The 72,089-nt window shown below is 33.8% G+C and overlaps 2 protein-coding genes and 1 non-coding gene across 12 annotated transcripts; all 3 read left to right on the top strand.

Moving 5' to 3' along the window:
- The first annotated feature begins 28,855 nt into the window (after nt 1–28,855).
- LOC105792172 (uncharacterized) lies at nt 28,856–32,669 on the top strand. Its single transcript, XM_012620596.2, has 3 exons — nt 28,856–30,044; nt 31,306–31,432; nt 31,517–32,669. Exons 1-3 carry the CDS (start codon nt 29,265–29,267, stop codon nt 32,035–32,037), a joined length of 1,428 nt encoding a protein of 475 aa, XP_012476050.1. The 5' UTR covers nt 28,856–29,264; the 3' UTR covers nt 32,038–32,669.
- Nucleotides 32,670–38,152: 5,483 nt separating this feature from the next.
- LOC105792171 (uncharacterized) lies at nt 38,153–42,859 on the top strand. 10 transcript variants are annotated; one of them, XM_052635056.1, is made up of 9 exons: nt 38,153–38,311; nt 39,038–39,189; nt 39,888–40,435; nt 40,638–40,691; nt 40,919–41,016; nt 41,110–41,182; nt 41,352–41,404; nt 42,113–42,235; nt 42,311–42,859. In XM_052635056.1, the coding sequence occupies exons 3-8, from the start codon at nt 39,970–39,972 to the stop codon at nt 42,191–42,193; spliced, it is 825 nt and encodes a 274-aa protein (XP_052491016.1). In that variant the 5' UTR covers nt 38,153–38,311; nt 39,038–39,189; nt 39,888–39,969; the 3' UTR covers nt 42,194–42,235; nt 42,311–42,859. The 10 variants fall into 10 exon arrangements, with proteins under 10 accessions (XP_052491016.1, XP_052491017.1, XP_052491019.1 ...); XM_052635057.1 differs by having other exon boundaries at nt 41,352–41,462; XM_052635059.1 differs by having other exon boundaries at nt 41,315–41,404.
- Nucleotides 42,860–43,252: 393 nt separating this feature from the next.
- On the top strand, nt 43,253–43,324 carry TRNAG-UCC (transfer RNA glycine (anticodon UCC)). The gene has a single exon. It is a non-coding gene; the product is annotated as a tRNA-Gly (tRNA).
- The last annotated feature ends 28,765 nt before the right edge of the window (nt 43,325–72,089 follow it).

The raw sequence follows: 72,089 nt of genomic DNA, 5'->3' as shown, positions 1-72,089 counted from the left end.
CCCCAAGCCCGTTCCAGCAGTAGGCCAGCATCCAGCCCAGCAGCCCAATCTGCAAAAAAAAAAGAGAAAAAGAAAAAAAAAAGGCCCAAAAAATTTGAGAAGCCCATAACTTTGGGCTTTTGGTAAATTCTTAATCTTTTTTTAATTTAGTACATTTATTTAAATATTATCCCATTTTAATTCAATTAGTATTTTTATGGTGTTTTTGAAATATCATTTTGTCTATTTTTTTATAGTTTTAAATTTAAATAATTTCGTTTTTAGAATAGGAAAATTTATTTTAATGCATAAGGCAACGCACCGGTTTAATATCAAGTCATTGAATTCATCGCTATGTTGGGTGAATATCGATGACTTGCGTTAAATACGGTACGCCCTTTTAAAAAATATATCGAAAATATTCAAAAATCCTCGTGTTTTAAAAAAAATTCTCGTGTTTTAATAAGATCACGATTAAATATTAAATTCAATCGGCTTGACACTAATTCTTCGATTTCATTGCCATGTCGGGGTGAATATCGTCGATTCGTGTTAAATACGGTATTTTTTTAAATTCCCGTATTTTCACAAAATTCCAATTTTTAAAATTTTTCGTCTTTTCAGAAAATTCCCATGTCGCCAAAAAAATTTTCGTGTTTTCTAAAAACTTCTGTGTTTCATAAATTTTCGTGTTCTCAAAAATTCCGATGATCAAAAAAATTTTCGTGTTTTCTAAAAACTTTCGTATTTCAAAAATTTTTGTGTTTTCCAAAATTTTCTTGATTTCAACAATTCTCGTGTTTCACAAATTTTCGCGTTAAAAAAATCGTGTTTTCAAAAAAATTTCTCGTGTTTCAAAATTGTCGTGTTTTCAAAATTTTCGTGTTTTTAAGAATTTTCGTGTCTCTAAAATTCTCGTGTTTTAAAATTTTTTTGTGTTTTTTTTTAAAATAATTGTCTCAAAAATCTTCGTGTTTTAAAAAAAATCGTATTTTGATCGGATCGCGATTAACTATTAAATTGAACTTGTATTTTTGAAAATTAAGACGACGCGCGTTTAACGAGATACCAATTTTGGGCGTCGCGAGGTGCTAATACCTTCCTCGCAGAATCGACTCCGAACCCTAATTTTCTCGGATTTTGACGTGGACCTAAAATCGACTCTTTTTTAGAAAATTTGAAAAATAATTTTTCTTTTAAAAAAAGAGAATTTATTTGGTGTCCGATCACACCTAGAAAAAAGATCAGTGGCGACTCCTTTTTCAAATAAAATCGAGATTCAATTTTCAAGTTTTCAATAATTACTTCGACTAGCGCCCGTGCCATCGTGCCGAAATTTTTAGGTCGCTACACATCCAATTGTTTATACTTGGCTTGAATGTTGAACTAAGCTATGGTTTTCTCCAATTTCAATTTAAGTGAAAGAAGCACTAAGGAAGATGATGATAATTATTCTTTTTTATTTTACTTAAGCTTATAATTGATTAATTATCATATTACCCTTTTAATCAAACACCCAATTCAACCTGTTTCTAACCTTAGATCGTCCATACAAATTTAAAATGGTATATTTCCTACTTAAATCCTCCCACTTATGTAAATTAAACCATCTTATCAATATAATTCAATTATGACTAGATTTTATGACTTTTACAAATTAGTCATTTTTCTTAAATTAACTAATTAAACGATAAAATTTTTGAACGAAATATTCATACACTTAAATAGTAACTTCGTAAATATTTAATAAAAATATTTATGAGTTCAGTTTACAGAAACGAGGTCTTGATACCCTATTTTTCGAAACCACTTGACTTTCCGGACAACTACTTATTCTTAACTATTTATTTTGTAACACCCTAAACCCGGCCTAGACGTCCAGTCCAAGTTTAGGAAGTCGCGTCATCGATACTCAAAACCCACACATATAACGCAATAGCACTAAACCATACATCGCATAATATTCATCACAATATTAGTTAAGTATATAATCTTTCAAATTCCTAATATCATAGTTTACCAAAATTCCTAAAGGGGTGTTTAAAAAGAAATAAAAAAAAAAAGCTTGATCGAGCTTCTACAATGCCGACCTGTTCAAGACTGAGAACCACCTGAAATCCAACCAACAATAAAGTGAGTTATAAACTCAATGCATAAAGAAGTTTGTTCACATAAACACATTTACCAAATAGTGTCCGTATTCAAAGATTCGATCTGATAACAGAACATCTCTAGTTCAGATCCAAGGCAGAGTAATTTCATATGCAGAAACAATTTTAGTTTATTATACAGAACAGATTAGAGTCAGCTGCAGATATTCCTAACCCCCATCCACTACACACCATTTTTAGCCATCCCAACACACCGTTAAGGGCGTTCAATGCCCAACCAACCCTACACACCATAGAGTGTCTGTCTGACACGTGCATAGAAACGCAGCTTAGCTGCTAGATCGTAATACGACGAAACGTTGGGATCAAAGTTATACATAGGGTGGCTTAGCCACTAATTTAGAACAGATCACTTCCATCTTCATAATATCTCAACCCATGCATATGCAAAGAACCAACATCTACAATATGTACTCAGTTATTCTAAATCGTTCCACAAATAGATAGCACAATTCAATGTTAGACTAAGTATCACAGTACACATACAGGTACAGAATTCATGCATATGTCACAAGGTATAACAAAGTTCTCATTCAGTCAAATTAAGACCATTCTTACTATGGGAACGTCAAAATTAGTCCTAAGTAACAATTGCGACCTTAAAAATGGGTTTCGGGCCCTTTTATATACGCCACACGGGCAAGAGCATAAATTAGAGAGTTACACGGCCTGGACATACAGCCGTGTCCCTTCCCGTGTGAACCTTACACAAATACTGTCACACACGACCTGGACACATGCCCGTGTGGCTCCCAAATTGATGAACAGTGAGTTACACGACCACCCACACCGCCTGCCATACGGTCATGTGTCTCACACGGCCTAGACACATGCCCGTGTGCCTGGTCGTATAACGTCGACAGCCACCAGTTTCAACGACCGAAACTTGTAAAAATTAAGGTTCTCAGTACGCACCTAAAGAGATTTCGAAGTAACAACAACGCAAAAGACCTTTGAAGCCTAAAACAATCATTCAGTAACAAAATTTAGCCATTTAATCAACATTGTTTCCCGACTACGCACATAATGCTTATGTCGAAATCTTCGACACGAAACCTTTAACAGACCCAAACCTACCGAAACTTCAGCGACAATCACATAAATTTTCGTGTTGTTATTCCTTACTGCTAATATTCCCGCCTATTAGGGAAATAAACGATCGTTTATTAGAGATTCCCGCAACTCACAAAATACCCAATTCAAAACAAGTTAATGAAACGAAAGAAAGTCACAGAAACGCTCACATTGACAGTTACTTACCTGATAGCCTTCTGATCAATGATTAACAATAACATTTTTGTTAACCCCGTATTCCTCACAACTTCGATTAGCAAAATAAAAAAAGAAAAAGAACGAAGAATGAGGATAGAAGTGACAAAGAAGAAAAGGAAATAAAAACTAGAGAAGAAAAGAACTAATGTTAAATTAAGTTCCTAACTTCCAATCAGATTTCTAGCATTTGACAAAATTTTCCTTATCGTCCCTTCCAGAACTCGAACACGGGACCTAATAAGATATGGATGCTTAACCAATGAACCAGCAGGCTCATTCCTAGCAAAGTTTCACACTGAATTGAACTTAACTAGGTAATGCATGATTAAGGGTTGTTTTAAAATAACAACTTTTAACGATGCAACTCGAACTTTAGACCTTAAACGCCAAAGTAGAACACAAGACCACAGATACAGAAATTTAATTACTGCAGATTCTCACAATTAAATTCTTAAAATTTTGGCGCGTTGCATATTTAATTAGCTAAAATTCTTCAAATCAAAATTCAATGTAAAGTTATAATTAACTCCTACAATTTATATACTAATTATTACGGACTTACTCGTCGAATTTGTGCTCTCGAAACCACTTTTTTCGACACCATTAAAAAATGGGTTGTTACATTGCCACCGCGATGTCCAAACTCACATCATAACCTTTCCACTCTCAGTTACACCCCATTCCCAATAAATTTCAATTTCACATCAAATATCCAATATAAACATATATTCGGGTATGCTAACTCATTTTTCTAACCAAATCATACCTCAATACATGCTTCATATGCGCCAACACAATTACATCACACAATATACATTCCATGTAACACCCCGAACCCGTGTTCGTCGCCGGATTAGAGTTACGAGGCATTACCGATCAAAACCCAACTCAGAGTTGTCTTTCATTTTATAATGAAAACTATTATTATACGCATTACCGACATTTACGACCATACAAATCCTTATAGATACTCGATTGAAAACTATTATTATACGCGAATTCAATCAAAGACAGGTATCATTCCCACAAACCTTCGAACTCGAGAATGCAACATCTCAATAAATCCTCAAGTATTTGAATAATTAGCTCTGACTGACCATCTGTCTGAGGATGGAAAGCAGTGCTAAAATGTAATTTGGTACCTAATGCATCTTGCAGTTTCTTCCAAAACCGCGATGTAAACCTCAGATCTCTATCCGAAACAATAGAAATAGGCACACCATGCGACCTCACAATTTGATAAACATACAATTCAGCAAGTTTATCAAGCGAATAATTCGTACGGACCGGAATAAAGTGAGCCAATTTAGTCAATCTATCCACAATAACCCAGATCGCATCTTTCTTACTTAGTGTTAGCAGTAAACCGAACACAAAATCCATCGTGACTCTGTCCCATTACCACTCTAGTACCATGATCAGCTGAAGCAATCCAGAAGGTACTTGATGCTCGGTTTTTACTTGCTGACAAACTAAACATTTCAAAACAAATTCAGAAATTTCTCTTTTCATCTCGTGCCACCAATAGAACTGTTTCAGATCATTATACATCTTTGTGCTACCCGGATGAATAGCTAACCGGCCGTTATGAGCTTCGTTTAAAATCATCTGAATCAACTCTGTATTTCTTGGAACACATATTCGGTTTCTAAACCATAAACATCCCTCAGCATCAATTTGAAATTTTGAGTCAACATTCAAATCACATTGAGCCCTCTTTGCTTTAAAATCGTTATCGGTTTTCTGAGCCTCGCAAATTTGTGTAATAAATAATAATCTTGCTTTTAATTCAGCTATTATTGCACCATCATCTGAAATTGCCATATGCGCATTCATTGCATGCGAAATAAATAGTGATTTTTGGCTTAGAGCATCGGCAACAACATTAGCCTTTCCCGGATGATAATCGATCACAAGCTCGTAATCTTTTAGCAATTCTAACCATCGGCGCTATCTTAAATTCAGATCTTTTTGAGTCATCAAATACTTCAAGCTTTTGTGATCAGAATAAATATGACATTTTTCACCAAACAGATAGTGGCGCCATATTTTCAACTCAAACACAATAGCTGCCAGTTCCAGATCGTGCGTCGGATAGTTCTTTTCATGTGGATTTAACTGTCTCGAGGCATAAGCTATGACCTTGCCTTCCTGCATCAAAACACAACCCAAACCATTCAACGATGCATCACTGAAAATAACAAAGTTTTTACCCGATTCTGCCTGAACCAACACTGGAGCTTTAGTCAAAAGAGCTTTCAACTGGTCGAAACTTTTCTGGTACTTCTCTGACCACTCAAACTTAACATATTTCTGCAATAGCTTCCTCATCGGGGTTGCAATCATAAAGAATCCTTTCACAAACAGTCTATAGTAACCAGCGAGCCCCAGAAAGCTTCAAACTTCAGAGACATTTCTCAGAGGTTTCTAATCAAGTATAGCTGAAATTTTACTCGGATCAACCCGAATACCCGATGTTGATACGAGATGGCCCAGAAAACTAACTTCACGTAACTAGAACTCGCATTTACTGAACTTTGCATACAATTGTTTATCTCGCAAAGTTTGTAACACAAGTCTCAAATGTTCTGCATGCTCGGTTTCATCACGAGAGTATATCAAAATGTCATCTATGAATACTACCACAAACTGATCCAGATACTGTCTAAAGATCATATTCATCAAATCCATGAAAACAGCAGGTGCATTTGTAAGTCCGAAAGGCATAACCAGGAACTCGTAATGTCCGTACCCCATTTGGAAAGTTGTCTTTGGCACATCAGAGTCTTTAACTCGCAACTGATAGTAACCCAATCTCAGATCTATCTTCGAAAACACTGAAGCTCCTTTTAACTGATCGAACAAGTCGTCAATACATGGCAACGGATATTTATTCTTTATAGTCACCTTATTGAGCTGCCGGTAATCAATGCACATTCTCATCGTTCCGTCTTTCTTTTTCACAAACAACACTGGTGCTCCCCAAAGAGAGAAACTCGGTCGTGCAAAACCTCTATCTATCAACTCTTGCAACTATGCTTTCAACTCTTTTAATTCAGTCAGTGCCATACGGTACGGAGCTATCAAAATTGGAGTCATCCCCGATACTAAATCACTACCAAACTCTACCTCTCGGATAGGTGGCAAACCCGGTAATTCTTCGGGAAATACATCCGAATACTCACACTCAACTAGTAAAGATTCAATCTTCTTTTCATTCACTTTACTATCAAGTACTTCTGAGCTAACATCGAGGATATTACTGCCGATAAACCTTTAGATTGCTAGATTCAATCCGAATGATCTCATCATTCTGGCACCGTAAATCAATAGTCTTTCTTTTACAGTTTACAACAGTATCGTGCAAGGTCAACCAATCCATGCCCAGAATTATATTGAACTCGTTAAATGGTAACAACATCAAACCAGCTAGAAAATACAAGTTTCGAATCAACAACGGACAATTTTTACAAATTTTGTCAACCAGAACACACTGGCCCAAGGGGTTTGATACTCTAATCACAAACTCAGTAGACTCAACAGGCAGAGTCTTACTGGATACCAAAGTTTCACACACATATGAATGAGTCGAACCAGGATCAATTAATGCAATTACACTAGTATCATAAAGAGTGAATATACCAGTAATAACATCTGGAGATGAAGCCTCCTCACGTGCACGAATAGCATATGCTCTGGCAGGTGCGCGAGCCTCAGACCGAACTGCTGTGTCCATAGTCCCTCTCTGAGTACCACTCCTAGCTCCCATGTTTCTAGGTGGTCTACCTCTACCTACAGCACTACTTATCCTCACACTCTGAACATTATCTTTCTCAATTGGCCCCGGACAATCCCGAATGAAATGATCCCATGATCCACATTTGTAACAAACTCTGTTGTTATACTTGCCTCAACATTCACCTACATGTCGTCTTTCACACTATCGACACTCAAGTTTATTATTTTTCACACTGCCAACATTTGATTCTTCTGTAATTTGTGGTTTGGAGTTAGAATATTGTTTCACACATTCTCTATTTGCATACCCAACTGAAGCATTTGAACGACTGGGTGCATCTCTAAATCTTTTTGATGAAGACTAATACGGTTTACTCATAGATCTTTTTCTCTTGTCTCTAGCTTCGGAATCTGCTTTCTTCTTTTCTTTGCTGAGTTCTTCCGCTTTACAAGTTCTTTCAACTAAAACCACAAACTCGGTCAAATCAAGAATTCCGACCAATAGTTTAATGTCTTCATTTAAGCCCTCAACGAATCGTTTACACATTATAGCTTCAGATGAAACACACTCTCGAGCATATCGGCTAAGTCTCACGAACTCCCGCTCATATTCTGTCATGGTCATACGACCCTATTTAAGTCTGAGGAATTCCTTGCGTCTCTGATCAATAAATCTCTGGCTGATATATTTCTTACGAAACTCTATTTGAAAGAATTCCTAAGTGACCCGTTCTTTCGGAACAACTGAAACCAGTATATTCCACCAGTGATATGCAGTGTCTCGAAGTAATGATATAGCACATTTCAAGCACTCAACGGGTGTACACGATAATTCATCAAACACACGAATAGTATTGTAGAGCCAAAATTCAGCCCGCTCAGCATCGTCATCAATTGTGGCCCTAAACTCTTCAGCCCCATATTTTCTAATTTTATCGACAAGGGGCCTATGAAATCTCATTGAATCAAGTACTTGAGGCACCACTGGTATCGGAGGTGGATTAGTCGGGGGTGGGGATTGTTGTACAGTCGGATTAGTTTGGATATACTGAGTAAACCAATCATTCATCATTTGGTAAAAGGCTTGTTTAGCCTCACCCTCTTGGGTACTCGAAGTCGGTCGAGAATCAACCGGCGCTGTCCTTTGCACAGGAGCAGGTGCTATGCTCTCAACATCATCAGCTACGGCTTGATCAGGATCAAGATCCATTTACTATATAAAAACACATTCTTAATGTTTGGAATCATCACACTATCGTAGTATATAATATGGCATGTATAGCTAGACTCACATGCGCTACGTTAGTCCTAGAACCGACTAAATCGTAGCTCTGATACCAATCAAGTGTAACACCCCTAACTCATGTCCGTCGCCGGATTAGAGTTACGAGGCATTATCGATTAAAACCCAACTCAGAACTGTCTTTCATTTTATAATTTATTCATAAATTAGACTAATTGAATCACGAAATTTCATTATTATTTTTCAATCAAATTCAAATAGCATTCATTCACTCGCTCGATAAGTCATCTCATATATATATATATATATATATAAGCACATAACCAATTAAAATCAAACATGCATCATTAATCAAATTACATATACCAACCATGTTTCAAAATTCAACCATATCATTATCATTTACCTAATCAAAATTTTATATCATTCAAATTCTTAAAACATTTCCAAACATATTTGGTTATATATATATCATAAACCAAGCATATATCAAAACATCTATTCACACACATTTATTTCATTTCAATTTACTAACCATACTACATATTACAATATAGGTAATCTACCCTGTTTGTACAGCTCTTATACATCAAATTGGGCAGCATATATATATCAAATTGTACAACATTTTTTTAACACCAAAATTTGACAGCAAATATACACCAAATTGGGCAGCATATAGACACCAAATTGGGCAGCATTTTTACACCAAAATTGGACTTGAATCGAATCATAACAATCCACATTTGCAAATCCTACCACAAATATATATATCATGAAGCATAAATTTTTCCAACATGAACATATACCATGACCGAACATACAAAAAAAAAACATAAACATCATTTCTAGCCATTTTCGCATGGCTTTATATTTACAATTTCAAAATTCAACCAAAACAAGTACTAGCCTATACATGCCATATGTTCAAAAGTTTAACTTTTATAGATACCGATAAACGAACAATAGTGTGATTGACTTCGCTGACGATCCCTGAGCCCGTAATTAACTTCCAAAATCTATAAAACCGAGGAAAACACATATACACAATAAGCTATCACAGCTTAGTAAGTCATAAGCAATTAAAAAATTTAATGACGTTAATAATTCAATAACAAAACCGAATAATGCAAATATATTCATATGTACATATTCGAGCTTGCAAAATTTAAATATTAATTATGTAACTATGAACCAATTTCAACTTGGCCGAATATACTTATAAATAAAAAAAACATACTTATTTTTCACTTTCAAATCATATACCCACTCTTTACCAAATGTACTCAATCATATATAGATGCATATAATTCACAATTACAATTATCACATATACTTACCTTTTGGCCGAATATAGACTTTCATATACTTATATACTTTCATTTACCTCATATAAATTTTTCTTATCATAATTGAAGTAATCAACTTACCTTCATATCATGTATTATTCAACCATTGCATACTTGTACTATCATGTACTAAATAATTGGTCGAGGCCATAATGAAGTTGCACAATTAGTGCTCTTTCTCATCTAACCAAATTGTTTCTCAGATCGCATACACTTAGTGCCCGTTATTCAACATCATCATTTTAATTTCGCACACTTAGTGCCTATTATTCAACATCATCATTTTAATTCCGCACACTTAGTGCCATTCATATAGTCGTAGCTATTCCATACTCGCACACTTAGTGCTAAATATCGATAAATCACATTCACGTCTATTTCTACTTTTCGAACTAAAACACATTCAACTATCTATATATATTTTTGCATATTTCCATTTCAGCATATATAAATAACATTTATTCAGAAATTTTAACATCTAATTGCTTATAAACTTACCTCGGATGCCGTCGATTATTAAATCGGCTACTCGACCATTTTTGTCTTTCCCCGATCCAAATCCGATTTCTTTAATTCTTGATCTAAACATATTCAAATTAAGCTTATTTAAATATCATTCTATTCAATTTAGCCTAAAAACACATGAATGGGTAAATTACAATTTTTCCCCTAACATTTCACACTTTTTACAATTTAATCCTTTTTGTTCAAAACACAAGATACACAAAATTTAACTACACTCCTAATGGCCGAATATTCATAGTGTCCATACAAGTCTATATTTTTCATTTATTTATCATTTTAGCCCCTTGAAAATTTTATTTTCACAAATTAACCCTAATTACTCAATTTCACCAAAAATTCAAAACAATACATGTTAATCTAACAAATATATTTCATATTTCACCTACTAGCATCATAAAATTCAAGCATTCATCAATGGAACATTTCAAAATTATCCACAATTCACAAAATTAAGACATGGGTTTTGAAGAGCACGAAGCAACGAACTCAAAAACGTAAAAATTATCAAAAACCCAACAAAATACATACCTAAATCAAAGAATACAAGTGTCGAATCTTGCTTTCCTATTTTCTTTCTTTTCTTTTGAAGTTTCGGCTATTTTATGAACATTTGCATGGTTCTTTTTATTTTGTGTTTTATTTTATTATCATTATACTAACATTATTATTTTTCTAAGTTAACTTTTACTAATATACATATATAACATATAATATAAGGTCATTCTTGACCATTACCATCCACTAACTTATATAGTGGGCTAATTGCATCATAGAACCTCCAAATTATAAAGACAACAACAATTAGGCTCTTTCATAATTAACCACTAATTTTTATGATACGCGATTAAGCCCTATTCTCAAATTAGGCACTCAAACAATAAAATAAATTCACGAAACTTTCACACATGTAAATTCACACTTAATAAACACATAAAATAATATTAAAATATTTTTTAGACTTATATTTGTGGTCCCAAAACCACTACGTCCGATTAGGGTCGAAATTGGGCTGTTACATTCCAGTTGCTTCACAGTATCACATACACCCAAACACACAATTCATCATGTTCCAGACCCACAAAGACCTGTATCAGGAAATACTTATTTTCCAACAATCATTCATGTCCTTACATGTTGTATTCAGGAATATCAATCACAAACAATCTAAGTATACAAACTTGTATAAGTCAATATTAGAGACTCACTTGAGGCTCACCTTATAAAAGGTCAAAATCCTCAATTCTGAATGGCTTTCACGAACCTGTAGCATCAACTGCTTAAAAGAACATGGATTCACCATTAAAACCCATTTACAAATAGATTTCTAACATTTCATCTACAGATAATCCCCATGCATGGCATTTTTAATCATAACTTGCTGCATAAATATATCATAGTACCCTTACTCTTAACATGCAAAATTTTCAAACTTACCAAGAGATAGAAAATCCTCTGTTTATTTCCTAGAATCCTTAACTTCCAGTTTACATAAGAATTGCAACCAGCAATTGTAACAACCAGTTTACATAAGAATAGCCCACATTTTTTACAATGAGTCCGTAATTATTATTTATTTTATATGAGTAAAATATAGTTTCTGTTGAATTTTGGGTAGATAATTTTTTTTCTAATTGAACAAAAAGTTAAGTACAAATGGTTTGTCCCGAAAGTTAAGTGATTTTGGAAAATGAGGTATTGGGACCTCATTTTTGCAAACTAAGATCATGAATATTTTTATTAAATATTTACAAAGTTATTTTATAGGTATATTGAAGTTCGGTCCGGAATTTTAGTGTTTGGCTAATTATTTAAAAAAGACTAAATCGTAAAAGTTGCAAAAGTTAATTACTATTAGTGTTTTTGCACAAATTATGCATAAAATTGAAATGGATGGTTTTATATGGCAATTTATCCATAATTGAAATGAATTAAATACAAATTGTTTTTATTGTGAAATATTAGCATGTGAGGACTATTTTGGGGTATTAACGAATTTGACACAAAAGTTTTAGAGACTAATTATGGAAATAAGCTTGTTTCAGTTTTAAGTATTAAATTGAAGGAAAAATTGTAAAATGAAATTTAAAAGTCATATGTATAGAAATGAGTTTGATAATGTATTTGAATTTTATAAATTGAATCTAATCATTATGTAGATCAAGAATTGAATCGTACGAAGGATAATCAGGGAAAAGGGAAATCACGGATTAGTCCTTACGAGTCAACGGATAGCATATTTTAGGTAAGTTCATTGTATAAATAATATATATTTATTTATAACTTGTTCTAATATGTTTTGGTTCAATTGTATTTGATGTTGAATTTTGATATTAAGTTGTAAATTTTAAAATGCTTACAATTACGTATAGGTGAGAAAATGGATATTTAGTAATTGATGATCATTTGGGATAATATGGTTATATGATATTGAAATGAACTTAGCTAATTGATAGCATGTGTACGAGTGTGTTTCTGAAAGTGCCTCTTAATTATAATTGTAATAAACTTTGTTAAAATGCCCGTTTGAACATAGTAAACGATTAGGATACAGTTGGCATGCCAATAGGGTTAGAACGCGCACTTGTACGGGATTTCAGTTTGGTGGCTCTGCTTGCACTTTGATGCTCTCTAGTGTGACTTGGAGCACCCGTGTATCCAAGTTATGTTACTATAGTTCATCGGGCTATTAAAAAGTTGTGATTGGTTTTAAAACTTTTTGATAATTTGGTTGTGTATCCATTAAAATATTAAGGTCAGGGAATGAATATACAAGAATGTTTCATTTTTAAATTGAAATATAAAAATATGTATATATGGATGAGATTGATTAAACCATCGCTGAGCATGAATTATGAGATGAATTATTTTAGTACTAATTTTATTTATTCCTTCAAATGGATTGTCAAGTTTAGCTAATCTAAGTTGTTTTTAGTTTCTTTCATTAAACTGAGGTAAGTTGATTTAACTTTAACTATGAATTTACTAAGCTTAATAAGCTTACTCTATTATTTTCTTGTTTTAGTTAACGTTTTGCGATACTGGTCGGACAGATCAATCTCAAGGCTCATATTATTAAGCTCCTATTCTGGTACATTTTTATTCGTTATTTTGGTTTTGTGGCATGTATATAGGATATTTAGAGTTAATAAGTTTTAAATTCTTGTTGGAATTGTAATGTGTTTAAAGTTGTTATATAGTGCGAAGTTCCATGCTTTCATATGAAATGTCATATTAATTTTATTTTGTGAAATGGTTGATATTAAGATATAATTTTTGGTTATATGTTTGGTTAAGTTTTGATGAATGGTTGTATTGTGAATTATACATGTGCCAATGGTTGGAAATGTTGTTGTATAATTAGTACAATGATAGGAGGTCATTGTGGTATTGGTTGAACATGATTTGAGTTGCATTATAAGTTGGTATAAATGGATGATTTTGGCATATATTATTTGATCCATAGTTGATGATTGAATATGATTAACATGTTAATTATGTTTTGGGTCGAATGTTTAATGTTAATGTTTGAATTGAGGTGCTAATAAGGGCATATTGGTTAGGCACTTAGGTTGATTGTGAATTGGTATATTTTGACATGTTTTGGCACATTTTGAATAGGTTTGGATGTTGGTTAATACATGGCTTGGAACCTAAGAAAGGGTGTGTGAATTGGCTTGTGTTTTTAGGTACACACGGTTTACCACAAGGCTATGTGCCCTACACGGTTGTGTGCTCTGTTTAATTTTCATACTTTTAGGTCCACACGGTCTCAGATAGTTACACAGCCTTGCAACACGACCATGTGACCCTGAGTTACACGGGCATAGATTGTTACACAGTTTGACCACATGGCCATGTCTCTGCTCCACACGGGCTGAGCTCTGTCACACAGCCGTGTGACCTTTGGTTCAGTTTTTACCCTATTTTCATATTTTGATTCAATTTTATCCTTGGTTGTTTCTCAATCACTCTTAATGCTTTGTAGCCCGATTTAAGTCTCGTTTTAGTTTGAATGACATGTTGATTGAATGAAAATATTAATGATTAATTTAAAAGTAAATGTTTGAATTGAAATTATCTATGTTTGTTCTGTTAATGGTTGTAACTTCCCATAACCCTAATCCAATTATGGAGATGGATGAGGGGTGTTACAACAATAACATTTTATATTTAAGAATTTAAGAGTCATTTTGAAGGAAGAAGAAACTTTCTCACGAACCTTACTCCCATATATATAATCCACTTCCATTTAGTAGAATTTGACAAGTAGCAAGAAACTTCAGAATATGCCCTTCCTAATGGCCAACAAAATCCGGAAGAAACATAAATGAGAGTTTGTCTAAAAACTATTTGACCAATCGGTTTAATTGGTGTTTAACCAAATCTAGTTACCAAGACTTGATATTCACAGTGCTTTAACAAACTAGGCAAACTATACATTTGGTGATAACCTACGTAGAGCTTACTTTTCTTTCATCAAATTCTTTCTTTTATTGAAGAACACATCAAAGACTAAATCCTGATATACTTCCATGGGTGGATACTCAATTCGCTAAAACATTTGTTCACCAAAAGTTTTCAATTTGGCGAACTAACCACTAGAATGAGCAAGAACAGACAACTTCGCGACTACACGCCTTCAACTTAGATCATCTAGATTTGGGGTGTAACAACTTAGCCTTGTTTTTCTAGCATGCTTTCCCTTTCTCTTCCCTTTAAAGTAAGAAGCAACTAATAAGTTTGCTTCTGCTTTTTAGACTGGTTGATCGTCATTCAACATCAACTTATAGGATTCTAACTCCTTCATGAGTTTTGTAAGCGTCGGATTCTTGTTTCCAAAGTTATATGAGACCTTAAAACCTACAAAATCCTTTAACAAGCTTTTGAACACTATCTCTATTTGCATGTTATGGTCCACATTGGTCTCATTATATGTGACCTTAATAAAGTAACCCATTAGAGTGATCATATGGTCTTTAACTGGAGTGTCAAGTTTTTTATGGGCATTTGTCAAACTAATTATAACTGATTGTCGAGCCAAGGCAACTTGGCCTTCGAAAATGTCCTCTAGTTTGTTTAATTGTTTTGGCAATCTTACAGCTCTCCAACTACTTATAGAGGGTGATAGTCACGTTTGCCAGCATATAACAATAAGCTATCTCATCAAACTACTCCTAGCGTTTTCTAGCCTTAACTTGAGTGGCTAGTGGGCATCTATTATCAAAGATTGTCTTGAGTTTTTCACAACTCAAGACAATCATGAGGTTCATTTTCTATTCCTTATAGTTATTTCTGTTTAATTTGTTCTCAATGAGTATGTTTAGTGAGAAAGTATATGTCATTTTTCGAACTGAAAAATAAAATATTCATTCATTAATAACTTTTTTATTTAGAAAATATTAAGATGTAACATGTATACAAGCCATTTAAACTCGGCTTAATGCTTTAGTTGATCTTGTTAGGTTGGAAGCATGTAAGAAGATTTCCTCTTAACCAAGGAAATGTACTAGATGGAAGATTGCCTAAATAGCACCCATCACTTATATATATATATATATTGTACTGTATGCATTAAGAATAAAAATAAAATTTTGACCAATAAAATTTTTGACTAATATTGATTATTAGTATCCAACTACCACGTTAGCAAAAAATTCAAAAAAAATAAATGCTTTAAAATTGAACTAAATGAAAAAATTGAAAAAGATTATGGTTGATTGTAAATTTAATGGCTTTTTATAATTTTTAAATCATTTTATGTTTTAAAATTTTAATTAATTTTAAAAATTTAATATTTTTATTATTTTATGTTTTTAATAATACTAGAATGAGTTTGACATATGAGTGTCTAGATTCAGATGAACCTAAACAATCATTTATCTAAGTTTATTCTAGAACTATTTTTGAAATTTTTAAATTTTTTATTTTTTATTGTTATAGCGTCTATTAACAACCACATTAAAATTGTCAGTAGTTTTTAATGATCAAGGTTGTTGGTAAAATAATATTTCAGAGTTGAGGGAAAAAGATTAAAGAGAAGTTTAATTAATTTTATTTTAAATTCTCCAAAGGCTTTTTAGACTATTAGTCCTTATTGGTATTTCACAATATTTAAACCTTCAGGCTTCAAAATTGGTGACGCCTTTGGACTTGAACGTCTTTCAAGTCATTTTGCCGCCAGACTTATGGTTCATTAGTAATGTGTCAGACTATGTGAGGTTGAAATGAGAAATTAATGGTCAATTACTGCGATGACCCACCGTCAAGAGCAATGTACCCATTACTTTGAAGGTAGTCCCTTGAATTAAAAAAAGGTTGTATTGTTGTCTGCTGCTCTGTAATAAAAATTAGAGTATCATTAAGAATTGTACTATGGGGACTCTGCTCATTTTTTGCAGCACAGGTGTGGCAGTGACATCAATCCGAAAAGATCAAAAGAGGGGGGAAATTAAGTTTGCAGCAGAGCCTCACATGTGCTCCTTTGATCCATCCTTTTAGGCCGTGCGAGGGATATGTATATGATCCTAGGGCAGTAATTTGATTGGTTGACAAAAATAAAGTCACTTCCCCATTGTCAAGAATTATTCAGGCTGCAAATCTTGTAAACCAAATTTTTAGAATTTCAAGATCTGGGCTTTTAGATTGTCAAGGATACAATCACAGTCTCCCAACGAAATAAATGAAGTTAATGAGCACAAACAAATTATCATACAAGATTATTTACTGAAAATATGAAAATGAGCAAGTGCAAGCTAATGGAATTTCAAAATGTTGGGTCGTACACAGTTGGGCAGTTCCCGGTTGTGGTCCCAAATCTCCATGGCACCAATCATCAAGCAATCTTTCTTTTACCTTAGTTGACGTGGTATCCTAACAAGAATCCTAAAACAGACATAAGAATGGTCGAGAACAGTGCAGCACCCAATTCTCCATACAATAATGCAACTTCTAATTCTAGCCAATTTCAAATGTTGAATGCATGCCTTCCTCCCCAATAGGTGGTCTAACAAAGGATCAGTATGACTAGCTTATATCTCTTCCAAGGGTGTAGATTCAATGGCCGATTTTGATGGTGAGGTCGTTACTTTTCTGCAGCTGATTAGATTCAGGAGCTTTTAATCATATGATTTATCATCAGAAGTTTTTTTAATTAATGAAAGGAAGCTTCAATTTGACTCTAATATAAGCATTACATAAGGTATACTTGTTACTACGGAAACTAATGGAGATTTGGCTCTTAGTTCTTCCATAACCTTAAATCATATTTTAGACTTACCCACTTTGGATTACAATATTGTTTCTACGAGTAAGTTCATCGAAACACCGGATTGTGCCGCTCAACTTTTCCTTCTTTTTGTGTCTGACAGGACCAGATGGCATTTATTATTTCTAAAATCTAGCACCACGGCTTTTCTGTAAAATAAAGGCCAAATTGTATTATCACATCAATGCCTTGGTCACATATCCTTTAATCATTTGTCTCTCATTTCTGAACTTTATTCTTCTTGTTCTAGATACCTCTTCATAGGAGTGTTCATTCGGTTAACCGACCGGTTAATCGACTCGAAATTGCTATAACCGAATTAACCGACCTTTCAAAATTTTTAACCGTTAACCGAACTAAATTTTTTTAAAAAAAATTAACCAAACCGATTTTTTTTCGGTTAATAAGGTCGGTTAACTGAATTAACCGAAAATTATATGTTTTTTATTTTTGGTTAAAAATTACCCGAATTACCAGAATTACCCGATTAACCGAATTAACCGAATTAACCAAATTAACCGAATTACCATAAATTACCCGAATTACCCGAAAATTACCCAAAAAGTTCGGTGTTGAGCTTGAGAAAAAATTGGGCCGGGTTTAATTTGACCTATTTTAGGCCCTACCCTACAAAATTCAGTTTACCCGAATTTTTTCGGTTAACCGACCGATTAACCGAACTCAGTCGGTTAACTGAAAAAAATCGGGTTAACCGAATTATGCACAGCCCTACCTCTCCATAGTGGTGCTCGCCGCCACTACCTCTCCACTACTGGTATTGTTACCTTGCCCGTATGAAAGTCGCCTACGCTTAACTATATAAAAGGCGGAGACTAAGTTAAATTGGTTATAAAGTCGAAAGTTAATGTTGGGTATACGACCTTTGCATAGTATAATTTTTTTTATAATAGTTGAATTTATAATCTAATGAGGTAAATAGTATTCTTTCACTCACATTACATGAGAGATGGAAAAATAAGGTACTCATGGGTTATTTATTTAGGACAAATGATTTAATTATTATTTACTAGTAATTGACTTTTTCATGAAATAATATATAATGATTATTATGAGATAAAATAAAATCATATTCGTTGAACGGATTTAACCCAAAGAGATTAAGAATATACTATGAGGGTAACACACATATGAGAAGATCATTGAAATAGCCTAAATAATGTTGTAATTAATAAACGAAGAGTCGAAACTTAATTACCAACTATTTGGATCTTAATTATTATGTTCAATCAGTCTTCACTAGCTCAGTACAACCCTTAACGGTTTGCATTTGAATCAATTTAGAAAAATAGATCACATGTATCACTCTCGCAGTGAATGTGTTTCTCGCTATAAGCAAGAGATGACTTAAAGATTAAATTAATTTTTTTAGATTATTATTCAATTTATTGTAATTAAATAATTAAATTTTGGAGTAAAAATTAAATTAATTAATCATCATAGTTTTATAGAAGAAGACAGTTAAATTTATTTACTCATAGATTTTAGTACGGTAAAGTCGTCATGATTTTAACGAAATTAGAATTGAGTTAATAAAATAATTTAATTGAGTGAATTATTTAAATTTATTTTAATTAATTGATAAATAATATTTTGGGAAATATAAAATTATTTATTAGGTTTGTTAAATTATATTAATTAGTTAAAGGTTTAGATAACATATATAATTATACTCAATACATTAGACAAGCCCAACTGACCCATCTAACATGTGATGGGCGACGACAACCTTTGGTGTGCCGCCCACCTGCCTATAGTTTTAGTAGGAGTATGTATTTTCTATTAAAATAATATTATTTGATTTTATTTAATTATGACTATTGTGGTTTTTCTCTATAAATAGAGATGAGAGGTTAGGTCAAATAAAACGACACAAAGTATTATTATTTTGTCAAATATCATTGAGATTTATGCCACAAATAAATTCTATTTTTTACAGAGTTTTCTTTTGGTTTTTAGTCTATAAAGAGATTTGTTTTTCCCCACTAGAAAATCAATAAAGTTTTCACTATGTTTATTGGTTCAAGAATTTAGAGCCCACACTTTAAGCAAATCGAGGGTTTGAGAATAACGGAAAAAATCGTGTTGCTAGAAAGTTGAGACATGCATATTCTAAAACATACACTACACCAAAACAGGCTTTTAGCGGCATCTATAGCGGCGTTTTAACACAAAACGCCGCAAAAAATCAAGCAATAGCGGCGAGTGTTAAAAAACGCCGCAAATTATAAGCAATAGCGGTGATTTCCCAAAAGCGCCTAAAAAGAGTTAGGTAAACGGTACCATTTTCTTGGTCAGCTTCAAAGACATTAGTGGCGCTTTAAACAAAACACCATAAAAGTCAAGCATTAGCGGCGCTTTTACAAAAGTGCCGTAAAACTGATTAACAGACGACGCCGTTTTGATTTAGGTTTGGAGACATTAGTGGCGTTTATAAGGAAACGCTGCAAAAGATCATGTATTACCGGTGCTTTCATGAAGCGCCACAAAAGTTTTTACAGAACGACGTCATTTTCTTGTTGAGTTTTAGAACCAATAGTGGCGCTACAAAGAAATCGCCGCTGAAGTCAATCATTAGCGGTGCTTTAGAGGAAGCGCCGCAAAAAGTTTTAAGCATACGCCGTCGTTTTCTGTTGTGCTTAGGGACATTAGTGACGCTTTGCAAAAAACGCCGTAAAAGTCAAGCATTATCGGTAATAGTTTTAGGCAAATGACAACGTTTTCTTGTTGAGTTTTAGACACAATAGTGACGCTTCAAAGAAATCGCTGCTGAAGTCAATCATTAGCGGCGCTTTAGAGGAAGCGCCGCAAAAAGTTTTAAGCATACGCCGTCGTTTTTTGTTGTGCTTAGGGACATTAGTGGCGCTTCGCGAAAAATGCGGCAAAAATCAAGCATTATCGGTAATAGTTTTAGGCAAATGACAACGTTTTCTTGTTGAGTTTTAGACACAATAGTGGCGCTTCGAAGAAATCGCCGCTAAAGTCAATCATTAGCAGCGCTTCCTCTAAAGCGCCGCAAAAAGTTTTAAGCATACGCCGTCGTTTTCTGTTGTGCTTAGGGACATTAGTGGCGCTTCGCGAAAAACGCAGTAAAATTCAAGCATTATCGATAATAGTTTTAGGCAAACGATAGTGTTTTCTTTTTCAGATTTAGAGACATTAGTGGCGCATTGCCAAAAATGCTGCAAAATTCAATAATTATCGGCACTTTTATAGTAGCACCGTAAAAAAATTTAAGCAAACGGCAACGTTTTGTTGTTAAGGTTTAGGTACATTAGAGGCACAACTGTAAAAACGCCGCAGAAATCAAGCATTAGTGGCGCTTTCTGTGAAGCGCCAGAAAAAGATTTAAGCAAACGGCGTCGTTTATTTGTGGAGGTGTATAGACATTAGTGGCGCTTTGTAGAAACACCGCAAATTCAAGCATTAGCGGCGCTTTTTTAAAAACGCTGCAAAAAGTTTAGCAAAACAATTTTTTTGTTGAGCTTTAAACGCATTGGCGGTTTAGGGATTATGGATTTAGGCCTTACGGTTTATTGTTTATTGTTTAAGGGTTGAGGTTTAAGGTTTATAGTTTATATATATTTTATGATTTAGGGTTTAGGATTTAGGGTTTATATATGTTCTATGATTCGGGGTTTAAGGAATATGGCCAGGTTAAGGGTTTAGGGATTATGGTGCAATAGTTGGGATTTAAGGTTTAAGTGTTTAGGGTTAAGGGCTAAGGGTTTGAGGGTTTACAGTTAATGTTTTATGATTCAAGGTTTAGGGGATATGGGTTAAGGGTTTATGCATTATGGTTTGTGGTTTATCATTTGAGGTTGGGGCTTAGGGTGTAGGTGTTAGGGGTTAAGGGTCATGGTTTATGATTTACAGGTTTAAAATTTAGGGTTGAAGAGATAAGAGGGCCTAGGTTAATTTAGGGTTTTAGGTTTATACATTATTGTTTAGGGTTCGTGGGTTTAAGGTTTAAGGGTTAAGGGTTTACGGTTTAGGGTCTAAGGAATAGAGTTTACGGTTGATGGTTTTCAGGATAGGGGTTATGGTTTAAGGTTTACGTTATTTAGTATTTTTGAAAAATACAACCTGACTTCACCAAATTAAAATTTTAAATTAAAGTTTTAGAAAAATACAAACATTATATACGGATTAAGTTCCTGCCTTGAATTTTAAGAAAAATACCATCACTAAAAATTAAAATTCCCTTTTAATAGAATTAAAAATAATATTGTCATATTGTTGTATGATATTTTAATTTCTTAAAATTATTAAATATTTGGAAATTTTTTACAGTAGTGGCGTTTGGGCTAGAAATGCCGCAAAAATATGTTTAAAATTATGTAAAACGGCGCCGTTTGGCTACAAGAATTTGATTTTTATCATAAAAACGCCACAGAAGGTATGCAATAGTGGCGTTTTTTATAGAAACGCCGCAAATCCATAAGTTATTGTGTGTACGAAAGCGGCGTCGTTTTCTTAAATGATTTTAACTCTTTAGTGGCGTTTTTATTTAAAACGTCGCAAATTGTAAGCTTTAGTGGTGTTTGATTTGAAAACGCCACAACTGTGTATTATAAAATGTTTAGAACGTTGCCGTTTCTTTTGAGGAACAGTTCACTTATTCAGAACGTCGTCGTTCTACTTGGCGTCACATATTTTTCCCCTTTCCCGTACCCAGCCCTTAAAATCAACTTTCTTCCCCTTCCAAATCCCTAATTCCCTTTCGAAATCTCTTCCACTTCTCTAATTTCAGACATTCACTGAGCCTTTTAGTTTATTCGATTCTTCATTTCGTCGGTTTAGTTATTCAATTCTTCACAGCATTTAGAGGAAGACGAACAGTGGGGATTATGTTTTTTGGGTAAGCATGAACCGGTTTCATTTCCCCTTTTTTTCGTGTTTAGGGTTTGGGTTATTCATGTTTGAGTGAGCTTTTTCGTGGAATTTACTTGTTTATATCGTTAACATTGATGTTCGTCCATGGTTTTAGGGTTTCCGAACACATAAAACAATCTCATTTTTTAGTATTGTGGAATCTAATCGGCCTGATTTACTTTCTCTCCGTCTTCGTAAAGGTATGAAATTCTTTTCTCTTAATTTTAGTTTTACCAATTTAGTTTGTTTAGGGTTTTAAGCAGTTACCGTCTTACATTTTGACCATAAATTGTATGCTTTCGAATGCCTAAGTAATTTTTGTATTGATCACCACGAATCAATGGAACCATTACGGAAGTAAGTTGTAGAAATTGATAATTATTCATCAATCCAAAATTGTTTATCTTCTAACAAAGTGAACATTTTTTTAACATAGTGAGTACAAACAAATATTGAGATCTCGTTCGCGCTCCCGAATAACACAACATCGAGATATCAATAAGTTGTTCACAGAAACTTTTCATGAATGGTTAAGCCAAACGGTATGCAATTGGAGTTTCATTGACAAATAATAATGTTTTCTCATAACATTTTTAATTACTCAGTTTACTTTCCATTCAATAGGTTTGGAGTGGGAAGAACATCAATGACGAAGTTAAATGGCTTTCCCAAGGTCCAAATCGAGTGGTTAAAAGATATAGTGCATTCCTCATCAACGGATTCAGATTTCATACAAAATATCGCGAGAGATTGAGGAGAACGCAAAATTGTGGGATAGTTGTTAATTCCTCAATTACAAGTTATGCTAGTGCTAGGGACAATAATCTTGTCGAGGGAAATGTGGAATATTTCGGACTTCTTACTTACATAATTGAGTTAGATTACTACGGCAAATGGAAAGTTGCCTTATTTCGAGGTGATTGGGCCGATATTAATACTGCTCATGGAATTAAGCAAGATCAATTTGGTTTTACAATGGTGAACTTCGCTCGATTGATTCACACAGGACAACAACTGATAGATGAGCCGTATGTATTCTCATCTCAAGTCAAACAAGTTTTTTACTCAAAAGATCCAACCGATGAGGGTTGGTACGTTGTACTCCGTAACATCCCTAGAGACTTGTTTGACATGGGCAGTGGAAGTAGAGATAACATCGACGACAGATCAGAAACTTTGCCCTTTCCGGAACAAAACTTAAACGAAAATATTCCTAGTACTAGTACGCAATTTCAATGGGTTCGCCAGGATACGGATAAAGATATTTACGAATAATGATGTAGTAAGAATATACGATTGTTTAATTATATGTAATATCATAATTTAAATCTTAGTCTTATTATATATTTCAACTATTTTATATGTGCTGTTATTGTTGTAATTAGTTACTAAGTTTTCAACTATTTTATATGTATTGTAGAAAAAATGCCTAGAAGAAAAATGCAAAATGTAAGCATTGTTCAAAATGCTCCAAACTCGACAGAAACAAATAGTGAACAACAGACAGCTATTGGATCTTCGAATGTTCCGATTGCACTTGAGGATCCTACAGAAGTTCAAAGTAATTTTATATTTAATTTACATGCGTGTTGACTTCTAATTGATTTATTTTTCAAATCATTATATTATAATATACCATTTTTCAGCTGAAAATGGTGGGACGCGCAGAGGTCGAGGACGTACGCTACTCAGAGATTTATACGAGTTAGATCCAGTCGAGCGTGTAAAAGTATGCAGAAACAATTTTGGTCAGCCTGTTGGAACAGAAGCTCGACTTTTAGCAGGATACTTGGGCATTTTAGCACGAAATGCGAATATGTTGCCTATCAACTACGAGTCATGGCATCAAATGCCCGATAGTAACAAAAACCAAGCCCTCGATAATATTAAGGTAACAAAACGTTAATGTCATCTGTAATACATGGGAATTAGTTTCATTTATATTTACTTTATTAACTTGTGTTTTTTGTAGGCGAGGTTTGCTTTAGAGGTCTCAGATACCTATGCAAAGAAGGCATTGGGAAAAAGATGTAGAAACCATAAAAGTACTTTAAAGAGAGATTATTATAAGACAAAAACAACCCTCGATGAGAAATTGCAAAATGTCCCGCCGGGTATGCTGAGGTACCAATGGGAAGATGCGGTTAGATTTTGGCATTCGAAGAAAGGCGAGGTATGACGTACTTCTAAACTCTTGTAATTATTTTGGTTTATTGTATTTAATATTGACGTACTAATAATTTCATAACGTAGGATTGTGAATGGGTTAGAAAAAGTAGCAGGCAGAAACAGAAATTCACTCACACAGCCGAGTCGAAAAGTTTTGCTTGTGTAGCTGAGGCCGAGGTATTTTTAATTTTTTAATACTGTCAAATATGTATTACTTTCCATTAAATAATACCGTAACATCCCTATACTGTAGGAACTGTTGTCTGGTCAAAAAGTTGGACGCCTTCAACTTTTTGAGATTACACATAGGAAGAAAGATGGATCTCATATGACTCCTGAAGCTGCAGAAATTATGGTACGTTTACTTAATACGATTTTCTAATAGTTTAATTCATTGCTTTTAATGCGACTATTGTTATGTTGCATTTGTTTTTTTAATATATATTGCGTTTCTAACTATGTGGTTTATTTATTAGGAAAAACTAAAGGATAAAAAGGTGGAGTACGAAGAGATTGCTTCTAGTGATAGTTCTGTTCAACTTGAAGACATTGATAACCGGGTTATTACTGAAGTTTTGGATCCTGAAAGGTATGGTCGGGTTCGATTTCAAGGATCTTTTGTTAGCCCAACCCAATATTTTGGATCCATTTCATGACAATACATGGCTTCGGGAGTCGAGCTCAAGTGAAGTTCAGAGGTTAAAAGACCGGATGGCTCGGATGCAAGCGACCACAGTTGAGGTTCAAAGGAAATATGAAGAACTCGGCTACAACTTAAAGCAGAGCGGCAATGAGGGAAGCGAGAGGCTACAATGAGAGAAGCAAAGGTTCAAAAGAAATATGAAGAACTCCAGCTACAACTTAAAGTAGATGCGGCATCGAGAGAAGCAGACGCTGCAGCGAGGGAAGAAGAGCAGAGCAGAAAGTACGAAGAACTCCAACAGCAACTTCAGAATATGATGAAAATGTTTTAGCAGTCCCAACCTCCGCCGTCATAGTGTATTGTATAAATATTTTTACCATTTTAACTTTTAACATTTTTGTGAAAATAATATGAATTATATTTTATTTATTGATATTAATATTACATTATTCGTTTAATTTAAAATATTATATAAATTTATTGCTTTTGGCTGGTTTAGATTTGGTTGCTTTTGATTTGTTGCTACAGGAGGGCTGAAAAATACAAAATTTTATTTTACAAAATTCCCAAAATTAGTGGCATTTTTAGAAAAAGCGCCTCTAAAAGCAACCAAACAAATAGAGGCATTTGTGTAAAAACGCCGCTAAAATAACATGACCTTTAGTGGCATTTGCGGAAGAAGCGCCGCTAAAGAACATGATCTTTAGCGGCGTTTATGGAAAAAGCGCCGCTAAAGAACATGATCTTTAGCGGCGTTTGTGGAAAAATCGCCGCTAAGGAACATGATCTTTAGCGGCGTTTGTGGAACAAGCGCCGCTAAGGAACATGATCTTCAGCGGTGTTTGTTGAAAAAGCGCCGCTAAAGAACATGACCTTTAGCGGTGTTTGTAGGAAAAGCGCCGCTAAAGACCCTGACCTTTAGCGGCGTTTTTTTTGTAGCGCCGCTGAAGAACATGACCTTTAGTGGCGTTTATAAAAATAAACGCCGCAAATGTTACCGGCGTTGTCAATAGCGGTATTTTTTGCAGCACTTGTGAAAGCGCCGCAAATACTTTTAGTGGCGCTAAAAAGCGCCGCTAAAGACCTGAAAAAACGCCGCTAAAAGCCTGTTTTGGTGTAGTGATAGGTACGAATTTGATAAATGGTTTATTACTATAAATAACATAGTGGCTAAGTTTTTGAAAATTTTTAAATCTTCTGCTGTAACAAAATCATTTTCTAAACCGAATTTTTCTATCATATTACTCTCCCAGATACATTAGAGATGGCGAGCATACTATTGCTGAGTACTTGGATTTCTTTTTTGTTAATCAACCATCTACTTATAATGCTATTTTCGGTGTGGGCACGATTGTTGCAAAGTTAAGAAATAATTCTTTGATCCATAAAAAAACAATTCAACTTAAAAATATCTAGATCACATTAAAAAATGCATTCCAAATTCGCTTATGTTTCAAACTTAAAAAATAGCAGATTTGGTAAATTTAATTTTATAATTTTCACCCATCCATGATGTATTACCCTTGAACCCTCTTGAGTTCATATCATGTGGGGCTTGGTTGTGAAATAGATGTATCACACGCCGATGTGGAAGAAAAGGAACAAAAACGGCCCCTAGAGATGTAGAAGCTAAGGCGGCAAAAATTACCAAATTTGAATTGGGATATCTTGGGGTTTAGATACAAGATAGAAGTGTTAGCTGCAACAGAACCAACTGGGGCAGGTGGCTTTGGCTAGGAAGTGTTCTCCGTAGGGGTGCTCATTGAATTAGAAATAGGTGCAGAGGTTGAGGTAAGGGTTTGTTTAGATAGTTGTGTTTATAGCTTCTTGTTTGAAACTTCTCACAAACAATGCCAAAATGTTTGCTTCTTCTAGAGATGGAGAAGGATTGGAAGAATTGAATATTGAATTACGAGTTTGTCTTGAACGAGTTAACTAAAAAGGTATTGGAAATTTGGAATGGTTACTTTGATTGCTCTTCGATAATTAAATTAGTTATGGAAAATTACAAACTAATTGTCTCTCCTACATCTAAAGCTCAACTCAGATAAATCCTTTTTTTATAACTAATTCATAGCTAAAGACTCTCTTCTTATTAGCTCATGTTTTTGTCCTCATCAATGGCCTAGTATGAATAGAGCAAGGATAGCAGCTGGCTAGGCTTTGTTTATAATATGGTTAAAAGTTGAAGGCTATCACTAGCCTACAATTTATTATCACCTGCCTCTTATTAATATCTTAAACCATTAGCCTCATGTAATTATTTAGATGTCACTTTTTATTATTAAGGGTAAATTACATTATTAGTCACTAAACTATAAGTAAGTTTTTATTTTGGTCACTAAATTAGTAGAAAGTTTTCATTTAAATCACCAAACTATTCAAAAGTTTTCAAAGTCACTGAGCTATTAATTAAAAAAAAGCTTCACCAACAAGCTTCAAGCGACGGTTCAACGATTGGAGTGGTGGATCATGCCCCTCGAGGAGTAAAAAAAACATACCTTAGATCTAACTCGATATGATGGTCAATATTAGAGATTGAAGAAAAGAAACTATTTGAATTTTGGTTTGTAAATTCGTGATGTCCAAAGTTATTTCGTGAAAAAAGCTGAACTATAGAAGAGAATGAGAAAAAGAACTTCCGATTGGTGTAGGCAATGTGAACAAAGAAAGCTATATAACATCAATTTTAACAGCCCAGTGGCCAAATTGTAACTCTTTTTAGTTTAGTGACCAAAACAAAAACTTACCCATAATTTAGTAACTAATGATGTAGTTTACCCTATTATTAATTAGTATAACACTATTATTTGATAAAACCTAAAAATTCTAGGTACCAAAATTAACTTAACTCAGATTAAAACTTTAAAAAAAATGAACCAAATAATAAGCAACCATTCAGTAGCTAATATTAGTCTTAATGCAACATGGTGACTCATAAATCATCACTCAAGTCTTTATGATCATGAATATGGACTAAAAAGAACTCCTAAAAATTCAATTCCACTTACTACTGAACTTCCCCAACCTAATTTTTTAGTTGTGAGGTATTAAGAGATGTGTTGAAGCCCATACCCCCTCACTACTTTTATAAGGTGATAACTAGGTTTGACCCTATAAATGTTTATACACCTAAGATTAATTTCTCAATTGAAACAACAATAATCATCAAAAGAACATACACTCGATTTCAGTATCTCATATATGATTTTAAGGATATAACTATTCTTCATGAGAGAGATGTTAAGTTTCAAAACATTTTCAAACTCAACCCTGACATACTACCTGTTGTAAACTTTAAAAATAGTATAGGATCTAAGTTTTTCAAATCTTAAACAAATATATTTTGAAAAATAATTATAATATACAAAACCATTTTTGTTTAGGTAAAAAATGAGAATCAAACTACTATTTTATCGTAAAATTTGTTGCCAAGACAAACACACGTGACAAAGCACGTGAAGACTCTCCTCCTGTATCGCTGCATGCATGGAAGATAGCACATCATTTTCAGATTGTTTTCAAAGGTCAACTACTGGTCTCTCAAACTCTTCTTTCATCTTTCTCCTTCACTGTAATAACAAAATTATAAATAAATAAACTTTTACATGCATTTAATTCACCAATTCAAAAAACCCATTAAAATATTGAAACTTAAGATTCAAAAACTGAAAGCATCACCAAGAACAAGAGGAAGAAGGAGATGAAGCAGCAGTGCAGCATCATCCTAGCTTCTCTCTCACCTTTCAAAATCTTCACCCTAGAGATCTTCACCACCTTTAAAATCTTTCCTCTATAAATCCCTCTCTCTCTCTAATTTTTCCATTTCTGCGTTCCTCTGTTGTACTAAAAGCTGCTTATGTACTGATCATTCTGAGTCTATTTTAAATGCCCTCTTATCTTCTTCAAGTTTTCATCATCATATCATATCCAACATTGCTTACAGCTGTAAGTAACAATTAACGTATTACATAACCCTTTTTTGTTTAAAACCCTGCAACCTTTTTCACCCATCAATATGGCTTTGATCGGTGTTCCCGCTGGTCATATTAAGCTTAGGAAAACGCTTTCGTTCGAGAAGAAACCTTTGATGCTCAAAGATTTCCTCCTAAGAGACGATCTGAGTTCCTGCTCTTCTAGTGGTTTCAAATCGTTTCCACGTCAACGTTGCTGCACCACCGTCAGGTTTCTTCTCGAGGCCGAGTTGAAGAAATCCAAAGATAATTACTCAAGCACCACTAAACGGCTTCTTTTCAGAAGCCGTTCGAAACCAGGTGCCGCCACCATTTCAGCTCTGCAAAGAGCTTCAGAAGTTGTTCTTAACGCCGTCAAGCTACTCCCTTTTCCTTCCATCAAGTCATCATCTTCCTCGTTGTCGATGAAAAGAAACAGTTCCAGGAAAGTGCATTTTACCAGGAATTTTTCAAGGAAGCTCTTGAAAAGAAGCTTTTGGAGAAAAGCTGACAAGGAAGATCATCAGGGTGAGATCAGAAGCTGCAAGTTGTTCCGTGAATTTCTTGAAGAGAAAAATGAATCGTCTGATCAGAATACAATTACCAACGTCAGTACCACCGACACCTCCTCCTACTCCTCAACAACCGTTACTGCCAGTAGGGTCTCCTCCAACACAAGCAGTAACAGCTGGGCAGAAAGTGAATTTACTGCGGATGTTTTACAGAATTGGAGCAGTAATTCGGAGAGGTCGAGCGAAAACGACATCGTTGAGGCTGAAACAAGTTTACCCCAGAAGGAAGAAGTCAGCAATACAGTGGGTGAGGATTCCATCAACTTCAGAAAGGTAAATTGGTAGGAGATGAATTGATATGAATTCAATATTTTGCGTGTTTAAATTTTAATTAAAACTAATTTTATCCTTTGTTGTTGGCGTTATCTGATTGTTTGATGATGAATTTGGTAAGGGATGTGAAGGGGATTTTGAAATTTAGTGAGGGTAGGATTGGGGAAGGGCAGAAACAGCTGGAAGTGGGATCGCAATTTACTTTCCCACGTGTGGAATATTTATCGGGAAGTGATAGGGTACATCTCGAAGCTATGGAATTAAATTCCCAAGGACCATCCCGAGGCCGTAGACCCCCCGACACGTTGGGATGAACGGAGTACATGAGATGAGATGTACCCTATTCTGCTATATATATTTTCAACTAATTCGATTATAAATTATGTTTTAGGAATAATAAAGATGGTAGTTGTTGGTAGGTGCTTTTGAATTTAAATATTTAATTAGGTTGGTTATGAAACTCCATCGTAGGCAGCTGATTTGGTATGGTATATGGGTCCTATTTTCATTTTGAATTATTTTTTATTGTTGCCAATGCATAATTGTAAGCAATATGGTCCCTTTACTGTTGTGTTATTAGTTAGCTTTATGATGGCAGATGTCAAGTTAGTGAGTTGACTTAATCCAGATTTAACTTGCCAACAATAAAAGCATGCACTGTTTATAATTTTTGGACCACCGGATCTTCTGTCACTAGCTAGTCCTGAAACAAACTCATCCTTATGGTTCTTCTCATCTCCTTGGTTTAAGCAGTTTCTAAAACGAAAGAGAGAACCTATTATATTAGTTAATAATATAGTTTCTTTTACAATTTTATGTATTGGGTTGGTGATAAATTTAGTTAATTTGATCATTACTTATTTTTTAAACTTAAATTTCACCCCTCAAATATTTATTTTTAAAAATGTTTAACACATACAGACATCATTACCTCATTTGGTTCCAAAACAATATATGTAGCCTATCTTATATCAAGTTAGGATTTGAACTAAGATTTTAAAGGTGTGACAGCGTGTAGCTAGTATTAGTATTTTGATTCTGACTTCCCATCTCCAAACCAAAAATTTAGTAACTTGGAATTCTATAAAATAACTGTAGGAAGGTAATTAAAGATTAAAGTTGGACAGGACTCCTTGGCTTGTTCCATTTATTGGTAGATTAATACCTTTTTTTCTTTTTTTCTTCTTTTTTTGAGAGACTTCGTGTTCTCGTTGGATACTTCAACTTTATCATCAACTGATAGTTCAACCATCTGAGACAGGAACAGGATTGGCCAAACGAGGAAGGAAAGGAACAGTTTAGTCCAGTGTCTGTTCTAGATTGTCCCTTCCATGATGAAGAAGAAGATAGTAGCTCTCCTTTCCAAGATGGCTTACCCCATGTGGAAGGTCCCTCTCTCTCTCCCTTTTTATCTTTATTTCTTACTCATATATCGTATGTCCCTTTGATTAACAAGTGGGGTTAAACAACAGGGACGAAACAAAAGCTCATGCCAAAGGTTCGAAGGTTTGAGAGCTTGACTCAGCTGGAGCCAGTGGACTTGGAGAAACGAATTGCAATGGCAGAGCTTGAAGATGAATCATCACTCCTCCGCTCAGTCTCTGTCAACAACAATGGCATGTCTGAAGAGAAACTGCTTAAGTTACTGAAATCGAAATTCCCATCAGAGATTTTCAAGTTTAGGGCTGATAATCTATTGTTAGATTTCTTTTGGGAGACATTCATGGTGGAAGATAAAGGCGAACGACATGACATGGGGTTTGAAGATTTTGGGGTCAAATCTTTGAAGGTGGTAGAAGATTGGGTTAATGGGAATTCTCAGGAATTTGTTCTAGGATGGGAGCTGCATGAAGGCAGAAAAGCATACCTGAAAGATATGGAAAGAAATGAAAACTGGAGAAACTTCAATGAAGAAAAAGAAGATGTAGGATCAGCTCTAGAGCTTGAGCTTTTCAGTTCCCTGGTGGATGAAGTATTAACTGATCTCTTTTGACATTGATTTTGTTGAGGGAATGCTGTTTTGGTCGGACAAAGTGGAATGTTGATCAGGCGAATCATTAAAATCGGAAAGTTCGAATACGGTTAGACTTGATTCTATGACCTATGACATATATCATTTGTGGAGAAAATGATACCGCTTGAGCTAAATGGTCCGTATGCCAAAAGTTATGAGGTTGAGTTCAACCGTGCTCAAACTTTTTTAATTTTCACGATTTGTCTATTCAAGCATTCTGAGATTGAAAGGCGGAATCCCCACCCAAAATAATACATTCCGACCCTCATCAGATTTCTGTAGTAAGGTTTAAGACATGAATCAAGGTGGTTTTCGTCATTTGAAAGCTGCGAGGTTTGAATGACTAAAGCCACCTTGTAGAAGAAAATTTGAGCTGTATTATTGGATTTATTTTTACTCCCATTTTTCTCTTTTCTCAAGAGAAGAATATTAGGAAAATTTGTGAAACAACCGATTCTCTCTTTAGCTGTTCTTCTAAAGGGAAATATGGAGAAATATTGAGTTTTGTTTTTCGCTAGGATGTGTTTAACATTCTCGGGAGTAACGTTTAAGAGTAGAGTGTATCTCAAAATCACTTTTAACTCATAATTTTATTTCATTCATAGTTTCAAGATGGTTAGTCTTTTTTATTAGGATGTCAACAAAAATTTCTTTAACAACTACTGTCCTATGTTGTGGGGTCAAATTTGCTTTAAACCATACTAAATAGTTTGTTTTAATAATAAAATTGTATTTTTCTTTTTCGATCACCTTTGATTAAAAGAGAAGTCCTAATTACAGACTATTTGTTTGAGAAAAAATGAAATTAATTTACTAGGAAAATGCATCATTTATCAATAAAAATAAATTGTTATAAGTTTTTATATTTGTGTAGTAAACAATTAAAACAAAAAACAAATCCTACGAGGATAATTTAGTAAAACTTACTTTTAAGTAATTTTACATTCCACCAATCAAATAAGAAAATCTTACATTTTAATCAAATGAATCAAATAGGATAATGTAATACACCCAATAATGTGCTAAGTGATCTTATATTACGATAATCCTATTACCAAAGATAATTGATGGGGTCAAATCCATCCAATTTAATTTTCTACGCCTAAAAACAAGATAAACTTCGGGAGCTAAGGTCGAGTCCCATAGAGATGGGATATGTAACACCCTATACCCGACCCAATCGCCAAATTCGAGTACCGAATGATACAAAGAACCATACAATTTAACAAATCTTGAACCTATCTACTTATACACTTGCTCTGCTTAATTTTAAGGGACTGAATGTTTTTACTGCCATACAGAACCACTATTGAACTCATGAAACTTGGTTTTCATACAAATATTTACAAATTTTGAATTTAATACACCCATCTTAACCCTCAAGCCTCGAAGCCTCCAGGAGTGCCCTTCTATACGCATGTTACGGCTACCACTCCCCTTTGCCTCAAGTTGGCGAAGTCTGGTTCAGTCCTGTCCCATGGCCACTATAATTATCCTCTACCTTGCAACTAAGGTAGTACAATTGTAAGTTCTGATGAACTTAGTGAGATTCAATGAAACAGTTCCACCATTATATTTCGAATATTTTTAAGAGACAAAATTTTAAAGTAGAGAATTTAAACTCCCTGATCATGCTTAGCTTTTCCACGAGTTTCACTGGCGAGGTCGCTTCCTTGCACATTTTCCTCAGCTCGCACCTGGTGGTCTTATTCACCGTCTTAGATGCTAATGCATTCTCTACAACCCTGGTTTTCAATGGTACTGACCTAATTATGCCCCACTCCAAATTTTCGCTTTACCTTAGCCAACTCGGTCTTCACCATTCCAACTTTTATGGATAAGCCATCTGAGTGGACACCTTACCATCAAGGTAGCTTCGTATAATGTCATCTAGCCCTGGCTAACTGTTCACCTTACTCTAATTCTTCAAACGACTCATAATACAGATGAATCCCTATCGAACCCTACTCTTCTCTGAGTTTTTCTTTTCAATAAATTTTCTTGAGTTTTCTTTTAAAATAGTTTTAACAATCTTTTCAAATTGTGGGGATCATCTTCAAACTTTTCTTGCCAAGTTTTCTTTCTTGGATGGGAAATTAGAGTCGTTTGAAAGGGTTTTGGATTCTTCTTATTTTCAAGGCTGCTTAGGACTTCTATACACCACGTTCAATCTTTTCCATCTATCTTCTTTATTATCTTCTTTATTGTCTAATCTTTGATTTGTTGTTCTCTTTTATTTATCTTAATTATTTATTTTTGTTAATTTATTTAATTTTTAAATTCTTAAATCTGACTTAGATTTGTTTGCGTTTCAAGCTGTGTAAAAATCTAATTTTCTTTCTGATTGTCTAGAGCCCTAAATCAAATCTACGAGTTGGACAAACTTACAGTCTTGTTTCGCACTTCGTCCTTATCATTTAATATCCTAGTGGACTACTCCGTGTTTATTATCCCAGCGGACTACCATTTGTTGCTATAGCTGAACTATGGTCTTACACATTATTTATCATGTTTAATGTCCTGGCGGACTCGTTCTGATGCCATAGTCGAGCGATGGTATTACATTTTAAACCTCTCTTGAGGTGTCTCCCCGAAGGACCTTAACGTTTTCATGGTGTCGCCCCACAGAGTCTGTTAATTGTCGTCGCGATATTGCTCTATGGAACCTAAATATCGTAATCATGATGTCACCCCGAAGGACCAGTCAATCTTATTCTTTTTTACATTTTTACCTTGATGCTCGAACACCCAAGTGTCCCCCTCTTTGCGCAAGGCCTGGAGCGTCGCACATCATAGTTTGCATTCAGCGACACTGTATGGCAATATCTTAACGGAATTTCATTCCCCCATCCATCCGCACATACCTCCATTTCGCCATTTTTATACCTTAATGCTTGAACACCGCAGTGTCCCCTCCATGAGGCCCAGAGCTTTGCACATCTCAATTTTGCACTTAACAACACTATATGGTGGTAAACGGAAACTCAGTTCCCCAATCCTAACTCCATCTATCATTTATTTTAATCCAATCCAAACATAGGGTTGGGATGCATTAGGAAGAGAAGATTTAATTTTTTTTTAAAATATTAAAATTTTAAAAGGCACCATTTTAAAAAGCTAGAATTTGTGATTATTTTATTGAAATAAATTATTTTTAAAAATAATTAGGTTATTAAAATTTTATGAGTTAAAAATATTATAAAAGAAGAATAATGGTATTAAAAATAAATAGTATACAAATATATAATGCTCCCGATTTTAGATGTGACCAAGAATGAGGCATTGCTTGTTTTTAAGAATGGTTTGAAGTCGTGGGTCAGACAGGAAGTGGAACAAAAAAGTGTCCAAGAGCTGTCGGAAGCCATGATGGTAGCAGAGTCCATGGACAAGCTTAGTCTAGAGAAAGACAAACTTGAGCCTTCCAAGTCCGAGAAAAGGGGTGTATGTGAAAAAGGATCACAAGAAAGATAATGATGACAATAACAACGGCGATGATAGTGGTAATGAAAAACCACGAGTTGGGAAGAAGAAACCCAACAAAAAGATGGACAAGTTGAAATGCTTTCTTTGCGACGGTCCACATATGTTGAAGAAATGTTCGAAAAAATTTTAGCTTCTGAACGCAAGGGGTGTTGAAGCCAAGGAGGCCGAAAGTGAGAAAAGGTCAGTGGAGTGCTTCTTGTGTCATGGCCCGCCTAAGTTGAGGAAGTATCCGAAGAAGTCTATCATCGAAGGGGACAATAGAGCAGACAATGAGCCCAAGAAGCTTAGTTCGAGCAAGAGAAAAGTCGAAGTCAATAGGGCAAAGATGAGCAAAAAGAAGCAAGTAAAGTGCTTCTTCTACCATGGTCTGCATGAGTTGTGGAACTGTCCAAAGCAATCCAAATTAGTTGTGGCAAAAAAAAAGGCAATATCGGAGCTTGTTGAGTCATCGGAGGAGCTTCCACACAAGGAAGATGTGGGTTTGTCATTGAACTTAAGGGAAAAAGTTACGATAAAAACAGTGAAGCTGTGACCAATGAGACTCAATTCGAGTACAGCGACGAGTTGGCCGAGTCGTCGGCGAGGCTTTCACCTATAGAAGAGGTGAGTTTGACATCAGATTTAGAGGAAGAAGTCGCGATGCAAACTTTGAATCTAGGATCAATGAGGCTCATTTCTATTGACACATAGGAGGAGCTACCACCTATAAGAGAGGTGAGGTGTGCATCAAGCTTTGGGAAAGTGGTGATGCAAGTTGAACAGTTGAACCGAGTAAATGCAACGAGGAAGGTACATTCTGAACACTCTGATAGTATTTTGCATTCTAACTTGTTGACTTAGCAAGAACGTAATGGCCCTTTCGAAGTTCTTAAGCAAGGAGGTTGAGAGACTGTAGGCAATTTGAAGCCAAGTATTGTGAATCAAGAGGGTTCTGTTCGAAGCAAGTTAGAATGTGGGTAAGAGAGGGACATAACTTCTTACCGTCGAGATGTACAAATGAGTGGGATGGTTCGAGTTGAGAAGCGACGTAAATTGAGACAAAAGTTCCGAAAGAAGAAAAAAGCTAAGGCGTCGAGACAAGACCAATGCGAATCAAGTCAGTGCCATTCTGAAGGCGCAACAAGGGCGTTGCGAGAATGGATGGGGGAGAATGTCACGGGTCGCAGTTCAAAGCCCGTGACCATCGCACCAAATGTGTCCAATGGAGGTCTATTGGTTAGATGAGGATCATTTGGCCCACAAGAACTAGCCCGATTCAATAAATTGTTGGAGAAGCCTATCAGATTTAAACCTGGGTGGCCCAGTAATGGAGATATGGTAACATAGACTATTTTTAGTAAATATGGGAATCATATCTTGTAGATTTAATTTGATATGATGTATCTTTTAAATCTCATGATTTAAGGGATATGATTAATCTCATCCGTCAATGTAACTTGATCTTGACCGTCGGTTTTGGAAGAGCTCAATTGTAAATAGAAAGTCTCCCCTTCACTTGGAAATCACTTTATTCATCCATTGTTTTATTATTCTTTTAGAGTAATAGAATACTGAGAGCATTTACTTAAACACCTCTTGTGCATTCTTTTCTGTGACTTTATATTGTTCTTTTGTAGCTTCTTTTGGCAAAATTGCTTCCTCTATACAAATTGGTGCCTTGGAGGAATTCTAAAGGAATCCTTACTTGTGGTGTTTAGGCTGACTTAGACAAATTTGGAACGAACGGATCGTCTAAGGTCGCATGGATAGCGAGACGAAAGATCTAGTCTCGTGACACTAAAATAGACTTTCTAAATTATTTTTAAATAGAATTTAATTATTTTCCTTGATTTTTTTAAAATTAGAAAATCAAAAGATTTAGTGCAAAATAACTTCAACTAATTTTATTATAAAAATAATTAAATTATTTTGAGTCATACATTAAAATTTAATTTGCCAATAGTTTGGCTTATTTGTAATGATGGTAATAAATTGGGACAGGAGTAAATGTTGCTAAATTCACTACCGACTCATGGTTAACATGTTCCGCTTCATTTACCTTGCTCCACTGTATATGTGTAATATTGAAAATCATTAACTTCTCCATGAATGTTAAATGCGTCAATCCTCACTTTATATTGTCTAGCTTCATTTAATTTTTTTAATATTTTTTATTTTGTAATGGTAAGTAAATATTTAAACATAAAATATGTGAGTGTTTTTATATCAATTTTTATATTTTTATCATTTTAATAATTATGAATATACTTGAATAAAATAGTAATTTAATATAATGAAACGGGGATATTTACAGTTAAAAAAAATGACTCCACTCCCCATTCACCTTTCCAAAAAAAAAAAGTCACTTTAAAGTGGAAAATTCGAAATTAATTGCTTCGCATTCCGAACTTATTTATCACGTGCCTCTTACCTTACGCCAAGCCATTAGTCATGTAGGTGGTGACACAATTAAACAACCACGTGGCTTATGTTAAAAAAATAAAATAAAAACAAGCACGTGACCCACTAGATTTCAGAAACCAATCCGACGGTTCAAATTAAAAGTCTTGTTCCCCACCTGATCGTACGATAAATGTAATCTCCATATTTGAAAAAAAAAAGTACCCCCATCTCTGTAGTAACCCGAAACAAAACCATCAAAACTTGTTTTTTTTTTAACCCTAAAAACCCTCCTTTTTTTCTAAAAACAAAATTCATTGAACCGCCCAATCTCGTCATGAAAGGGAAGAAACGTTTATCGAGCTAGGCCGCCGAGATCAACGATTCTGCTGTGAGTTTTCTCATTTCTGATGTTATAGTTATTTTCTTTTTCTTTTTTAAAGTCACTTCATTGTTCCTTCCCTGAATTGATAGCCTAACCCTGATTTGATGTTCTTTGTATTATTTTATTCTCCTCAATGCGAAAATGAAGTAGGCTGGCGTTTAGAATAAGATTTTGTTTGCTTATGGCTTTAATTGAGTAGTTTCATTTATATGAAGTAAAACTGAGGAGAAGTTTTGAACCATTTGCATTTTTTTTTTTTACTTCTACTTAGCTGGAAAGTATTTTAGGAGGGCTGAAAGTATTCTTTTTCATTGTATTTTAGATATTTGAATACTTTGAGTTTTCAAGAGTAAACTTGAGGTTGATAAAAGCTGACACTGTTCAACTTACCTGTCCTTGTTGATGTATTACTTCAGCTGCTGTTTATAATAACCGAGAAACAAACCAAACTATGAAATGGATAAATTAGTTCTTTTATGGAAGGAAGGAAACCGAAAATGAAAAACTTTCAATGTAGTAAATAAAAAGAAGAATGATTTTGATCTTTAACTAGTATTTTACTTGTTAAACAATAACAGTGTGCAGGCATTATTTGGAAGAGGAGGGGAGGGGGGATGAGTAGTGATGATGGCTATCAAATGTAAATACTTAGAAGTCAGTTTTTATCTTTAGATGTTTTGAAGCATCAGTCATGTTTTTAAGTCTTATTACATACTCATCCATGGATTGCAGTTCCACAATAAAAGAGTAATTGCAGGATCTCCTTTTGATGCTCAAAAGGCAGAACCATCTCAACAGAAGTTGACTGCAAAACCAGCACTAGATCCACAGCGAGCTGAGCTGTCTTGGCAGCATTTGAAAGCTCTCAACACCCAATTTGCAAGGTCTGTGATGTTTCATGTTTCAACAACTTGTGCTATACGTTTGGTAATGACTAAATGATGTGATTCTTTGCTACCCATGAAGATGCATTTCATATTCTTTTAAGCTTTCTAGATTAATATTTTACCAGTCCTTAGAAGTTAGAATAGCCAGGTTTCTTGCATCTGTTGTCTTTGGACCTTGATGAACTTTTAGATTTGTATATATGTTGTCTGCATAACAACATTTCTTTTATAGTTGGGTACAATCACAACTGAAGAATCACCCTGATGAGCTTTGGCAATATGGTGTTCAAGACTACCTAACTCATGCTTTAAACATCATGGTTACTTCTGATGTTTTTCATCGACATTTGAAGTATTCATGGTCATGAATGTGCAGTTTGTGACTGTATTTGATTGCAAGTTTATGGCTTTAGTGATCAATTGATTGAGCTCTGAATTTAAAGGACTTTGTTTTGTGGTTTCATGCTACTGTTGTTTCTATACTTTTTGTACTTACTAGCAATTTCTCTTTTTTTTTTTGATAAGTTACTGGAAGTTTTTTCGACAGCTATCATTCAACTACTTCTGGTGTTTTTGAAATTCTCATACCCATCATCTAAATATTAATGCAGATAACCCTCATTTGTATCAGTGATTTATATAGACATTGTTTTTGTTTTTTAGCTTTTAATGGTATGCTCTATCCTCTTTTGCAGGAGAAGTTCAGTGATGTTGTCAACTGGCTTAAAGGAAATGCGGTAACTGGTGACAGCTTGTCTGCTGCTGAATCTTATAAAAATGAAAATAAAGTGGTGGCTGAAATCAAGAATAGTGAGGCTAAATATTTTCAAGAGAAAACTGGATTTACTCCAATCAGCACAACTACAAGCTTTAGTCCAGGAACTAGAACTCCAAGCTTTTCTCCAGGCACTGAACTTTTCTTTGTGCACTACAGCTAAGACCTTTCCTCCGGGCACTACAAGTCCAAGTCCTACTCCTGCTAATGTGGCAAAAAAAATTTCTCCACTCAGTACTACTGCAAGCTTCTCCTCAGCTAGTTCAACTACAAGCTTGAGACCAGCTGGTATGACCACAAGCTTTACAGCAGCTGGTTCAAAATCAAGCTTTACATTTGGCGGTACAACTGCAAAGTTTACTTCAGTCAGTACAACAACTAGCTTTACTTCATCTGGCATGACTACGAGTTTTGCAACTCCTTGGAGCTCTGGTTTGCTCTCCAATATTCAGACTCCTGTCTTGTTTGGTTAGTGCTGCATTGACTTTCTACAGCAAATAGTTACACCGAGGCTTTTAGTTGTTATTGGAGACTAGTAGCTTGAAGATATTAAGACAATTGCATGTGCGTAAAAGTGCAAATGTTTTAAGTTGAAACCTCAAGTCAAGACTTTGGATGCTATTCATGTTAGTTTTGGAAGATTGATTTACATCCTATTTTGGTTTTTCAGGAATCCAAAGCTCAGTTGCTGTTAACAACAATGCATCAGATGATGCAGATGAGGGTAGGAGAAAGGGATTTTACCTTTTGGATTCTTATTTACAGTATATTATTTATGTTTTAAGCTATTACTTCATTAAATTCAACCTTGTCATGCAGTTTTTTTCTTTCATCTCTAGGTTATTTCTCTTTGTTGGTTTTAAGTAGATAGGTTAACTCTCCATCTTTCTCTCTCAATTTCCCCCCTTTTTCTCACTGCTTTATTAGTGATTTTTTTTTGTTCTTTGGCAGAAAATGAGTTGCCACAGCCTAGCAGCCCGTCAGTGAAGAAGTCAGAAGAGAAGGGTATTGTTATTGTTCATGAAGTCAAGTGCAAGCTTTATGTCAAGGTATATCCTCTGAAAACTTGTGTTCAGTAGCAATTTATGGATATTCTTATTCTTGACTTGTGTAATCTCTTTCCTTGCTTTTTGTTATGCCAGTCAACTGATCCAGCAGATAAAGATTCATGGAAAGATAAAGGCACAGGGCAGCTTTCAATTAAACGCAAAGAGGGTATTGGCAAGGGTTCAAAAGATTCCAAGCCAACAATTGTTGTTCGAAATGATGCATGCCACTTCTTGGACATTTATTGTTTGTGGAAATTTGATTCATGCTTTAACTTCTATAACCTTCTACTGGTTGCAGGTGGGAAAGGTCTTACTAAATGCTTTGCTTTATCCAGGGATCAAGACGAGTGCACAAAAGAATTCCGTTGTTGCAATATTTCATACATCGGTAATACATATGGAAGTCAAATACCTGGATCTTTTTGACATTCCATTTTCTAATTTGGGTATATTATTCTGTTCTGATCAAGTATCAACTCTAAGGTTATTCATATTTTTTGTTTTCCTTAGCATAGCTTCTGGGCAAAGCAGCAGCTGCAGTTTGTTATTCCATCTCCTATTTGAGCACTCACTAATTTAGGTTAAAATAGCAGTCTTTGGCTTTTCAACACGTCAAAGATGTTACTACTCTATTCATATTGGTTATCATACATGAAGACAATCATTTGAAATGCAATAGTTGTATACGCTTTTTGGGTAGGTTCTCCAGAGGAAAGGGTTTTAGATAGGAAACTAACATCTATTTCTATATTAACTGTTGGAAGTAACATTAGGACCCATTATCTGGTGCTCTTGAGCTGACAAGTGTTAACACTTTATCCATTTTACTCTCGTTGACCCCACTTTGGTGGATCTTACCTCAGAATGTTGAAGATTAGTAATAAATGTGTATAAAGAGCTAAGCAGGCTGATAGTGTGCAGTAAACCCTTACTAACATCGTAACATGGAACTGGATGTGCAATTTGTGAAAAGTATATTGGTAGTTAGAATCTCTGATAAAGGTATTGATATGAGGATTAACTTTGCAGAATTTGATCATCTTATATTATGTTCTAAGTCATTAACTTTTAGACTGACTTATCTTGGATTTTGTAGGACAATGGTGGGAATAATGGAAATGCTGTGGCACGTACCTTCCTAATTAGAACAAAATCGGAGGAGGACCGAACAAACTGAAAACAGTAATCCAAGAGTATGCCCCTGCATCGTAAACTGCAGGTGACATCTGTTTTTATTCCATTAATTTGAGCCCTAAAAGGTGTAGTGTAATCCTGAATGAAAGCAATTTTCCAGGATATTACTCCTTTATGTTTTGCCCTGGCCCGCTTGTTCTGGAGCCCTGGTTTTTCCAAAAGCAGTGATGCCGATTTTCAGAGGAAGGCTTCATTACATTACTGTGTTCCCGCTGCAGATGCAGTATAAACAGAGATGACAGAGGTTAAATTGCAGCAAAATCCTAAGGAACTGTTTGTTTTCTCTAAGACTTAAATTTGTTGGATGTCTGCTTCAAGAAAGATGCTGAAGGCGCACTACTGAAGTGAATTTTGTTGGATTTATGTCCGCAATGGATGCTGGCATCATGTCAACTTCATGCTTCTGTTTATTTGGTCCGTATAGTGATGTAAAATGCTATTTGGTTGGTTCTAGATAGGGTATTATCGAAGTTGAGCAAGTTTGGTTTGAGCTTGATTAGAGGGAAAAAATCAAATTGTTTTAAGCTCAGTTGATTAGGCTTTGATTAAACTTATTTATTTAGTAAAAATGGCTTAAATTTCATGCTTGGTTTTAAACACAATTATCTATAAGTTTGAGTTTAAGATCAAATTGATATCTTTCAATATACTCTGTTGATGTACATTTGAAATTTAGTTCATTTATTTTTATTCATTTTAATTTTTAGATTTTAAATTTTCAGCTTAATTATTAATATTGTCAAAATTTTCTATTAAATCTATTGGTGTGACATTACTTGATTAATGAATCTAAATTTAATATTTAATAATTAAATCTGCATATTTAAATGTGAATAATAGAGATTAAATTTTTGAAATAAAATAAAAGATTAAATCCAAGTACATGAGGAGTATAGAAATTTCTTTCTTAATATTAATTTTAGAAAACCTCAAACGATGATAATTTTGAACCTTAGTGGCATACCGAGTAATGAGGACTTTATATCGACTTTTTTTTATATTTGGAAAGAATAAATTTACATTTAGTTCCATTTAACAACAAGCGTTTGTAGTCCAACGGTTAGGATAATTGCCTTCCAAGCAATAGACCCGGGTTCGACTCCCGGCAAACGCATTTAGTTTTTTAATGCTCTAGTAAATTATTTTTACTTGAAATTACAATTTATATACAATCAAGGGATCAAAATTGTTTCGCATGTTACAGCCATGGGCCATGGCAACTTGTCAGATATGAATAAGAAGTTGTATAGGATTGCATACATACATTGCCACCAAGGTATGAGCTGTGAATGGCAGTGGCTACAATTTGAAGCTATAAAAATGGAACAAAATCTTTTTTGCAGGCCTAAAAGTTGAAACCATGCTGTAATTCTAAAGTATAACATATGCAACTTTCCTGCTTCCCAGTAGGCCTGAATCAAGTTCTGGATTCTTGCATTGCACAAATCACTAACCAAACTTTCTATGCCATTGAAAATTTCCCCAATTAACATGAAGCCAACCTTCTTTCATTACACAAATCACTGACCAAAGCTTGTCTTTGAGATGCACTTTATGCAATACAACGAACAATACTCTGTTTTATATAGTTGGCATGCCCAAAATCCAGTCGTTTAATTAGAGAGGGTGAGAGTTTAGTGGCTAATGGAATATTTTCTGGTTTGAGAACAATGCCATTATCATCACTGTACCTACTTGCATCAAATGCCACAAAGGAAGTCCAGCCTTGGACTAACAAAACCTTCCATATTTCTCCAGCCAATGGAAATGGTTCCCCTCCTGCTTCATGCTTCACCCTAAATCATTTTTAATATGTTTTCAAGACACTCATTAGTAAAACTTTTTAATAATTAATCATTATTAGTAAATATTTTAGAATAGATTTCTTTTTTGTTTAATAAAAAAGCAAATTCATTACAGGGAAAAACACATTAGAAAAGGGGTCAAAGCTTTTACAACTAGCAAAAGAAGCCTGGACTCATACACAAAAGCCGAATGAGAAAGACGAGAAAATGAATCGGAAACAAAAGATACAAGCCATACAAAGCAGGCATTAACCACAAGCCTAGTGTACAGAACTTGTGCGTTGAATCGAGTAGAGAGGCCATCCACAGAGTCCAAATAATAATAATGGGCCAATCAAGATTCAAATAGCCCAAATCACCCCTTAAACTGTTTCAGAAACCCAGAGCATAGGGGATGGGCTTAAGCCTAAGCCTAACACCAAAAGAACCAAAAAAGCTAACAGAGAATGGCCTAGGCTCGACGCAGTAGCTCGAATCTTTGAGCAAAGCCCATCACTAACAAAGTGGAGCAGATGCCGGAGAAGACTCGTTAGCAGACAAGGCGCTAACCACCAACGACAAGGTAGACCACCGAAAGCAACCCTTCACCTCTCTTAGAACAGCTCTCAGGAACCGGAGCACTAGGTAGAGGGAATTTGACCTTCCTTGCATGGAAAATAGTGAAGATAAGAACAATAGACAAAGTGATCGAGCCTAGAAAAAAATAGTGGCAACTACGGTGGTACATGCCTGGTCCCTTTGTCGTCCTTTTTCTCCTTTAGACGAGGATTGTCGCCTGGAGCCATAAAGTGCAGCAAGATAGAAACACAGAAGGATGCTAAAATGGGTGAATCAAAAACACAAACAAGAGGGGAAGCAAAGGGTTCAGGAAGACAATGTAGCAAAATAAACTGGGTGAAAGCTCTAGAGTGTTGACGAAACAAGTAAGCAGATGGAGCGCAAAGAAAGGGCTACATCTCCAAAAGGTGCGAACAAAAAGAAAAACATACAAAAGATGCTTAGCTTTTCTTTTCTTATATGATAAAAGCAGACGATTTTTTGCAAGAACAAATTTAGCAATTATAACTGCTAGGTGTAGCAGCAGGAGAACATAGCACATTATGCAATTTGGTTTTGAACTATACCTAAGGGTCTAGTCCAGTCCAAACAATTATTTAAGTCTTACTACTAATCAGCGTAACAATTTCACTTTGCATCTAAGATATTTTTTCTCTTGGAACTTAATTTGTAAAATCAAGTGACTTGTTCTGTCGTTCTAAAAAGTAATTCCCAAAGAACAAATTCTATGTTAAACTCTTCAATTAACCTATACAAATCTCAAGTATAAAACCATTTTTGGACTTGGTAGCATACAACAATTAGATCATAATCCCCACCAAAATAGCCTAAAATAGCATTAAGAATATACTAATAAAGTCTAGTATACTTCACATATATATATATATATATATATATATGAGATAGGTTTTCAAGTCATTCAATCAAATTTCCTTGATTTAGGAGTGCATACACAATTGTAAATTGACTTGAAAATTTAAAGTCAAATTTTATTTATAATTTTGAAAAAAGTATGATATGTGAAATTTATTTAATACAAAGAAAACTCATTTTATTTTTTTCTTTGATTTAGCTTTGATTCAAGGGTCGTCTAAACTTGATCTTATAAGGATGTGGTTTACTTTAAGGCTTTCAAGATTTGATCTTGAAGTTGAGTTTGGCGAGATGTTTCCTTGAGAATTTAATTTTGATTTAATTTGGATTCAAAAGTTGTCGAGTCTTGATCTTGAATTAATGATGCTCACTTCAAGGGTCATTGAGAGTTGATCATGAAAACAAATTTAGAGAGTGTATAGATCCAACTATCTTTGAGACTTGATCTTCGATGGTTGAATAAGTATCGTGGTGACTTGCTCTTAAAATGGATTTTGATCTCCTTTCTTCAATTGAAGTCAATCGAAAGGTGGGTTTCTTTAAAAACAACTTTTGACTTCCTCTCATCGGTTGAACTGTATTGAAAGCGACTTTTCTTCAAAATTGAGATGGTATTCGTCAAAATCTTTTCAAGTTCTTCATTTTCTTCAAAGAACTTGTGAATGTATAAAACGGCTTTGAGGTGACTCTTTTTTGTACTAGCAGTCAGTGAAGTAAAAGAAATTTCTTATAGAATTTAACTTTTTCATTTAAGTAATTATAAGAATTAAACTTTTTTATTTATTATTTATCTTATATTAATTTGATTTATTAGAGATATAATAATCTTTAAAGAATATGGTTTATTTATAAAAATAATTCTAAAATGATTTAATTTTCTTGATTTATCTCTTTCTTAATTAAATTAAATTTGATTAAGATAAACAATAATGAATTCTTATTGATCCAAAATTTCTCCATCTATAAAAGGATCTGATTTACTTGATCCAAATTAATCCAACTTGCAATGAGGATGAAAGATGAATTAACCCATTTTGATGTAAAATATTGTAAATTCCAAATAAAGGAAATTATGAAAGTTAAGAAATTACAAATGTAATTGTAACCACTTGATATTACTATTCATAGTTGGCTCAACAAATTCCCCTTTTAACATTTTATTTTATTAACTTAACTAAGTAATTCAAATATTAATGCATTGCAGATGCCAATGAAAGTGTAATGTTTTACTATATGGACGATTTGTGTTTTACTCTTATTGTATTATTTTTAATTGTATTTAAGGTTGATTATTGTCCACGTTTTAAATAATAAAATTTGATTACATTTCATTTGTGTTATAATTAAAATGTATTATTATCATTAAAATTATAATATTAAATACTAATTCTTTTAAACAAAATCCTTTTGGTACATTTAAAATTTAAAGAAAGAAATGACATTTATTGTATTATATTTTTTATTTGAAAATTTTAATCTAATTTATTAATTTAAGATTTTGATTGAAATGGGAATATTTAATGTTCAGAGTAGAAGAAATAGAATTCAAATTTTGTAATTAAAGAAAAAAACTAAATTTGAAAATGGCACATGTAAAAAACACAACAAAATCTAATGCAAATGGTACCTTTTTTCCTACTAACCTCACAAACATAAAAAAGTGGGAAAGTTTAGCTAAGAAAAAGGCAACGTGGTAGTCCCCAAAAAATACGACCTCTGTAAAATTTTCCGTGCTCTTTTCCCACATCATCATCCATTATTATTATTATTATTTCCGTGCTTTTTTCAAAGACTCACTCAAATCCATCCCCTAGGAGTCTACCAGTACTGGACACCTTACCGGCAGGGCACTTTTCCTTGTTTATTATTTCCACTCACCCATTATTGTTTATTTCTTCCCTAATTTCGACAATTTCGTCTTCGCAACAATAAGCCACATTGTTTCTTTTTAAAAAATAAGCAACTTTATTATTATTATCTAATTCTTTTAAAGGGCAAACCCGCGATATTTTACCTAAATAACCTAAATAAAACAATTATTTACATAAATAATTTTAATTCAAAAATAATTACCAAATGATTTAAAATAAACAATAAAATTAGGTAGAGGACTAAATGGTCGGCATCATCTTATTTTTTAACACAATTATTGCTTGATGATTGTGTCAGGTGCTAAAAAAATAATTTTTTAAGTGTTGGAGGCTAGATGTTCAGCACCCTTGTATTTTTTTCACCCTATATTATATTGGTATGCGTTTATACTAGTATTTGAAAACAAATTTTGGGGTGCTAACACACTGATGGCTAGCACCCTTATACCAAAATTTAAAAAATAATTCTTTTGGTGCTAGGACACAGATGGCCGACACCCTTGTACCAGAATTAAAAAATATATTTTTGGGCACTGGGACACTGATGGTCAGCATCCCCTTAGTTTATATATATGAAAGTTTTTTGGGTTGTGGTATTGTAATTGGATAGAAAAAAATTTGTTTAGAGTATCATCAAACCGGAATGTTTGGGAGTGTACTTTCAAATAGGGATACCGCATTTAGGAGTGTATTCATCAAATGGGTGTAATGTAGTGGATTACAAATGGGAGTGTTTGGGAGTGTACAACCGAATTTTATGGTTGAATTATATACTATCATGTTTTAACAGAGTTGAATTATATAATGTCACGTGAACCGTAAATGTTATGTCATCAAAGGTTGGATGACTTTCCACATCAATTTTAGTCAAAATTACTAAATTACTAAATGCAAAGTAGGCCTAATCCAAGCAGAAGACGACTAACTATGTAGAAATTACTATTCATAATTTTCTTATTATTTTGTATCGTAAATCAATTTTAGTCTGTATTATTTGTTGGTCGAATTTTATATTTTCATATATCGTTTTGTAAAATGATAGAATTATTTTTGGATCAATAAAAATATTTTAGTTCGTATTATTTGTTTGTCGAATTTTATATTTTTGTATATTAGTTTTCTAGAATGTTCGTAATAATTTTAGATTTGTAAAAATATTTTAGTCTGTATTATTTGTTGGTCGAATTTTATATTTTCGTATATCGCTTTTCTAGAATGATCATATTTTTGTATCGTAAATCAATTTTAGCCCTATTATTTGTTGGTCGAATTTTATATTTTCGTATATCAATTTTCTAAAATATTTGTATTTTTGTATCTGTAAATCAATTTTAGCTTTGTATTATATGTTGGTCAAATTTTATATTTTCGTATATTAGTTTTCTAGAATTTTCGTATTTTCTTGTATCTATAAATTTATTTTGTTGCGTATTGTTAATTGTTTCAATTATTTTTACTTAGTATTTTGTATTCATCTATGCAAACAAATAATATGTTAAAAATTCATTTTTCGTTTTGGAAGAATAATTACAAATTAAATATTTAAAATAAAAAATCAAAACTGTTTAGATCTTGGCGACATCCTTGGCCCCAACATGTAACGGTTGGGCTGCCTCCATTGATAAAGGCATGCACCTTGATGAAATGTTCGATAGTTGTTCGTCTCGGCCTCCGATGTCCCTACCGGTGTACTTAAGAAAGTGGTATAATCGTACACCCCATTATCGAGGGTGATAGGGTATTGCGAGACCGGAGGTGTCGAGCCAAAAATATCCTCAATGTTAGGTTGGTAGTCATCTAACCATATTGAAACTCATCATCATGACTTTGATTCCATTGCCAATTCTCCATTTTACCCAACCACTGCCGAAGACGACGATTTTAGGGTAACTATGTCATCTGAGCTTCAAGCTTCGCGAACCTTGCCTAAATCTTTGCGGTTCTAACTCATACCGGGCGTATGCAATTTTGAACCAATATTTTAAAAAATTACAGAATTATAAATTTAGAAAAAATTATTTTTAAAATAAAAACTAATAAATCTTGAAAAAATACAAACAGATTCTACAAATAAATTATGAACAAATCAATTTTGGAACAATATTTTTTACCTATGTTTAGAATTTCTCTTAGTCATTATTTATTCTTATAATCTTTGTGGAAGTTTATCGTGATGTGGTGGATGCAATAAACAGACCTCTACGAAACCCCCAAATACCTTATCGCAATAAGTAGCCCCTTCGATCTGTCCGAGATAAGGCAAATGTTGTCTTAGTTGACAACGTGCCTCTGGAGATTTCTTAAGAAAAATTCCCACGACTTGAAGGTTTTACCCTCCATAATGGCGAAAGCGATAGGAAGTACATTTCGGTTGTCGTCTTTTGCAACCACAATCAAGAGTATTTGCATGTATTTATCGTAGAGCTAGGTTCTGTCCACATGTACTAACGACTTGCAGTTAGGGAATGCCTTAACACACGGCTCGAACATCCAAAACAATCGGTGAAAAGCTCGTTTCCTCGGTTCTATCTCACCGTCCGGGCCTCTATGTGACAATGTTTACAAATCAATCATTGTTCTCGGTACATACTCTCACATCGTGGCTACCCACCCTTAAAGTTCGTTGTATGACGCATCTCAGTCACCATACAACTATTGCATCGCCATTTGCTTTGCCCATCATGCCTTCCTGTAGGAAACCCTATATTTGAATCAAGCTTGCATGCCCGTAATAAGGGTCGATACAGGGATGGTAGGTATGTCTTTCACCAACGGAATGATGCAGTTGGATATGGTTTTTGCATCCAATTTTTGATAGTCTTGCTATAACGCCCCAAAATTTTAAGGTTTGATTGATAAATTCCGTCGTAATTAAATCCCTGTATCTGTGGTTTTGTGCTCTGCTTATGTGATTGAGGTTAGGAGTTCGAGTCGCATATTTAAGAATTTTGTTATTTTAATTTAAGCTAACTATTACTTTTGAATGATAAAATTTAATTTTGCGTAAATCTATGTCAAGAATGAGCCTGCTGGTTCATTGGTTAAGCGTCTGTATTCCATTAGGTTTCGTGATTGAATACCAGAGTATACGATTGGGAAATATTTTTGCTAAACGCTGTAAGGCTGGTTGGTGGTTAACTTAAATCATTCTAAATTAATTATATCATTCTTTCATTTTTTTCTTTCCTTTTCTAGTTCTTTGTTTTCTTCTTTCCTTTTTATTTTTTCTTTTTGTTTGTTTTATACTTGATTCTGCATTAATTAGGAATTCTTTCGTTTCTTGTTATGTCGATTGTGCGATTGTTGTGTAAGTTCCGTCGTCATCTCCTTCCGTTTCTGCGAGTTTCGTCTTGTTATAGTTTATTTTGTCGAAACAGGGTTTTACTCGTTTTACTTGAGTGCTCTATTTAAACGTTCGATTGATTACTTTTTAGGTAAGGATCTTACGAGAGACACTCCTTCGTCGCATTAGTCCGGTTTCCTCTGTTACGTGCAAGGTAAGTGTGCGAAATTGAGTTAGGGCTTTGTCAAAACTTTCAACATAATTTTGATGATATGTCGATCTTAGCGATGAATTAAGAATGATGTTGTAATTGATTCTTAGATGGTCGTATTAGGTTCCGAGATCCTTTTACGTCGTTTTTGAATCAAAACTACTTCAGGTGCGTATCGAAAACCTCATTTTATGCTAATTTCAGTCACCAAAAAATGTGGTAGTCGATGCCACACGGCCAGACACATGGGCGTGTGCCGAGGTCGTGTGGGTGGCCGTGTAACTCACTGTTCATCGATTTGGAGCCACATGGGCAAGGCACACCAGCGTTTGTCCAAGCCGTGTAACTCTCTATTTGTGATTTAGGACCATACGGCCAGGGACATGGGCGTGTGCCCAGGCCATGTGAGTCACACGGGCAAGGACACAGACATGTGCCTAGGCCGTGTAACTCACTACTTATGCTTTAGAACCACACAGGTAGAGGACATGGGCATGTGCCTAGGATATGTGAGCCACATGGGCAAGGACATGGGTGTGTGTTTAGGCCATGTGGCATATAAATAGGGTCTGAAACCTTTTTGGAGGCCGTGAGTGTTTCCCAACACTAATATTGACTTCCCCAATGTATGAATGGTATGCGTTTGATTGTACGGGAACTCTTTGATGCTCTATGACTGACGTATGAATACATAACTACATGTGTACTGTGATACTTATTCTGATATTGAACTATATTATCTATTTGTGAAACAATTTAGAATGACTGAATACATATTGGGGATATTTGTACTCTGCATTTGTATGGGTTGGGATGTTGTGAAGAAGGAAGTAATTTGCTCTGAATTAGTGGCTAAGCCACAATGTGTATAAATCTGATTCTGGCGTTTTGTCGCATTTTGATCTAGTCGCTAAGCTACGTCTTTGTAAACGTGTTAGATAGACACTCTATGGTGTGTAGGGTTGGTTGGGCATTGAACACCCTTAACGGTGTGTTGGGATAGCTAAAGACGGTGTGTAGCAGTTGGGGTAGGAACATCTACATCTGAATATGATATGTTTTGCATATGAAACTGACATTGCTCCTACATATGTAACTGATCTGTCCTGAATCTGAATTGAAATTGCTTCTGTTAGCAAACCAAATCTTGAGATTCAAGAATTATCTTATAAATGTGTTCTAATTGAACAAATATCTTTTACGCACTGAGTTCACAACTCATTTTGTTATTGATTGGATTTCAAATGGTTCTCAGACTTGAACGGGTCGACACCGCGGGAGCTCGATCAAGTTCTTATCTTTCCTTTAAGTATTACTATTAGGGATTCTGGTATTCTATGATATTATGTTGTTTGGGAATATTCTATACTTAGTTAACCGTTGTGATAGATATTATATTTTTAATGGTTATTTGGACTACGTTATAAATGTGGTACATTTAATGTTGATGATATAACCCTCGGGACTTGGTTTGGACGTCTAGACCGGGTTTAAGGTGTTACATTTGTGACATACGAGCGACCGTGCATGTGTGAGGACCTTCTATTTTCCTAGTTGCCCACATCTGAGTCTGCTACATTAATACAGCTCGATCACACCAGTTACAACCATTTGAGGCTTTCCAACATTCTCCGACATATAAAAACTGCATTCACTTCGTGACTTTGTAGTCGACAAACAACTTCAAGCTGTACTACTTTATTACATGTAAACAATCTTTCTTGTTATCGAATTGTTGTCCTACGAACTGCTCTTCAATGTTCAAATCTTCATCAAGTAGGTGAGCTTGAAATATATTTGGATATTCAAGGAACTCGCGTATAAGCGCCACATCAAGATCTACATCAGTCGTGAAGGCCCTTGGATTATTACGGATAACTATACCAGATCTTGTATTCCCAGCCGAATGAGGGTGTACATCTTTACCCTCCACCACGCTTTCATCGTTTATGTCTTTAGGGATGTCATCCAAATTGGGGTCACTGAAATCTTTATTATCATGATGGGACTGCTATTCATCATCAGACCATTCATCACCATCTTCTATGGTGACCAACACCTTTAGATGAATCTCTAGACGAGGACACAATATTGGGATGTTATACTAACATCCACCGTAGTTTGGATTTTCGAGAGTTTACAGTGACCTTCCACAACTCGACTAATCTTCCTAGTAGACATTAAGATAAAAATCAATTCCAGAGCGTTGACTTACTACAGCTTGAACAGGTTCTGGTTTAGCTATCTCTGTGAACAATTCAATCGAGCTGGGATTAACCATCTCAGAAGGCAATAAATTGCTATCATTATCCCTAGATCATCATCATCATCTTCAAGCTCTATTTCTGAGAACTTGAGCGGATTTGTTGAAATTGAAAATATGTAAAACAATCTCAACATTTGCTTCCCGTAACTTGAGATGTATTTATCATTTCTCTATTGAAATGAACATAAACAAACATAATTTGAGAATTCATCTTCAACAATTTTTGCTTCCTCCTCAACAAACAAAACATTGATATTCTTAATCTCAATTTTTAACCGATAAAACAAAAAAAAAAAGCTCAATGGAAGACAAAACATCTCTATATATTGAAGGGGTGTCGACCATCAATGTCCCAACACCCCAAAAAATATTTATTTTTTTAAATCTAGTACTGGGGTGCCGACCATCAGTGTCCTAACACCCAATTTTTTTTTAAATCTGGTATTGGTTGGCCATTAGTGTCCCAACACCTAATTTTTTTTATTTTAAAAGGGGTATCAACCATTGGTGTGCCAACACCCCAAAAAAATATTTTTTTTAATTTGATAAAGGGGTGTTGGCCATCAGTGTGCTAGCACCCTAAATTTTTTTTTCAAATATTAGTATAAGCGTATACCAGTATGATACGGGGTGAAAAAATACAAGGATGCCGGCCATCTAGTCTTCAACTTAAAAAAATATTTTTTTAACACCTGATACAATCACTGAAAAATAGATTATGCCAACCATTTAGTCCCCTTACCCAATTTTACTGTTCATTTTAGGTAATTTGGGTGATTATTTTTTAACCAAGGTTATTTACGTAAATAATTATTTTTTTTGGGTCATTTGGGTAAAATAGCCGAAAACCTGGATAGTTTTGTTAGTGAGTCTATGCATCCACAGGACAAGGATTGAAGAATGCTTTAAGATTAAAGCAATCTTTAACAAGCAAACCAAATCATTAAGGCTAATCGAAACCCTCGACAAGGCATGTCAAACACTATGACTATCAGTCTCAATTAACACTTCATCAAAACCCTACTCACATAACAAAGATAGAGGTTCCTGAACCGTCATGATCTCAGCCAGACCAAGGTCTATCAGCTGCTGCTGCCAAAAATTGGAGACGCCGCGAACAATGGTTCCTTTAGAGTCACAAACAATAGCAACCCATCAAGTGGCCATTTTTCAATGGTGTCAAAAATAGTAGTTTTTGGGCCACAAATTAGACGAATAGTTCTTAAATATTACTATTTAATATTTATGAGTCAAATATGGTTTTAAAAATATTTTTCATATGGTAATTTTTTTATATAAATGATTAATTAAATTCAAGTGGTAAGACCCTAAAGTCAAATGGTTTTAGAAAATGAGGTATCGGGACCTCGTTTCTATAAACTGAGCCATAAATATTTTTATAAATACTTACGAAGTTTTATTAAGGTTTTATTAAAGTTTCATTAAGAAATTTTAATTTTAGATAGTTAATTAATTAAAAGGACTAAATCGTAAAAGTGTAAAATTTGATCACTATTAAATTTGAGTGATTAAATGGTTTAGTGAATAAAGGTAAAGAGATTTGATTGGTAATTAAACAATTTAAGAATTTATTGGACGGTTTTGGGTAACTAAAAGCTTGAAATTTGGTTGATTTGTTTAAATGGACAAAATGGTAATTTCATAATTAAAATAATTAAAAGAAACAAATGGCCTAAATGCTATTATCTTTTTTGTTTTCTAAGAACACGATCGAAAACACCATGGATTTAGGGATGAATCTTTCGACCTTGGTGAAATTTCAAGCATGGTATGTGATTTTTCACCCGTTTCTAATAATTTTTATATTTTTGAGATCATTGCAACTAGGTCCAACTAACTCGTGCCTTTGTTTTTGAAACTGTTAAATATTTTAAATGTTTCCATTGATGAATATTTGTTATTTTAGATGTTAAATGATGAATTTGAAGTGTTGGGTAGTATTTAAAAGTATTTTGTTAAATGATTTTGATGAATTTACCGATTAGGGGCTAAATTGTTGAAATAGTGATAGTGCAAGGACTTGATGTGAAATTTTTGCAAAAATTGGCTAAATTGGTTGCTATCAATATTTGGTTGGCATGGGTTTGCAATAAAAATGGTTAATTTGCATGTTTTAGGCTTAGGGACTAAATTGAATAAAGGTAAAATGTTAGGGGCAGTTTTTTAAAAATATCAAAAATGACTAAATGCATAAAATAAATTGTTTTACTATCTAAATTAATGAATTAAATAAAATTCTTAATTTAGATCAAGAACAGTAAAAAATAGAGGGAAGAGAAAATTACTAAATATCCGATGTACTTAGTTATTTTTGCAATTTAGCTAGGTAAGTTCGTAGGTATAGAATTGTACATACCTATATATATAATGTTATTGCTGATTTATGAATGTATATACTTATATTTGATGCTTAAAATACGAGTTGGAACTCGAAAGATTATAACCGAATATAAAGTTAGAAAGGATTTATTAGAAAACTATTGAATATTTATGAAATATGAGATATGCGGTTTCAAAATGATTATGAATTGTTACAGCATGTGTATTGAGAAATACAAAAGTGATTAATGGATTATGTGAATCTTTGTGATGGTACATTGACAATATGAATATATGTATTGATATTATATTATGTGTACGGAAACAATAAAGTGTCTTTGAATGATAAATATGTTTAAAGGAAATGAATTACATGAAATGCTCGGTTGAACATAGTAATCACTAGGATACGATTGGCATGCCAATAGAGTTAGAATGCGTGCTTGTACGGGATTTTGCACTTCGGTGCCCCTGTTTGCACTTCGGTGCCCCTGTATACACTTTGGTGTCCCTATTCGCACTTCGGTGCTCTTATTTTCACATTTGTGCCCCTGTCTACACTTCAGTGCCCCTGTTATGCATCTATGATGCCTTTGGTGTGGTGTAGTTACCCAAGTATTCGAGTCAAGTTACTAGTTCTTCGGGCTAACTATGAATGGAATTTACAAAATTATTTTAGTGTTAAAGGCTAATGTATAGTCAAGATATTAGTAAATGTTAAATGTTCAATGAATTACTTGATCATTTGCGAGTATCGTTATATTGGTGATTATTCGGTTAAAGATATATGCTTATATACATGTACGAATGAGTTTGGATTGAGTTATTATAGTACATGAGGCATACGATGAATCATTTTCAATACTAAGCCTATAAGTACTTCGTAAATGTATAACAAGTATGATTAATTTATTCATTTAGCATTAACCTTGTTTAATGAAAGTAAGTGATTCGAATGATATGTTTATAGGAAAGTTTGAGATGAATGATGAATCACGGATTATTATTAGTTAAATGTGAAAGAGTTATGTTTAAATGCATTAGCTTGTGGTTATGGTTGATGTTTATGCTTATGTCTTGTGTGTTATGCAAATGAAACGGTGAGAATAGATATTGAAATGATAAGTTCATAGATGAGACAAAATATGATGAAATAAAAGGATTGTTGAGTTAAAGGACTTACTTGTAAGGAATGAATTTACTTATGATATATGTGAGTTTACTTATGTTAGGAATAAATACATTAATTCGTGAATTGATAATGTAATTAAGCTTATGCTAAGAAAATAGAATGGTAAGTAAGTAAATGAAATGATGCATCGTTTTAAGAAAAGGTTGATGATTATGTAATTCAGCTTATAAGACCTTATTATGTTATAAATGGAAAATATTCGGGATGTTAATGAACCTATTCATTTGTGAGTTGATGGTTATATAGTTTGATAAATCTTGAGGCATTGGTATAGGTTTATTTATGACTTATAAAGTTCATATTTAAAATGGAATATTATGATTAAAGTTTATACGAGCTTGCTAAGCATTCATTGCTTATGTGGTTATCTTTCTCTTACTTTACAGATTATTAGAAGTTCGATTGGGTTAAAAGCTAGTCGGAGATCTATCACACTATCCTGCGATTATATTGGTAGACTTTGATGTTTCGGTCATGGTTATAATGGCATGTATAAGTGGACGTATGTCTAATGTTTAGTTGATGTTTATGGCATGTAACGTTGCTTTGAATTTGTGGTACTTATGGTATTTTGATGCTTTGTTGGTGGTTGTTTTATGGTTAAATTGATGCATGTTTGGAATGATCATATTTGGTATGTTTATAATATGGCCTAGATGGATTATGCTTTAAGATAGTTATGAACTATAGGTAGTGATATAAATGTATTCAAATATAGTAAGTTTGGTATGGAAATAGGTTAGGTGTGATTGGTTGATGGATGGATAAATATGCACATGTTTTGACAGGTTTGATGAATTGTGATTGAGGTGCCTTTTGGCATATTGGTTGTATAGACACTTGGTATAAATATTTGGTCACTTTTTGCATGATTTGGGTATGTTTTATGGCCTTGTGTATTTGTGCAAGTGGCTTGTAGGTTTATGTTTTAAAGGGTGAGAGAAATGGCTTATTTTAGCCATTTTCTTGTCCACACAGCCGTGTGTCCCTTGTAGGTTTTAAAGGTTGCATTTCGAAGGTTACACTGCCTAGCACATGGGTTGGGACACAGTCATGTGTCCCTAATTCGATTGTTACACAGCCTGAGACACGGGCATGTGTCTCAGTCGTGTGAGTCACACGACCTGCAGTTTTAATTTTTCTAAATTTTTCCTTAAGGTTTCATATGTTTTTGATTTAGTCTGGAATCGTTTCTAAAGTGTTTCTAAGGCCTCGAAGGCTTAAAAAGGGACGATATGCATGTGTTTGATTATATTATGCTATGTTTTATGAAATGTTTGGAAATGAATGTTTTAAATTGTATTTTTGTACTGTAATATTTTGTAACCCTATTTCGGGGACGAATACGGGTTAGGGATGCTATAGTGGCCTTTTCGCTGTAAAAAAATAGTAGCATCAACGTTACATATAAGCTAGTGGCCAAGACTAGACAGAAGCAACAACCAGGGAAGACGATTCACCAACTACACCATGTCCAGCGTCTGACATGCAGCTTGCGACTCAAGCAAGTACGAATCAACAAACGACAGCACCAAACAGTAGCTACCTAAACTTCTTTCCAAGATAAAAGGTTATGATAGTAGCTTAAGCCCCACGGCGCTTGACGACGACCAACATCATTGATAGTTTCCTAATTCAACAGGAAACAATAAAGTCAGAAACAAAAGTATGGGAGTAGAAAATACTGGCCAATTGCCAAACTTCACAAGCAAAACTATAGCCCAAAAAGACATGCCCCATGTCCTCCAGTTAACGGCATCAAATGCAGTCACTGAGCAAACTAGTTCCCTTAGTAATTAATGTTGCTTTACAAGACACAAAACCACGGAAACACCGCCACACGAACTCTTTAACATTCGATGGTATCGAGTTGCCCTACAAACGCAACCAATATCCTACCATGCTACCATCAAGAATGCTTGTAAAGGAGTTGATCACAAGTTTATAACCACAGTTGAGCTTATACCTACCACTCGGATCAAAGTGCAATATTTGACAATCCTGTTTTCGACTAAAACAGATTAGCATACTCAGTAAGCATCATAGGGGACAAAATGCCCATCGACTACATCTGTAACAACCCGGTTTTGACCCTAATCGGAATAGTGGTTTCGGGACCACAAATCCGAATCAGAAAAATATTTTAATATTATTTTCTGTGTTTATTATGTGTGAATTTACTAGTGTAAAAATTTCGTGCTTTAATTTCGCCGTTTGAGTGTCTGATTAAATAAAAAGATTAAATCGTGTAAAATAAAAATTTAATGGTAAAATATGAAAGTGCCTAATTGTTGTTGTCTTTATAATTTAGAGGTTTTATGATGCAATTAGCCCACTATGTAAGTTAGTGGGTGGCAAATGACTAATGTAACCTTATTATATATGTTTTATATATATATTAGTAAAGGTTAATATAGTAAATTAATAATAAGGTTAATATATGTTTAATATAACAAATTAAAAAGCCATGTTCTTCATCTTTCTTGACCGATTCTAAGAAGAAAAAAATAAAGCTTTGGAAGCTTTAAACATTCGGCACATTTGGGAGCTTAATTCGGGTATGTGTTTTGTTCGGTTTTCGATAATTTTTACGTTTTTGATATCGTTGCTTTGTGTTCTTCAAAACCCATGTTTTAATTTTTTGAATTGTTGATGAATTTGAAATATGCCATTGATGAATGCTTGGACTTTGTGATAGTTGATGATGAAAAATGAAAGATATGTGATAGATTAATATGTTTTGTATTGGAATTTTTAGTGAACTTGAATAAATAGGGCTAAATTGTGAAATTAAATTTTTGGGGGACTAAAATGTGAAATAAATGCAATGTGTGGACTTGTATGAGAACCATGAATATTCTGCCCTTGTGTGGTATGGGCAAATTTTGTATAAATTGTGTTTTATACAATAGGGAGTAAATTGCAAAAAGGTGTAAATATTAGGGGCAAAATAGTAATTTGCCAAATTATGTGTTTTTGGATTAAATTGAATGTGTTAATAAATAAATTATCTTATTTTGAATATATTTAGATCGAGAACCAAAGAAATCAGAGTTAGATCGGGGAAAAGCCAAATTAGTCGAATAATCATCCGATTTCGATTTTCCATCGTCCGAGGTAAGTCTATTAGCTATTTAATTTTATTAAATCAGCATATGAGGATGTATATCAATGGTATGTGTGTTGAGTTGAATTTAAAAGTATAAAAATTGGAATTGAAAGTATGAAATTATGTATATATATAGATATATATGTTAGATTCGAATGACTATGAATATGCAAATATGCATATGAATGTCCTTGAAATAAATTTAGGTATGAACATATATGTACAAATTATATTCGAATATACATGTATATACATGTAAAATTTGTTGTATTGAAATTAGGTATGAAATTACAAAGGTATGAGATATATTGAACATATGTATGTGTGTGCTAATAAGGTGTGAATTTAGTATAAAATAGTTGTATAAGTTGGAGTGAATAAGTATGTGTACTTATGAATAAATATTTATATTGAGTATAAGTATGAAATTATATTTATATATATATATATATATGTTAAATTGAATATGTATGAGTATATAGGTATATGTTCTTGTTTGAATATAAGTATAGAGTAATATATGTTTGTTAGATTGAATATGCATATATGTACATGTATAAGGTCCTGTATTGGGATGGTATATGAAATTGTATGGGTATATATGGAATTCAAATGTTAAAGGTACCTAGTATATTATAAGTTAAATTTTATGATATTAGAATTAGAATCTAAAGTATGAGGTTATATATACATAAATGTGTTTCGGTTGAATTATTGAGTTATTTAAGTTAGATTTGATGATTGGGATTTATATTTATCCATGTGTTTTTTTTAAGATATAAGTTATGAATATTGAGCTGAATTTTGTGTGGATTTTATATACAAATAAGAGATACAACTTCTGTGAATTGAGATTCTTTGTTAAAACTCAGTATCAATCGGATTTATTGCCAGTGAAATTATTCAGACTATATGTCTAGCAGGCTAAGTGCCGGTGAACTGAATCAGGCTATAAGCCTAGCAGGCTAAGTGCCGGTGAACTGAATCAGGCTATAAGCCTAGCAGGCTAAGTGCCAGTGAACTGAATTAGACTTTAAACCTAGCAGATGAAGTGCTAGTGAATCTGTTCAAATTAAGTGATTATATGCATTGGGTATAAAAATATATATATGCTTTTGATTATATGTAATGGACAAATATATGAACATTTGTTTCAATGTGTTTGATGAGTGTATAAACGTTTGAATCTTTGTGATTATTGAGTATGTACATATATTGGTTGTTATGAAGTTGTTGGATATATATATATGAACGCATTCGTCATATGTGGATTATAAGTGTATATGTGTATTCGGCACTTGTAATTGATAAGTATAAAATATGCTATTGGTGTATGTATTTGGAAAATTATATATAAATGGATCCGATGAAGTGCGAGCGAAAAATACACTAGAAATCAGTATATGCAGTTAATGATTATGTTGGTAACTTGATTATATGCATATAATGTCTATACATATGTCATTTATGTGTATTAGTTAAATATACATTCTTTTATATGTATTTTAGATATGCTATAGACTTACTAAGCTATGAAAGCTTACTTTGATTGTTTTTGTCCATTTGTTTTATAGATTTTGGAGACGCGTTACGAGCTCGGGGATCATTAGCATAGTCTATCACACTATCGACTTCTTTTGGTATTTTGTTAAAATTTTGAACTCGACCATATGGCATGTATAGGTTTGAATATGATTTTGGTTAGATTTGGATTGTAAAATATAAATAGCCATGATAAAATGGTTTAATTTCCATGTTTGTGATCAGTTTGGTTTTAAAAAAAAATGGTTGTGTTTGTTTGGTTATGCCTCGTAACCCTAATTCGGTGACGGATACGGGTTAGGGGTGTTACATTTTATTGGTATCAGAGCTACGGTTTAGTCGATTCTTGGACTAAAATAACGTATATGAGTCTAGCTATACATGCCATATTTTTATACCGAGATAGTGTGATGACTGCTGACATCTAAAAATGTGTTTTCATATAGTAATGGATCCCGATCGAGTAGTAGCCGATGATGTTGATAGTATAGCGCTGCTCCTCAAGACAAGGGACAGAGCCGTAGATTCTCGACCGACCTCGAGTAACCGGAGGAGAGGCTAAATAAACCTTCTACCAAATAATGAATGGTGGTTTACTCAATATGTACGAACTAATCCGGTTGCACAACAACCTCCACCCCCGACTAATCCATCTTCGGTTCCTGTTATACCTCAAGTAAGTGATCCGATGAGATTACTTAAACCTCCTGTTGATAAAATTCAAAAACACGGGGCCGAAGAGTTCAGAGCTACTGATGATGATGATGCTGAGCGAGCTGAATTTTGGCTTGATAATACTATTCGAGTATTTGATAAGTTATCTTGTACCCCTGACGAGTGCTTGAAATGTGCCATATCCTTGCTACGGGACACTGCATATCACTGGTGGAATACACTAGTATCGGTGGTTCCGAAAGAGCAAGTGACCTGGGAATTCTTTCAGACTGAGTTCCGTAAGAAATATATTAGCCAGAGATTCATTGATCAGAAACGTAAGGAATTTCTTGAATTGAAACAGGGTCGGATGACAGTGACAGGATATGAGCGGAAATTTGTGAGACTCAGTAGATATGCTTGAGAGTGTGTTTCGACTGAAGCTATTATGTGTAAAAGATTTGAAGATGGGCTGAATGAAGATATTAAACTGTTAGTGGGCATACTTGAGATAAAGGAGTTCGTAGTACTTGTTGAACCAGCTTGTAAAGCCGAGGAGCTCGGGAAAGAGAAGAGAAAAGCTGACTACGAAGCTCGAGATTCCCGTAAAATATCATTTAGTAAATCATTCCAGTCGGCCTCAAGGAAATCCAGAGAGGATCATAGCCGATTTAAAGCTACTGCAGGGTTTCCTAAGCATGATCGAGATCGACCCCCTGTGAGTTCACGAGCTACTTCAGTTGCTAGCGTTGGTAGTGTTCAACAAAATAGATCAGAGTGCAAGCATTGTGGGAAATGGCATCCTGGAGATTGCAGATTACATGATCGGTCTTGCTTTAAGTGTGGTTCAAAGGATCATTTCATTCGAGAGTGTCCGATGGTAGCTGAGCAAAACACTATGCAGAATACCAAACCGAGTAATGTGTCAGTACGAGGTAGACCGCCAAGGCATTTGGGTAATGTAAGTGGCAGTCAGAGAGGGACAAAAGACATGGCAGTTCGATCTGAGGCTCGTGCACCTGCCAGAGCATATGCCATCCGTGCTCGAGAGAAGGCTTCTTCTCCAGATGTTATTACTGGTACTTTCACTCTTTATGATACTAATGTTATTGCATTGATTGATCCTGGTTCGACTCATTCTTATGTGTGTAAGACCTTAGTATTCAGTAAGACTCTACCTGTTGAGTCTACTGAGTTTGTAATTAAAGTATCAAACCCCCTGGGTCGGTGTGTGTTGGTTGACAAAGTGTGTAAGAATTGTCCGTTGATGATTCGAGATTTGTGTTTTATGGCTGATTTGATGTTGTTGCCATTTGACGAGTTCGATATAATTTTGGGTATGGACTGGTTGACTTTGCACGATGCTGTGGTTAACTGCAAAAGGAAGACTATTGATTTAAGATGCCAAAATGATGAGATTATTCGGATTGAATCTAATGATCTGAATGGTTTATCGGCAGTGATATCCTCTATGTTGGCTCAGAAGTATGTGAGAAAAGGTTGTGAAGCTTATCTTGCATATGTTCTTGATAGTAAAGTGATAGAAAAGAAGATTAAATCGAAGACTGTTGTATGTGAGTATCCGGATGTGTTCCCGAGGAATTCTGGGTTTACCACCTATTCGAGAAGTAGAGTTTGGTATTGAGTTAGTGCGGGGACGACTCCAATTTCGATAGCTCGCATCCGCATGGGCGACCGAATTAAAAGAATTGAAAGCACAGTTGCAAGAGTTGGTGATAAAGGTTTTGCACGATGAGTTTCTCTCCTTGGGGGCACCAGTTCTATTTGTGAGAAAGAAAGATGGAGCGATGAGAATGTGCATTGATTATCAACAACTCAATAAGGTGACTATAAAGAATAAGTATCTGCTACCCAGTTGATGATTTGTTTGATCAGTTGAAAGGGGCTACTGTGTTCTCGAAGATAGATTTGAGATCAGGCTACTATCAATTACGAGTTAAAGACTCTGATGTGCCAAAGACTGCTTTTCGAACAAGGTACGAACATTATGAGTTTCTTGTTATGCCTTTTGGACTTACTAATGCACCTGCTGTTTTCATGGATTTGATGAATCGGATCTTTAGACAGTATCTGGATCGGTTTGTGGTAGTATTTATAGATGACATTTTAATCTACTCTCGTGACGAAACTGAGCATGCTAAACATCTGAGACTTGTGTTGCAAACTTTGCGAGATAAACAGTTGTATGCAAAGTTTAGTAAATGCGAGTTCTGGTTACGTGAAGTCAGTTTTCTGGGCCATGTTGTATCAGCATCGGGTATTCAGGTTGATCCGAGTAAAATTTTAGCTATATTTGATTGGAAACCTCCGAAAAATGTCTTAGAAGTTCGAAGCTTTCTGGGGCTCGCTGGTTATTATAGACAGTTCGTGAAAGGGTTCTCTATGATTGCGACCCCGATGACAAAGTTATTACAAAAAGACGTTAAGTTTGAGTGGTCAGAAAAGTGTCAAGAAAGCTTTGATCAGTTGTAAGTTCTTTTGACCGAAGCTCCAGTCTTAGTTCAGCCAGAATCGGGTAAAGAGTTTGTCATCTATAGTGATGCATCTGTAAATGGTTTGGGCAGTGTTTTGATGCAGGAAGGCAAAGTTGTAGCCTATGCCTCGAGGCAGTTAAAGCCGCACGAAAAGAACTATCCAACACACGATCTGGAATTGGCTGCTATTGTATTTGCGTTGAAAATATGGCGCCACTATTTGTTTGGCGAAAAATGTCATGTTTATTCTGATCACAAAAGCCTGAAGTACTTGATGACTCAGAAAGATCTGAATTTGAGACAACGCCGATGGTTAGAATTGCTAAAAGACTACGAGCTTGTGATTGACTATCATCCAGGAAAGGCTAATGTTGTTGCTGATGCCTTAAGTCAAAAATCACTGTTTGCTTTGCGTGCAATGAACGCACATATGGCTATATCTGATGATGGTGCGATAGTAGCTGAATTGAAAGCAAAACCGTTACTTGTTCAACAGATTTGTGAAGCTCAGAAAGCTGATGATGTTTTAATTACAAAACGAGCTCAGTGTGACTTAAATGTTGATTCAGAATTTCTAGTTGATGCTGAGGATTGTTTGAGATTCAGAAACCGATTATGTGTTCCGAGAAATTCAAATTTAATACAGTTGATTTTGAATGAAGCTCATAATAGCCGATTTTCTATACATCCGGGTAGTACGAAAATGTATAACGATCTGAAACAGCACTATTGGTGGCATGGTATGAAACGAGACATTTCGACTTTATTTGAAATGTTTAATTTGTCGACAAGTTAAAGCCGAGCATCGGTACCATCTGGATTGCTTCAGCCGATCATGATACCTGAATGGAAATGGGATCGAGTTACGATGGATTTTGTATTCGGTTTACCGTTGACACCGAGCAAGAAAGATACAATCTGGGTTATTGTTGATAGGTTGACAAAATCGGTGCACTTTATTCCGATTCGCACGGATTTCCCACTCGATAAACTTGCTGAATTGTATGTTTCTCAAATTGTGAGATTGCATGGTGTGCCTATTTCTATTGTTTCAGACAGAGACCCGAGATTCACATCGCGATTTTGGAAGAAACTACAAGATGCTTTAGGTACGAAACTACATTTTAGCATAGCTTTCCATCCGCAGACAGATGGTCAATCTGAACGAATCATTCAGATACTTGAGGATATGTTGAGATGTTGTATTCTCGAGTTTGAAGGTACGTGGGAACGATACTTACCTTTGATTGAATTTGCTTATAATAATAGCTTTCAATCTAGTATCAAAATGGCACATTACGAGGCTTTGTACGGTCGTAAATGTCGTACACCATTGTACTGGACCGAGCTTAGTGAAAATAAGATACACGGGGTTGATTTGATTAAAGAGACTGAACAGAAAGTAAAAGTGATTCGGGATAGTCTGAAATCAGCATCGGATCGTCAGAAATCTTATGCGGATTTGAAAAGAAAGGGTATAGAATTTTAGATCGGGGATAAAGTGTTTTTGAAAGTCTCACCGTGGAAGAAAATACTCAGATTCGATCGTAAAGGCAAATTGAGTCCGAGATTCATTGGACCGTATGAGATTATAGAGCGTGTTGGACCGGTTGCTTATAGATTGATGTTACTGCCTGAGTTAGAAAAGATTCATAACGTATTCCATGTTTCGATGCTCCGTAGATACCGATCTGATCCTTCACATGTGATTAGTCCGACGAAGATTTAAATTAACTCTGATATGTCATATGAAGAAAAACCGATTAGCATTCTGGCTCGTGAGATCAAAGAATTACGAAATAAGAAAATTCCATTAGTTAAAGTATTGTGGCATAAACACGAAGTTGAAGAAGCAACTTGGGAGTCAGAAGATACGATGAAAGAGCATTATCCAAACCTATTCACTGGTAAGAATTTTCGGGGACGAAAATCCCTAAAGGGGGGAAGAGTTGTAACAACCCGGTTTTGACCCTAATCGGAATAGTGGTTTCGGGACCACAAATCCGAATCAAAAAAATATTTTAATATTATTTTCTGTGTTTATTATGTGTGAATTTACTAGTGTAAAAATTTCGTGCTTTAATTTCGCCGTTTGAGTGTCCTATTAAATAAAAAGATTAAATCGCGTAAAATAAAAATTTAATGGTAAAATATGAAAGTGCCTAATTGTTGTTGTCTTTATAATTTAGAGGTTTTATGATGCAATTAGCCCACTATGTAAGTTAGTGGGTGGCAAAGGACTAATGTAACCTTATTATATATGTTTTATATATATATTAGTAAAGGTTAATATAGTAAATTAATAATAAGGTTAATATATGTTTAATATAACAAATTAAAAAGCCATGTTCTTCATCTTTCTTGGCCGATTCTAAGAAGAAAAAATAAAGCTTTGGAAGCTTTAAACATTCGGCACCTTTGGGAGCTTAATTGGGTATGTGTTTTGTTAGGTTTCGATAATTTTACGTTTTGATATCGTTGCTTTGTGTTCTTCAAAACCCATGTTTTAATTTTTGAATTGTTGATGAATTTGAAATGTGTCATTGATGAATGCTTGGACTTTGTGATAGTTGATGATGAAAAATGAAAGATATGTGATAGATTAATATGTTTTGTATTGGAATTTTTAGTGAACTTGAATAAATAGGGCTAAATTGTGAAATTAAATTTTTGGGGGACTAAAATGTGAAATAAATGCAATGTGTGGACTTGTATGAGAACCATGAATATTCTGCCCTTGTGTGGTATGGGCAAATTTTGTATAAATTGTGTTTTATACAATAGGGAGTAAATTGCAAAAAGGTGTAAATATTAGGGGCAAAATAGTAATTTGCCAAATTATGTGTTTTTGGATTAAATTGAATGTGTTAATAAATAAATTATCTTATTTTGAATATATTTAGATCGAGAACCAAAGAAATCGGAGTTAGATCGGGGAAAAGCCAAATTAGTCGAATAATCGTCCGATTTCGATTTTCCATCGTCCGAGGTAAGTCTATTAGCTATTTAATTTTATTAAATCAGCATATGAGGATGTATATCAATGGTATGTGTGTTGAGTTGAATTTAAAAGTATAAAAATTGGAATTGAAAGTATGAAATTATGTATATATATATATATGTTAGATTCGAATGACTATGAATATGCAAATATGCATATGAATGTCCTTGAAATAAATTTAGGTATGAACATATATGTACAAATTATATTCGAATATACATGTATATACATGTAAAATTTGTTGTATTGAAATTAGGTATGAAATTACAAAGGTATGAGATATATTGAACATATGTATGTGTGTGCGAATAAGGTGTGAATTTAGTATAAAATAGTTGTATAAGTTGGAGTGAATAAGTATGTGTACTTATGAATAAATATTTATATTGAGTATAAGTATGAAATTATATTTATATATATATATATGTTAAATTGAATATGTATGAGTATATAGGTATATGTTCTTGTTTGAATATAAGTATAGAGTAATATATGTTTGTTAGATTCGAATATGCATATATGTACATGTATAAGGTCCTGTATTGGGATGGTATATGAAATTGTATGGGTATATATGGAATTCAAATGTTAAAGGTACCTAGTATATTATAAGTTAAATTTTATGATATTAGAATTAGAATCTAAAGTATGAGGTTATATATACATAAATGTGTTTGGTTGAATTATTGAGTTATTTAAGTTAGATTTGATGATTGGGATTTATATTTATCCATGTGTTTTTTTAAGATATAAGTTATGAATATTGAGCTGAATTTTGTGTGGATTTTATATACAAATAAGAGATACAACTTCGTGAATTGAGATTCTTTGTTAAAACTCGTATCAATCGGATTTATTGCCGTGAAATTATTCAGACTATATGTCTAGCAGGCTAAGTGCCGGTGAACTGAATCAGGCTATAAGCCTAGCAGGCTAAGTGCCGGTGAACTGAATCAGGCTATAAGCCTAGCAGGCTAAGTGCCGGTGAACTGAATCAGGCTATAAGCCTAGCAGGCTAAGTGCCAGTGAACTGAATTAGACTTTAAACCTAGCAGATGAAGTGCTAGTGAATCTGTTCAAATTAAGTGATTATATGCATTGGGTATAAAAAAATATATATGCTTTTGATTATATGTAATGGACAAATATATGAACATTTGTTTCAATGTGTTTGATGAGTGTATAAACGTTTGAATCTTTGTGATTATTGAGTATGTACATATATTGGTTGTTATGAAATTGTTGGATATATATATATGAACGCATTCGTCATATGTGGATTATAAGTGTATATGTGTATTCGGCACTTGTAATTGATAAGTATAAAAACATGCTATTGGTGTATGTATTTGGAAAATTATATATAAATGGATCCGATGAAGTGCGAGCGAAAAATACACTAGAAATCAGTATATGCAGTTAATGATTATGTTGGTAACTTGATTATATGCATATAATGTCTATACATATGTCATTTATGTGTATTAGTTAAATATACATTCTTTTATATGTATTTTAGATATGCTATAAACTTACTAAGCTATGAAAGCTTACTTTGATTGTTTTTGTCCATTTGTTTTATAGATTTTGGAGACGCGTTACGAGCTCGGGGATCATTAGCATAGTCTATCACACTATCGACTTCTTTTGGTATTTTGTTAAAATTTTGAACTCGACCATATGGCATGTATAGGTTTGAATATGATTTTGGTTAGATTTGGATTGTAAAATATAAATAGCCATGATAAAATGGTTTAATTTCCATGTTTGTGATCAGTTTGGTTTTAAAAAAAAAATGGTTGTGTTTGTTTGATTATGCCTCGTAACCCTAATTCGGCGACGGATACGGGTTAGGGGTGTTACAACATCAACATTCCATACGCGCTCTTTGGCATGCACTAACTCGCTAACCTTCGTATGCTCAAAGCCCGAAAGCGACACTAAATCAATGTAAAAATTAGCGTCATTACAGATCCACGAATCTTTAAACACAACCACCATGTCACCCATCCCCACATGCCACCAAACACCCTTGGCAAACAAGTATAGATACTCCTCCAAACAAAAGGAGGATTGGTAAGTATTTGGCTTTGAACATCTAAAATTCTTAAATCTCTTATATATTTTTGTATAAATGTGGTCATAAAACAAGTCAGAATAGGTTGGGACAAGCCTATAAATAGTATTAATATAATATATTTATTTAAAAGAATATGATTTTGTGTTCAAAAATTTTCTCTAGAATTGGATTTTGACACTTTTCAAGTTTTTCCTTATAGTGTTTTAAAATAATTTGAATTTTTTTCTCTTACATAAAGATATATTTATTATGTTTTCTTTTCCAATAAACCTAATTCAACCTTCATTATTTCTTCACATCTAAAAACACTTTATTATATTTCTCAATTTCAATATAAAATTTATAATTTTTCACCTTGAATATCCTCTTTTTTTTTTTTTTTTCTATATAAGCATAAATCTATTTCTCTATACATGACAACATGTCATGGGATTTACAAGATTATTTGACAAATTAGAAATTATTTTTTCATTCAATAATTTCAAAAGAAATATTTTTCTAAACAAAATAGCTATAAACATTAACAATTTTAAAATGATTCATTTTGAAAAAAATATTTTAATTTTAAAATTCTCTCATCCAAAACAACGTAAGAGTGCAACATTTTCAATAAAAATAATTAAAATAAAATAACTAAGTGATTTAATATTAAATTATTATAATGAAAACATTTGATTAATATTAAAATGTATATTAACAAAACTTTAAATTTAATGATAGAAAATTTTAAATAAAAATAAATTGTTCTACATTGACTTTATGAATATTGTTTACATTCATTATTGCTTTATATTACTCGACGTTGCTACACTGTAAATTTTTACTAATAATTATTATTTTAATACTATATAATACATTAATTTATTTATTAACATAATTTTAGTATGTCTATAAGACATATATATATATATGATATTTGTTTATACATGATTTTGGTATATATATGGTATAAATAATAGATATAATTCTTAATTTCATCCTTCTACTTTACTAAGTGCCTCTTTACTTTAAATTTTCAAATTTTGATCCTCATATTTTATGGAAACTGATAAATTAGTCCAATTAATAATGTTAATGAACCTTACTATTAAATTGTTTATCTAAGAATTAATGGTTCAACAATTTATATGTAATGAATTAACATAAAACAATATTTCAACAATTTATATGTAATAAACTAACAAAACTAGTCATTAAAATTCATGTATTTGCCATCAACTAGAATAACTTCTTAGTTATCCTAAAATATTGTCACCAAATTCTAACAAATTCATGTAACAAAGACTAATTTTGAATTTTCATAAAATATAGAGATGGGATTCATAATTTTAAAAATGAAACTTAGTAACCTAAAAACAAGTTATGGATAAAATCATATCAAATATTTAAGACAATTAAAATTAAAATTTCAATTTAATTCATAAATTAATAATCTTACACAACATTAACAAATATAATCGACAATCAAATTGGTCAAACCACGATTTTCTATTCAACTGGTTGATTGCCAATTCTATCATGAAAAATAATTTTTAAAACATTCTTGAAAGTTCAAAAAGAAAATTAACAAACACAAATAAAAATATTAGAAATATAAACATTCATTTTATAAATTATAGCAACAAAATTAAATATTTAAACTAGCATTAACCCATTTCAACTAGTTTTTAATTGGTTCTATCGGTTTTTAGCGGTTTAACCGATTTTTATTGATTTTGGTATCGGATCAATCGACTAGGCCATCAATTCTTGGTTCAATCAACAATCCAACTCGACGACAACTATGAACTGGTGATCATATGCATACATATATACTCTATACTTATATAAAACCAGCTGCAAATGACAAAAATAACTTTATTCAATTTTAGCACATATATATAAAGAGAGAGAAATTTTATTTAGAATAAAATTTAAATATTTTGAGCTTTTATTTTTAAAATTCATACTTATTTCACATGCATGCATATCTATATCTAAATTAGCGATAATATGCATAAGTATCTATATATGAAGTAACTAAACTCTAATCTCCAAACAAAGAAGTTCGTGGGTTGGGTTGGATTAAACCTATGTAGTGATGTTAGTATGCTTTATGTTTATCCAAACTCGGCCCAACTTGAAATATTGGTCTCAAATTTTGCCCCATATTTGAAATGGATAACCCAAGCTCGTTTTAGGCCTATCCAATTTTTTTATTTTTAATATATTATTATTCTTTTATTATTTTTTTGTTAATTTCTTTTATAAAATTTTAAACGTAGATAACTTAACATATAATTTAATATTTATGTTATAGTATTATATACTTAATTTAATTTTATATAAACTACATGCAATATAAAAATATATATTATAAACTAGAAAATGGGCTAGACTCAAGTCTTTTAATGTTGTAGCCTAAGCTCAACTCATTTTAAATGAGCCTAATTTTATTTTGTTGAAACTAATTTTTGTTCGAATACTCCCATATTTTGAGTGCACCTTCGGGTTTGGGCAAGTAATCTAGCCCTTGAACAAGTTTATATTAAAAAAAGTTTGTAAAAAGTACATAATTAACAACTAAAAATATCACACATGTGGAAACATAATATATTAT

The sequence above is a fragment of the Gossypium raimondii genome, chromosome 8, assembly GCF_025698545.1.
Source record: "Gossypium raimondii isolate GPD5lz chromosome 8, ASM2569854v1, whole genome shotgun sequence".
NCBI classification, from domain to species: Eukaryota; Viridiplantae; Streptophyta; class Magnoliopsida; order Malvales; family Malvaceae; genus Gossypium; species Gossypium raimondii.
Note: the sequence above shows the minus strand (reverse complement) of the source record. Positions and strands in the feature narration are given on the sequence as shown.

Coding starts and splice junctions, on each gene's coding strand:
- LOC105792172 (XM_012620596.2), top strand. CDS start 29,265: ATGGCTTTGATCGGTGTTCCCGCTGGTCATATTAAGCTTAGGAAAACG. Junction 30,045..31,305: donor ATTCCATCAACTTCAGAAAG/GTAAATTGGTAG, acceptor CATCTGAGACAG/GAACAGGATTGGCCAAACGA. Junction 31,433..31,516: donor TGGCTTACCCCATGTGGAAG/GTCCCTCTCTCT, acceptor GTTAAACAACAG/GGACGAAACAAAAGCTCATG.
- LOC105792171 (XM_052635052.1), top strand. CDS start 39,970: ATGAAAATAAAGTGGTGGCTGAAATCAAGAATAGTGAGGCTAAATATT. Junction 40,436..40,637: donor TCAGACTCCTGTCTTGTTTG/GTTAGTGCTGCA, acceptor TTGGTTTTTCAG/GAATCCAAAGCTCAGTTGCT. Junction 40,692..40,918: donor ATCAGATGATGCAGATGAGG/GTAGGAGAAAGG, acceptor GTTCTTTGGCAG/AAAATGAGTTGCCACAGCCT.